The 71,782-nt window shown below is 39.9% G+C and overlaps 4 protein-coding genes across 5 annotated transcripts; 1 reads left to right on the forward strand and 3 right to left on the reverse strand.

Moving 5' to 3' along the window:
- Positions 1-2,245: 2,245 nt before the first annotated feature.
- On the forward strand, positions 2,246-6,212 carry LOC138603326 (claudin-7-A-like). Its single transcript, XM_069675038.1, has 4 exons — positions 2,246-2,702; positions 4,579-4,743; positions 4,848-4,932; positions 5,189-6,212. Exons 1-4 carry the CDS (start codon positions 2,480-2,482, stop codon positions 5,337-5,339), a joined length of 624 nt encoding a protein of 207 aa, XP_069531139.1. The 5' UTR covers positions 2,246-2,479; the 3' UTR covers positions 5,340-6,212.
- Positions 6,213-8,939: 2,727 nt separating this feature from the next.
- npm1a (nucleophosmin 1a) lies at positions 8,940-17,525 on the reverse strand. Its single transcript, XM_069670676.1, has 11 exons — positions 17,386-17,525; positions 15,950-16,035; positions 14,248-14,367; positions 14,027-14,120; positions 13,767-13,882; positions 13,616-13,680; positions 12,212-12,272; positions 12,046-12,126; positions 11,751-11,861; positions 11,597-11,671; positions 8,940-10,105 (listed from the first exon to the last, which is right to left on the reverse strand). The coding sequence occupies exons 1-11, from the start codon at positions 17,432-17,434 to the stop codon at positions 10,055-10,057; spliced, it is 909 nt and encodes a 302-aa protein (XP_069526777.1). The 5' UTR covers positions 17,435-17,525; the 3' UTR covers positions 8,940-10,054.
- A 969-nt stretch (positions 17,526-18,494) lies between these two features.
- On the reverse strand, positions 18,495-41,207 carry kcnip1b (Kv channel interacting protein 1 b). 2 transcript variants are annotated; one of them, XM_069668366.1, is made up of 8 exons: positions 40,314-41,207; positions 23,223-23,347; positions 22,342-22,411; positions 22,180-22,250; positions 21,983-22,090; positions 21,786-21,890; positions 21,340-21,402; positions 18,495-20,034 (listed from the first exon to the last, which is right to left on the reverse strand). In XM_069668366.1, the coding sequence occupies exons 1-8, from the start codon at positions 40,399-40,401 to the stop codon at positions 19,987-19,989; spliced, it is 678 nt and encodes a 225-aa protein (XP_069524467.1). In that variant the 5' UTR covers positions 40,402-41,207; the 3' UTR covers positions 18,495-19,986. The 2 variants fall into 2 exon arrangements, with proteins under 2 accessions (XP_069524467.1, XP_069524475.1); XM_069668374.1 differs by lacking the exon at positions 40,314-41,207 and adding an exon at positions 27,579-28,988.
- Positions 41,208-57,467: 16,260 nt separating this feature from the next.
- hrh2b (histamine receptor H2b) lies at positions 57,468-59,362 on the reverse strand. Its single transcript, XM_069671689.1, has 2 exons — positions 58,709-59,362; positions 57,468-57,947 (listed from the first exon to the last, which is right to left on the reverse strand). The coding sequence occupies exons 1-2, from the start codon at positions 59,327-59,329 to the stop codon at positions 57,468-57,470; spliced, it is 1,101 nt and encodes a 366-aa protein (XP_069527790.1). The 5' UTR covers positions 59,330-59,362.
- Between the last annotated feature and the right edge of the window lie 12,420 nt (positions 59,363-71,782).

The following is a 71,782-nucleotide window of genomic DNA, read 5'->3' on the forward strand; positions in this document are numbered from 1 at the left end:
GTCAAACCATAATGAAGCGGTGCACCAAAGAGTGAAGTCAAAGTGAAAATGTTTCCTAAAGGCCCCATTCAGTCAGGTTAATTAGTCTCCTGCTGTGTACTTTTCAGCACTTGATGCTTTTGTTTTAATTTGAAAATCCAAATCTCAAGCAAAAATCTGACCTGCAGCGTACAAGAGATCTATCTTGCAGAATCTAACTGGCATGAGAGTCCTGGTATTTCCTCTATTTTATTCACAGTGAACTGGTTTGACCAAACTGTCATCTTTTCCCCTCAGGGTTTGGCTCACCTTAATATATAACTTTTAATCTGAGCTTCCTGGACCTTTGCCAATGTGCCAGGCGGAAGATGTTTTTTCCTCATACAGGTATCGTAGGAAATTCAGATGATGGTTGTGCCAACATGTGCTCACAGTAGTAGGAAGCTAAGACAGAATACAAACAAATGGCAAAGAATGGGGTGCAAACCTGACAAACCTGACGAACAGAAAAGACACAAAAGAGCTTCTGCTTTTTCCAGAGTTTACCACACAAATCAAGAAGTGAACTGGCACAAACTCATTCAGTAAATGTACCAAACAAACATTACTCAAGGACAGGGCTGTCTATTTCATCCAGTTTGGGCAGATTCGATGCAGTCTGTGGACTAACACTAAATTAAATACAGAATCAGTTAAACCAGACTGCGAAATATCAGGAAACCCTGACTCATACGTTTCAAAGTAACTGATAGCTCATGGTAGTTTCATTAAAGTCGACAGCAGCTTGAGGGTTTGCTATATGTTTATCAAAGCACAATAGTCCTACCTACGATTGTTGTTTTAGTCCATTCACCTGGCTTAATATGTAGGTTGTGTAGGCCGTTAGCCACTCCTGCAGCTGTCTGTTGATTTTCCTGGTTTCAAACATGTACCTCCTCCATGTCAGAGTGGAGCTCATTTCAGTTCTGCTGACCTGCAACAAACATGGCACGCACTTCTGTCAGTGCAGGTTTAAGAGAGCCATTTAATATGACATATAAATCAAGCACAGGACACACACACACACACACACACACACACACACACACAGTGACTTTGTGGTTAAATCTACATGAATTTAGCATTTCAAATCAGTACAGCTAATAGAGTGCTTGCAGATAATTGTATACTTTATATTGACTATAAAATAGATGATAAAAAGGCTTGTAATCACATCACGTGTTATATGACTCAGTTTTCTAAATAACATTGCGTTACGCGATATGGAACTTCCATTCATTGTCCACTTATATTAAGGCAACTTCCCATTTCGGCACTTATACTTTGGCACTTAGGACCTTAAACTGTTAAGCCAAAAAGGTTGTATTCACACAGTTGCTTGAGAAACTGTGTGTACTGTATTAAAGTATTACTGTATTATATGTGTATTAAAGTCGTACTAATGTGTATTAAAGTCGTGATATTCATATCAGGACTTTAATACACATATAATATACGCATGGCTCGTTTTTAGGATGATATGTTTACAACAAAAAGAAGAAGTGTTACTTAAATACTTAAAGTTTAAGTTCAAAACGTAATTATCTTAGAGAAGGTTGGAGTTAATATTCTGATCTGATACTGTAAGTGCATTGTCATTAAATATTGTAGCCATATTGGATGTGTAATTAATGCAGAGGTTCCCCAACTTTCAGACCATGTACCACCACGTACCAAACCAAATTTTGCAAGTACAACTACACACAACAGATACTAACAATACCCCTATCATAACTATAATATTAAATATAAAAATTAGGTTATTACCACCACATGAAGATTGTGAACCACTAGTGTTACACTTACCACAGTTTGAGAATCACCACTCTTATGGATTAGGCTGTAAATATAACGTAAACTGAAAGTGTTGTAAAATGCTCTGTGGGTTTAACCACTCACTGTTTTTCTGCTTACCAAACCTCAGGTGGTGGTCAGACCCACGGGATTATGACTCATGCTGCTTCCTTAATGACCACTTTTATTTGTGTAACAGAAAACAACGTCTATCTATATGTATCTATCTGTATATTTATACATCTAATCTATTTATACTTCAGTCCATCGATGTTGGGGTCTGTTTCAGGAAACACTGACATCATGAAACTTCAGGTGTTTGTCGCTACGTCTGATGAGTCGAAACTACTACGTGCGCGTCCCCGCCCACCTGTTACAGAAACCGCCTAAAAAAGCTCGCGCCCGCTTCCCACTTCACATTTAGGTGCGGCTGAGGAACAGGTGCGTCGACAATCACTGAGAGACTTTTTAAATTGAAACATAAACTTTTTCTGGCATTTTTCTCAAGAAAGCCGAGGAATACGTCGATAGACATTAGCAAAGGAGCTAACTTTGTTAGAAAACTTAGGTAAAAACCGTCTTAGTGAGGAGTGGGGGATTTGTACCTTCACAGCAGGTGGACGTCGTCTCTTTGTTGATTCGCCCCTCAGTCTTTGAAGAAGAAGAAATGGCCAACTCGGGTCTGCAGATTTTGGGGTTCGCCCTGGCCCTCCTGGGTGTAATTGGATTGATAATTGGCACAATTTTGCCACAGTGGAAGATGTCTGCTTATGTCGGGGACAACATCATCACAGCGATAGCCATGTACGAGGGACTGTGGATGTCCTGCGCCTTCCAGAGCACAGGCCAGATCCAGTGCAAAGTGTACGACTCAATCCTGCAACTCAACGGTAAGTAACACACATTTGGGATTAAATTATATGTCACCGAGTTTCTTACTCATTGTGAGCGAAAGGTCAAATTTGAATGTTTTTTAGTTGGGCCTATTTAATGTGCAGTCATTTGTGATCATAAACATCATAAAATGTCATATTTACCCTAATAGTCGAAACACCTACTGTGTAGTTTATCACACAAAACTTATAGAAACTGTATTTAATGTTAAAGTAACTGACTTCAAAAACTGTTTATAATGTCTAGCCTCGTTAAAATATTAGGCTCCAGAAATAGTGTAACATATTAACATGCACCTGTTGAATGCGCTTGTAACGTTTTTTCTTTCGGCCATTTTTCTTTTACATTTCTTCTTCTGAGCTGCCCTCTACATCTCTTAACTGTTACCAGATTCCTTCAGCACGGACTAACCGGTTTAGTCACTTATTAACTCCCCTTTTATTCATACAGAAAACAAGTCATTTGTTTTAAACCACACTGCGAGGCCTCACCTGCACTGCACAGCTTCATGCCTCAGTGCAGAAACCTCCTTTCCCCTCCATATGTGCTAATTTGTGCATCACTTTGCTGCCATTGTTCAAGCACAGCTCTTCCTGTATGTGTGGAAACCCCCATAGTGTAAGACTTGCATTACGCAGCATAGGTAGTTACAGGTAAAACAACACCTGTATGAGCCACTGTTTAGGCAACAGGTCGAAATACCTGCCCCATAAACAGCTGCTTTGTCTTTGTTCTATAGGGCGTAAAATCCACACACAACTATTCGTTGCTACCTTTTTGGTCCTCTAAATATTTATATATTCACACAGAATATCTGTAGCTTTTTAAAGTCACATGACCTCATACTATATCTTTATGACTTATCCGTTATCTTAAAGTAGTAGCTAAATAGGTCAATGGTAGCATGATAGGTGTGCTTTTATTGTACATGTTTTAAATACAACTGGTTGATTGCCCTCAGGCATAAACTGCCTTAGTGTCACTGAGGGTGATGTCTGTAGGTCCCTCCCTATGTGTTTATCTTGACTTACTATGTTTACTACAAAACTCTTGGAGCTACAAGTAACTCGACACCTTTTCAGGTAAAAATCTCACAAATCGGCCATTTCCTCTTAAAAGCCTGAAGTGTCTTTTTATTATTGTTTTAATTTTTTTATGATCACTTATCAACTGTTTGATAAGTTATCTGCAGCACAGTGTGCCTTATCTTGTTCTGCAAACATGAACGCCACCCAACTTTGATAAACACTGTTTGATTAAAGCTGTGCATAGATATGGAGCAAGTGCACGAATAAAGACTCATTATTCAGAAATACCTGCTAAAAACCTACAAACTCATAGCTAAGATTTAGGAACTTCTTCTACCAAAACTTGTGACACCTTATTTGACATTCTTCACATTCTACTCAGGCCCCCGCGTCTTTCTGTAAATTAGTTTGTAGTCCACCTGCTGAATAGCACACTGTGAGCACCTGAAATCGGGGCGTGTCTTCCTCCGTAATGAAACCTGAAACCTGGTTAGACCTGTTTCTGACTTGCATGCATACAATCCCACACACTCGCTCCCCCGCCCCCGCTTCAGCTCCTTCAGGTTTCCGGTTAGAGCCAGTTTCTGTGGAGCGTTGTCATAGGGAGCGGCGAAGAGACAGAAGCCACCCTGTTGTGCATGAGCAGTTTTTGTTTCAAAATGGTGGGCTGTGAACAGAAAAAATAAGTGGAACCTTATGAAATAAATAAAATGAATCACTCTAGAAGTTAACTTTAAATTTGGTGAAATGGCCACACCTTTGACCCTATTCAACCTCTGTTAATAAGCATGAATAACTTGTCACATTAACCGATGGATTAACCCTCTCCTGTCCTCTTTCACAGGTGCCCTCCAGGCAACCCGTGCCCTCATGATCATAAGCATTATCGTAACTATCGCCGGCCTGGGCGTAGCCTGCATGGGAATGAAGTGCACCAACTGTGGCGGAGATGACAAATCGCGCAAGTCCAAGATTGCCATGGCTGGTGGAATTATCATCCTGGTTGGATGTAAGAAGCCATTTAAACCAGATTTTTTTTGTCTTTTGTGTGCGTTTTTCCTGTTCCCATTTTGTGTCACAGTTTAAGTGATGTTTTCCTTTCCTTTCCCACAGCTTTGTGTGCCATCGTTGCCTGCTCGTGGTATGCTCATGACATCATCCAGGCCTTCTATAACCCTTTCACCCCTGTCAATACCAAGTAAGTACAAGCTTCAAACTATGCACATTGAATAACATTTGCGTTATCAACCAGAGCAGCTGAACATTCTCTCGAGCAGACTTCGGTGCCACTAGACATGTTAGATGTTTATTTAAGATACCAGCTTTAAGCTCGTCCTCCTCCTGTTTCTGTATCCACACATTTGCATGAGTCCAGCCGCTCCTCCTGCTCATGAATGTATGTTTGTTTTACATTAGTCCACCCTTTTGACTGACTGCTCCTTGTTTTTCTGCAGGTATGAGTTTGGTTCTGCCATCTTCATCGCCTGGGCCGGAGCGTTCCTGTCTGTAGTGGGAGGCGCCATGCTGGCAGCATCCTGCCCGAGAAACAAATCTACACCGAAGTACCCCATCTCCAGACCCCCCAGCAGCAAGGAGTACGTTTGAGCGGGACCGGACCGGAGCAGTGTTAGAGGCTGAAGGAACACTTTGACATTCGTACTTGTCCAACTCAGAGATTGATCGTTGAAAAGATGTATCCCAGGAGGTGATCAGTTCTGTTTTTATGTTGTATTTTAGTTACTTCAGGGCCACCCTGTGATGTTACTGTAATATTATTATTTTAACAAATGCATTAAAGTTTTAAATAACGGCTGTTTACCTCTTAAAGCTTATTGGCCTGTTTGGAGCTACAGTCAGTGCTTACTGATTTGTATACTATGTAGTATACTATCCACTTAGTTGACACCTGTAAAGCACTAAGTTAAAGAGAAACAATGAGATGATACAAATTGGTGTGTTGAATGTCTTTCACATCCTGAATGCTGCAGTGCACAGTGCATTAGGAGTGTACAGTGTGTTAAATGGTTTGAACGCACTGAATAAAAATCAGATATGGCATTGGACAATTATAGCACCATTTGTTACAGTGTAGGCTGAATGCATGCAGTTCATCTGGCACCTCCAGAAGCATTTTGCTGCCATAGTTACCGCGTGTTTGTGCCTTATTTATATGAATGTGACAAATCACTTGGTACCACTGTAGACTATTTGATTTTAATCAAGTGCCGGAGTAATATTTTAACTCTATAAATAACAGTAAACTGATTCCTCTGTAACTCAGATTGCCAATATTTTTGCCGATCCACGCACAGCCTGATGTTGTGAGTTATCTATATATGTTCTGTAATGTGTGAATGGGCTTTTTTTAACTCACAATAGTGCTGCACTCATCAAATTCTCAGTTTTTTAAAAAACTTTTTAAATCGTGATATTTCAATGTTTGTGTTGTGTACATAAAATAAAAGTGGAACATTTAAAGTTGTTTTGTTGTGATCTATTCTAACTTGCATGACAGGAAAACGCAGCTCGAAGTGCTTTAAGAGCTCAATTATTGAACCGAGTACATGAAAGAAATGCTCGTAGACAGATTCACAAACCACGCTGTAGAACATACAGCTGATGTGTGGATTTAATTCTGTACAAGTTCAGCTCGGACCTACAGTACGCTGGCATCTAGACAAGTTGGTGGGCAAACATGAAAGTCTCAGGTTGCAGATTATTTTCCTATGTTGGCAGGAAGAAGAAATCATCAGGGCCACACTGGCTGGGAGCCATCTTCCTTTTGGTTGATTGCTGCATAATGGCTCACAACATGACAGTTGCTTTGGCTGTATTGCCACCTTGTGGTGCCTAAAGGTAACTGCTTTCAGTTGGCGTAAATATGCACTGTATTGATGAATGTAGTTGACAATATAAACCGCTTCATAATAGTATCAGTGAAAGTATTATCATGCATCCTGACTGAGGCCTGTACCTTGGATAAGATTTGACATGATGTATGAAGGTGATATTTCCTCTCAGTGATCCATTCCTGTCACCTTATCCCTCCTGTCTCTTTACACCTTGTCTCATCTCCCCTCAATTTGTCATTAAATGCCTTCAAGCTCTGATTCTTGTTATTAATCAGACCCAGCAGTGACTTGCTCTAGTTCTCTTCTGCTCTCATTCTGCCTTCATTATTCTCTCCCTCCCTCAGGTCACATCTGTAAAGTAATGGGGATAATGATTTCACTCCTAAGTGGCAAAACTGTCTGACCACAGTCTGCTTCTGTCCTTTAAAACTCACACAATGTTTTTAAAGTAGGGAACTATCCTCTATTGGTGCTTGATTTCTTTATGTATTAATGAAACAAACATTTTGTTATAGTATTTGGTTTGAAGCAAGAAATATTCTTTCACACATGGTCCTTGCCTCCTCTCCTTCGCTGGCATTCAAAATGAATGTTTTCATTGCAACATTTTGCCTCCCTGCATACATTTATCTGCTGGCCTCCCTAATCTTATCATTTTTCACAGTAAATCCAGGCCCTCGCATCACATTTCTTTCGTACTGAATCACTAAATGATGATGAATGACCACTGTCCATCACCCCTTTATCACACTTACAGGAAATGATGCACTTAGTCTATTTAAGTGCCCGTGTATTGGACCACTGTAGGTATAAACAAACCAAATGATGGTCTTAAAGTGGCCTTGTTGCCATGTGCCTGAACCTCGTCTGCCAACTGTCGTCACATCAACATTCAGTCCTGTGCAGGTGACTTGTCCTGTGCCGCATAAACGCAAGAGAGCGCACGACTTTTAGAAACGTATGTAATGCCTTCGAGCCTACATCATAAACCATGGTCGCAATGAAACAATATGCCCTATCTCTCTCCAAAACTAAAATGCAATCAAGGTTAGGATTTGATTTCCCGACAAATTCAAAGCTTCAAAGCTGTTAAGCCCAGCTCGTGAGGGAGAGAGAGAAGGGAAGCAACACAAAACCAGCTGTTTCTGGTAGAAGAAAAAGTTATTTATTGAAAAAGAAGTAAATCGTTAACTAACAAAAAGTGAGGCAAAATGCGCAAGTGAAAGTACCTGTGGGTGCTCATGTAATCAATAAATAAATACAACAAACAGAGGACTCTTAAATAGAGTTGAAAACGCCACTATATAAACAAATGGAAATAAAACCTAACTCACTGCACTGACTAACCAATCCAAACAAGTGAACAGCACCCCTGCACCTAGTGTGTCGAACAAATGATTCCTAAGGTGAGTTTTTGTGTGATACTGAAACTAAAACCAGTTATCTCGATATTCTCGAACTCAGGTATTGCCCTGATTTTTATCCAGTTTGCAGTTTCGACATTAAAAAAACATTGCTGCTGTATTCTGAAGAATAACAGACGTCATAGACACACGGATAACAATGACAAAGACATATGAAGACATCTCCCATTCTGTGTCAATAAAGTATCACGTTTAGGGCACCGGTTTAACTCAACGGTTGAATTGGCGGCAGAGGCTATAGTCCTTCATGCGGCTGCCCCAGGCTCGACTCCCAACCTTGGCCCTTTACTGCGTGTCGTACCCCGTTCTCTCTTCCCCTGTCTCCAACCTTATCCACTGTCCTCTGTGTAAATAAAGGCATAAATCTTTAACGTATATCTATACATATAATGTTAAACTGAGAACAGAAAATTAGCTGCGAGATAAACAGAATACAAAGAACGTAAGTGGAAGTGTTTTGTGGAATCAGACGATGTAATTCGCATCTTTTAACCAATAACTCAGAATCAGCTCTATTGGCCAGGTATGGACACATAAAAGGAATTTGACTCCGGTGTAACTTTGATCTCGATGTACACTTAAACACTAAACATTAAAAATTAAACTAATATGCACAAGCCTACATTCAACATTAAATATTAAACTAGTACCTACAAGCCTGCGAAAGACAATATTGCAAATATGAGGAGGGCAACGAGGCTGAAATATGATTCAGAAAAAACATGTAATTATGTTAGATGGGTTAATTTACATGAGATAGTTCCCACTATTTATTTACAATACTCTTAACTAGAACTGCACTTTCTGCAACGCTCTACCCTTTGCCTTGAAGACAAATTGAAGAGAGGGACGACTGAGTAACACAAACTCAAAGAACACCTTATTCTACTCTGGATGTTCAAAGAAACAAGAGACAACTTTCTGAGCTTGACATTTTTAATAGAAAGTCAGTTGCTGCACATAAAATAAATGCATTGATCTTAAAATGTTTTTCTCATTGAGGAGAAATGGAACAATGTAACGTTTTTAAGTTTTTATTTAATCAGTCTCGGGGAAGTCTTCCAAACCCACAGCACATTTAAAGTCATACAGACACTTCTTTCTTGAGGACGTGGAATGATCTGCTTTAACAGGCCTCATGCATCAACATTTAGATTTTTTAATGTTATTTCAACAGGTCAAATGAGCGCAGAATTTTATTCAACTTTAGTACAGTGGGAATATTTTAGATCAGGTATCTTAACTCCTGAAGATTCTGGTTTGGAAACATGTTGGCAACTCTTGTACTCTTCATGCATCGAGTCACTCGCATTATAAGTACTTAACACTTCGGAAACAAGGCTAACAGATTGATATCCACTGCTGCCACTTACACAGCTGAAATGCAAAGGGCTCTTTAACTCGTTACTTCAGTGGATCCATTCTGGACGGTAAAACAGAAAATGATTTGAATTCTGATACGATGTTTCAAACAGAAACTAACAAAGTTATTAGAAGAATCTCGCAGCAGCATCAACATTCAAAACATCTCAGAAAGTGCAAAGTTTTTAAGTTCATGACGGTTCTAGGCAAATCAGTGTTGTGATGATAACGTATGCTTTGCTGGTTGTTGAAAATGGATTTAGGCTGATGTTTCTTAAGCTGCTTTGTTGCTAGTCTAGTTCGCATGTAATGATGTGGATCTTTATTGTTCCTGCATGAGGCCAAATCACACCTCTCTGTAAATATATATAAAAACACACATGAAGTTTCCCTCCATGCTCAGGTGCCAACAATCTAGCGAGAATTTTATTTACACATTTACAAAAATGCAAATTTGTAAGTATATTCAACAAGTAATTTTTCTGCCCGAATGAGAGGGCGATGGAGGAAAGACAACACCACACCGTGCTGTCGCCTCCCACATCTCTCTAGTCTCTTCTTACAGGAGGGCAGGTACAGAATCAGTGAGAGCGTGAGGCACAGAGTGGAGCTTCAGAGGGTTTGAGAGGTGCAACCGGAACAAACAAGTCATAAAAAGGAGATAATAAAACTACTGAGACTGTTATTTAGCATCTTTCACCGTCTGCCTCCACTTCCACAGGTCAGCAATGTCCTAGAGAAACAAAATTGTTGGTTAACATGGTGGCACAAGCACATGGCAGGGATAGAGACAAATAAAAAGCCTTATACAGTACGAAAGGGAGAAACAAATCCAGTTAACTTCATTTAGTTTGACATTTTTTATGTACTGCCCTGAATATTTAACTGCTTTTGCCGTTAGCTTTGTTGTAACACAACTACTACTAGCCGTCTAAGAACACCTTGAAAGGCCAACACATCTCAACTTTTGATCTCCCTTGTGGTAGGTTCATAAAATGGGTTTAAGGCAACTAAGGCTTAGAGCATTATGTCTACTTTTTCTATTTAAAGATATGCAATTAAACTCCTGCACAATGTCTAATTTCCAATACATTTATTGGCTTGCAACGTTTCGGCGCTCGACCTTCATCAGGTAAACAGTTTGTTGGCCATCAAAGTAATAATCTCAAATGTTTTTGTTTAAATGTCTGTTAAGTCACTTTCTATCGCTGAATGAGGTAACACAATGGTGATTGAGCCTATGGCCCACTGATGAAAGTGACATTTGCAGAAAAAAAACCTCTCAAGCGGCGCCCAGTTAGTGACGCGTTTTCCATCAGCCAGCAGTGGTTGGTCTGCCAGAGAGGGTAGGCGGAGCTAAGCGGCTGCTTTTCCGGTCTGTGCAAGTGTTACGAGTCAACAGTAATCGACTATGGCTGAACAAACAAAGAAAAGATCGATGACTACAGATACAACTTCAAAAATAAGTGAAAATCTAAAGAAAAAGAAACAAACTCGACGCTCAGATGAAGGCAAACTGTTTAAAAAGGAAAGTGACCATCAGCGAGGAAAATCAAGAGTTAAAGCTGTCGCCAAAGAGAACGAACAGAGATCCTCGAGATTACAACTTTAAGTAGGTTGTGTCCGCAATCTTGAAGCCAATCAACATGCCTGATCTTCATAAATAACTTAAAACAAATTAATAAATCACCAACATCAGCTTCCTGACTGGGAGTTAACATATCTTAAGCAAACAAAGTTAAAGAAATTATTCATAATAAATTCCTAAACTCAAGTAAATGGGACCTTCGTTGTTAAGGGGACAATGAAGATCCCGAAGGCTGAATTACAAGTGATGATGGCCACCAACTGTTCGCCTGATGAAGGTCGAGCACCAAAATGAAAGCACCTCTCCTACAGACAAGTATTTCACTACTTTGTATTTGAAGATAAAAATGTAGACCATCCAAATTCTCTTTTGAAAGATGCTCATTTCCTGTCACACTTTGGTGAAAGATTAAAGATGTATGTTTTAATACAGACCATAATTATACAGCACCATAATGTAGGACAGTTTAGGACAGATTACACTAGCTAAGAAAGTCTGTGCAAAGGTCAAAGTGTAATTTTAAGATGTCAGATTATATTTAGACTCTCTTTTCCAAATGTACAAAACCTTTTAGACTCAAAATGAACAACAACGTGTCTGTGAAATATTAGCAGGCAGTGTGATGTCGTACTGTACCTTGACTTCTGTGACTTTGTAACTGTTCTTCACAAAGTTCTCAAACTTGGGCTGGATTTTAGGTAATGTGACTCCCTGTAAAAAGGAAACAATAACAGGTTTTAGTTTTCCTGCCGTCATGTCGAACCTTTTAATTTAGAGGAAAGGCACCAACCTTCTTAACAGCTTCCATCATCTTTGCTTTCATCTCAGGAACTGTGAGGATTGTTTTGGGTGTTGGTGGGGTTTTAGGAGACTTCTCACCCTTACCTTTAGGAGTCTTTTCCTGTGAACAACATGTAGGTCAGATATTAGGCAACAGAGACCATGTTTTTTTTGGGTCTTTCACACTAAGGAATTTGGATAAGAGAAGCTTAGAAGGCTTATCGATATACGCTCTACAATCATTGGTTAAGTCCACAGCACATCTGTGGACTTAAAACGCTGCAGAAATGAAAACCACCTGTTACCTGTTTTTTGGCCGGAGTGCCGGGCTTAGCGCTCTTTCCATTCTGAGCAGGGGACTTTTGTTTGGATGGGGTAGGCTTGGCCTGTCAAAAAAATACATGCCTCTGTTAGATTAAAAAAAAAGACTGCAAGCTGGAGCTGAGCGAAACCGTTTGACCAGGTGCTTACCTTAACAGGTGACTCCTCCTCCTCGCTCTCTTCTTCATCATCATCTTCATCATCATCATCCCTGAGAAACAAACGCCAATCAAGATTAAGAGTCAAAACGCAACAAGCAGATAAAAAGTGAACGTTGTAAATCTATATACAATCTATTAAAAAGGTTTGTAGACGGTTTGTCCGACTCTGTTCCATCATATGTTTAAACACTCACACGCATCATGATCAAGATCATCTTTATGTGCAATGTCAACAGTTTAATGATCAGCTAAATCAAAATGTATTTAGAGTTATATGTTTCACATTACTGTGATAAAAGGTTTAAATCGAAACAAATATTCCCCGTTGTCTGTCATGATGTCAGATCAAGTGTTCGCCTGAGTGCTGAAACACTGTCTCAGTGCAACAAGGCGGCTTAAGCATTTCTCAGGTAGCAGTAAAACTGAGGTAAACACAAGCCAAGCCATTTCCATGAAGAGAAAAGGATCTATATGTACACCTAGAAATCACACACAACAGTATTTCCACCAGAGACACAAAACCAGATGAAGAAAAAGCACCAACAGCTTCTACCCAGAAATATCCTCACTGCCTCAAGTAAAGTGGCTGTTTATGAACACCTTTAATGACAAACATGACTGAATGACATCATTTCACTTTGACCCAGCTGATAAGAGTGAATCCCCCTTAGTTGTGCAGATGTCTTTATGTATTTAAAAATCCCGTCAAAAATCCAGCCCTCATTTTTCTATCAAACTGATGCAGATATTATGTAGAGGTGACATGTTGTAATGCACAGCATGCGCCAGCAGAGGTCAGGCTACTGCTGGGGAAACGGATGAAAGACAGAGCGGAGAAAGATGGCGCAACTGTAACAAATAATACAGGTTTAAGCAACACTTATTATGACCAGCATGCTGTGTATTATGCCGTCAGCTGATGACCTCAATAAATGATGGGCTACTTTGCAATCGGAGGATGGGTCCGGAGAGTTACAGCGGGGTCGCGCCCTGGAAATTTGAAACTGGCAAGCGCAGTGACCCGGAGAGAAAAGAGATCAGCGACCAATTAATCCGTTATTTTCGCGTGTCTGCGTGCGTCTTTGAGATCTGCAAGTCGTTTAATTTATGTTAACATGTCATATAATCCTGTGTTGTGTTGCATGACACGTCCAAGTAACTGCATAACCACGTCATGCATGTGTAACAGGGACTTCCCCCTCCAAGCAGCCGCTCATATTCCTTATAACCCGGTATTATGGACAGAAGGTATGATGGTGTGAAAAAATGGATACCGGCCAGGCCTAGCAGGGAAGCTGTGCCAAGTCCAAGTCCAAGTGTAGAAAAAAAACAACATTTTGGACCCATGTATTTGAGTTTCTGTGTGTGTGAATGTGTATATCGCGACACTCACTCATCATCCATATCTTCATCATCATCGTCGTCGTCATCCTCATCCAAGTCCATTTTCATTTTTTTCTGTACAAAAGTAAAAAAACAAAAGCGGGTTATCGTCACTGAAATGTGGAAACATGAACAACCAGAGGAGGGAGGGGGTAACTAACCTGAGACTTGAGGGCAGGGGAGGCAGCGGGTCTCTTCTTTGATGTTCTGACGTCTTCCTCCTCTTCTTCCTCATCCTCATCGTCCTCTTCGTCAAAGGACTGATCGGCCTCCATCACTTTAGGAACAATTTAGTAATGTTATGCTAGATTTACAACCTATATAAACCATTCAATTCAAGATATTAAACTACAGCAATCCACCACAATAATTGAACACAGAGCTGCTTCTTAGGATCAGTTTAAATGTCCGGGTAACTCACTGACGAGGTGTTGTCCGCTGAGGTGGATTGGACCAGCACCTGCCTTCAGACGGAAAACTGCTGGAGGTGTGATGGTGAATCCGCCAAGACATACCTGCAACAAACACATCAGCATCCATCATTTACAGCCAGAAGGTCGTCTTAAAAGGTTCACTTTACACCAGTACTAAAATATTTAACAGACAATGTTTCTGTACATTAAAAAAAAAAAGTTGTCTTACACTTGGCAGGGTAGAGGGCTTCAGTGAAACGAGTGCTGCCTTGATTTTCTGCCCCTCTGTGTCCTGTCCTTCCACCTCCACCATGTGAAGTTCATCTTTAGTGCTGGGGTCCACACAGGCCTGGAGAGCGGGAGGAGACAGTCAGCTGTAATGTGCTAACCTGTGGGGTTCTTTCACTTCAGGCCAGTTTGGTTCTGTTCAAACAAACTCTGCACGACTGCTTGGTTCAGTTTGTATGAGGTTTGAAGATAACAGAATTCTGTGATAAACTACTGTTAAATCCATCTCCTTTTCATTATCTAAAAATGAGCACTCTGTATGAGGGTTTTATAACTATGGGATATCTTAGCATGGTAGCATGTATTGTGCACATGATGCTGGGAGGTATGCTTAGCTTATGTCCCGTTTCAGTCCCTGTCGGACAGAAAAGTGAAACAACCCACTTCTTATTTTTACTGTTTCTACTTGTTTGACAACATTTATGACCTGAGGTGATATTTGATTTAATCATTTAATTGTGAGCTCTTTGACTACAGAGAATATAAATGAACACATGTTCTGTTTAGTGCAGTATGACTCTTTGCCATAAAAAATAAGCCACAAAAAAACATTTTTTCAATAATAAAAATCTATTTCAACACATAAGAATTTGTTTCCATGCTGTGTATTTGTTACCTTATGCCACACCGAGACACAAGGGACTGGGGCTGTCAACAAATATTCTAAATTCAAATATATAACAGAATTGTAGTAAAAAAGGATATTAGATTATTAAAAATTAATATCTGATGTGAAAATATCAGCACTGCAGCGGCTGTCTCACAAGCTCTTGCGCACTCTTAGTTAAGGAGCATCTTTGAATGCACACAACGCCACTTTACATGTTAATAATTTATTTTAGTCTAGCTGAAAAGTAATGATGGCGGAGAATTCAAATCCCAGCCCGGCCGAGAGAGAGAGAGAGAGAGAGAGAGAGAGAGAGAGAGAGAGAGAGAGAGAGAGAGAGAGAGAGAGAGAGAGAGAGAGAGAGATTCTCACCCCCAGTATAACAGACAGGTAGACGTATGTTTATGTTTAAATAATTATAGCCTAGCCGTCACAGCACAGCTTGCTTGGAGCACTGAATTTGTGTTGTACCGTAACCTAATTATATTATTTGTTTATTTTGCAAGGTGTAGGAAGCCCATGTTGCTCTTTTAGAAGGCATGTTTATTCTTAAATAAATATATCTTTGAACGCAAGTGTGTCTCTTGTTGTATTGGTATGTCCTCTTGTGGACATATTGCGCAAAAATAGATATTCGAAAAGTTCGAACCTGTGTGTTTTTTAGAAGGTATAATCGAACATTTTTGTTCAGTACTACAAGGGACCATATTCTCCAAATGCTTATTGGAGAGCCATTCCTCTGAGGCTGCTCATATAAACACTTATCAAATACCAAGCCACGAGCAACTTAACACTTCAAGCTTTTTATTTAATTATCGGTCAATCTCTGCACCAAGCGGATGAGATAGCCATGCAATACGCGGCCATTCTTTTAACTGCTGCACTAAAGTGCCCCCATTTGTCTAACATTCAAACATGTTACAGTTCACAAACAGCGGTAAACAGAATCAAAAAAGGAGGAATATCTTTTATGTAGGAACAAGTTAAAATTAATTTGCAAGCCCCCTTTGAATGTGTTATATCTCAGGTAACTCACCATCCTCAGATCTAGCTGATGCTCAAAGGTATCATCCTCATCCTCAGGATTGAACACCACCTCCTTTCCAGCTTCCAGGACGCACCCTGATGAAAACATGTCGAATAACAAACCAACAATTTATGAAAAGTGCTCCAACAGGAACTATTTACAAAATGTGTACCTTTAATAGGTTAGTTGTTTGCTTAAAAAAAAAAAGGTTCGGCAATATGTTGCAATATTTCACATGCACAGAAGAGGGAGCCATACAGACTACTGATATGAGTATTTCCACATGGCCTTGGCTCAGGGGAACCCCTCGTGTGGGAGAATAACTGTATAATAATCACCTATGCATTGCATATTCATCTACACAACTACAGGGCATCTGTGGAGTCTCCTAGCAAACACTTTGAATTTCATGTTACCGTACTTATTAGGACGTTATGAACATAGTTTTCAGTAATTTCTACTGAAAGAAAGGTGATGTACACTTTGCTGTGAATCCCATACTCAAACTTAAAGATGTCTTTTATTGTATTATAGACATGTATTCTGTGGTATGTCTGTGTGTATGGCTGCTCCCCGTTAGTCGGTAACTTTGTTAATGTGCTGCTGCCTGTCTTTGCCAGGACACTCTCGTTATAGATATTTTTAACCTCAAGAGCTTTTTCCTGGTTAAATCAAAAATAAATAACTACTCGACGTCTAAAAATAAGAGTCATTAATAGAATTTATTTCCGCCTTTTAATTCTCATAGTAAAACAATAACATTAGGCTATTCTTTGCAGCGTAACTAACGGGATAACTTTCTTTTAAACACCACAGATGAAGATAATAAACATTTACTTATATCCACATAGTCTGAATAAACTCTTAATATTGTCTTTCGTGTGTTTTCTTCCCGCTTTATAAATATAGGTCACATATGAGGTGAGTTTCCATCTCATGAGGAAAGGTTAAACCAGGTGACGGGACAGAGAGAGGGGGTCCGCATGTGTTTGAAACCACGTTGACATGCGTCTTTCTGACAAGCTAAAACCAGTCAGGTCAGTTATGAGCTGAAAGTGTTCAGTTAATCAAAATGAGATTTATATGAAAAATAATATGACAGTTAAACTACAAATGGAGGGGAAGTGTTTAAATATTAACATTGTTCATAAAATATGGGCGCCGCCATGTTGATATCAAACACGTGTGCAGCTCAGTCTGCTCTAAAGCCGCGCTTTTAACCAGGACTCCGTCAACCCTCTGACACATTATTTAACGATTAATAAGGCAACAGATCACACTTGAAATGACTACACATGAAAAAACAAAGTTATGGTTACATTACAAGTCAAATTCAGCTAAGTTAAGCAGCTAATTTCAAGTTTCCTCTGATATCAGCAGTCTAACATGAGGACGTGCAACGTTAAACACATTGAAGTCACACAGGAAATGCAGAATTATCTCACCGTAAAGAAAGGTCTGTGGTGCCATTGGTTCCTCGTCTAAACCGTTCATTTTTGTGAGATTAAAACGCTGACAACCTGCAACTTGTCTGCGGCGGAAGACTAACTGAAGTCCTACTAGTAACCACTGACTAACGTGGTACTCAGGCGGCTGCTCTCTTCTTCTCCGCTTCTACGTGCTGGATTTAGAGCAACAGTTAGTCACAGCGCCACCTACTGTACGACAGTATGTAGGGTACCCAGTACAGGTCTCGTCATTTAGTTTCGGTCGTATAATCACTTGTTATACTGGTGTTTTCCTATTTCCTTAAACAGTGGCTGCTTCAACAGTATTTAAAATGTACTTCTTACATTTTTAAACAAATTTGGCCCCAAGGACGAATTTAAAAAATAAACTGAAATGGGCTCTGTAATTAGGATTGTAAAAATAATTAAAGTAGGGTTCTATTCTTTCTTTCTTTCGTTTTTATTTATTTTCCTTTGTTGAAATAATGCTTCAAACTGCACAGTATGTGTTCATTTGTATTCTGAATTCTGCATCTATACATTTCTGATGTAGCCTATGTAAGGCCATGAACAATGTGGTTTATTCATGTTACAATAATAACAATGTCCTATCATTTATTCATTCACTTTGGATGTATTGGAAAGCTATAAACTTCACAAACACACTAAGCCTATATATAGTAACTTCCTCTTACATAACTTGTAATTTAATCAGATTTGTATTTGAACTCAGAGAAACATATTAACCAGTAAGAGTTTTACTTCAAAAACTGAGTAAGTAAAAGTAATTAGAAAAGTACAGTTAGATCATTTTCCTAACTGTTATTGCTTTATCCATTCTGTATCTTGTTAGGAGGTTAAATGAATGCAGGGTGTAATGGTGCTCTGTTGGGTGAGACATTAAAGGAAAAAAGGTGTTGGGCGAAGGTCATGGCAAATTACGTTACATTTTCATACTCATCAAACCATTCAGATTCTTGCTGTGGCCCGTATGGAAGCAGCTGCATTTGGTATGTTATTTAGCTAGATTTCTCTTTTGAACATTTTCATGAGCGCACACAAAAGCACGCAGCCACACACAGACTCAATAAAAGACGCAACAACCGTAAATTGTAAAGTAAATTTTATTCTTATGGCTTCAAATAAATTATCTTTTGGTGCGATTTTCCAACTCTGTTCCAAACCAAGACTGGAGGCCGTGATGTCACACTGATGTGCTTTCCAGCAACAAGCTGCTCCACTGACAGGAAAAAGAACAGTGATGAATATTTCAGTGCTCAAACTACTACATCCTAGTGAGTTTTCTATTACGGTGGTGCTTTCAAACACACTCTGACTCACAGAGAGCCAGCTGCAGGCAACTGCCTGAGTCACCCTGTTCTGTCTGTAGCTGCACGCCAGTGTGACATCACAGGTTTGGCTTTGGATGGAGGAAGCAGTGCCAAATGTTCACTAATCCAGATGGAGCTGTCCTCAGTGTCATCAGAGCATCACACTGCAAAGCTGAAAGTTGACAGTGGTATTTCCCTGCAGGATTATCTGAAATGTTCAAATACCAACTGTAGTCTGCAACAAATATCAGACCAGCTGCTTCTTGTATTACATACCTACTGTATGAGCAAATCAGCAAGGTCATACCATACAAATACAATATAACATCATCACTGTTACAGCTTAATCACCTGTGCAAAAACTAATATTAGCCTTTTCCTAATCAACGTCTTAATTTTGCGGGCACTTCATCATGAAATCCAAACTTTATGCACATTTTTCACTATTTATTACATAATTTTACATCTTCGACAACACACTGATTTGACAAGAAGCGGAGCAGCAAGTGAAAATATAAAAGAATAAATGAATTTCTTCTTTCTTTTCCCTAAACCCCAAGTTCCAACACAGACGGAAAGACCAGAACGACAGGCGCACACACACATACACATACACGCAAACGATATCAGACCCATGAAATGTACTTTTTCCAAACCCTTTGACCCTGTAAGCTTCACACGGACTCTTGACAATAAGCTTCACACAGACTCAGCAGGCAAGCGACAGCCAGGTCAACACAAGAGTGCAGGGGTCACTGCAGCGGTGAAAGCAACACATGACATTTGAAATGTGTCGCATCTTTCAACCACTAGATGCTCGACAGAAATATGGCCAAATTCCCAAACCAAATTTGACGAATGTTTGGAGATCTCTTGCAAAAGCATGCAATTATATTTTGGCAAAAAAGGAACAACCTTTCCGCTGGTGGGGCAATAGCTCTTCGCTGGTTAGGAGCAGCTTGTGTACAGTTAGGAGCATCTTTTTCTCTGACGGGTAAATCACCAGGACAGGACCGAGAGCAAAGTCTGTCACATCAGTCACTTTGTTTTACGAGGAGAAACTCCAGAGGACGACTAAAAGCGATCCAGTTCGGTCCCTTTATTCCAGTCAGTGTGGGTTGTATCCAGACCACAGCAGGAGACGAGGAGGAGAGTCTGGAGGTATTGCACATTTGCGTCCACACACACACACACGCACATGCACGCACACACTCACACAAAGCCCTCTCATTTTCCCTGTCTTCATCTTCGTTATCTCCTTTCTTTATTACATGACGTTTTCAAACAGCTGCATGGATCTCATCATGGTTTCATCCTGCACAGAGAGAAGACAAGTAATCAGGGCAGAATGATGTAATTACTGATGCAGTATATAGTGATGTATAGACAGCCCTGCTGCACAGCTGACTGAAACCAGCAGTTTCCAGACATGTGATCGCTTTTCTTTCTACATTCAGCAGTTTCAAGTGTGTCCAAACTCTTAAAAGCATGATGACATTTGGACGCGTAAGAAAAAATTATTTGGGATGTTCACATCTCTTTTCTTTTGCATGTGTGCAGCCTCACATAGAATTGTCAATATCTATATAATACATATTTATGTTTTGAACCTGTTGTAAACCCACATTCATATCTGCAAGTTCTGTTTGCATGTCCAGTGACATTTGTACAAACATGTAAATTTGAGATGTACATTTACCCAAATAATTTGTGGCCAACAATTGCGCTGCGACAGCCAATTGGTAATCATTAGAAGACACGGGCTGCAAATTCAGAAACCATGCAAATTCGAAAAATACAATGATGGAAACGCGCTGCAAATGAAAAAACACGTGCTGCAAAAAGACAAAACAAATGCATTGACATCAAACACACTGCAAATACAGAAACTATGCAAATAAAAAAAAACACACAAACCCAGAAAACACATCCAAAAGAAAAACACTGCAAACCCAGTCAACACAAAGGAGGTGATCCAGGCCTGTAGGGGGCGCTCAGTGTAAGCTAAGAGCAAGTGTTGCTTCTCTTAGCTGCGGATCTAATTTAGCCGTGCAGCTAGCGGTACTGTCAGCTGACTGCCTGGTGTCGTGCTGTGTTTTATACACAGCAGTCAGTGGTACATGGACAACAGAGACGCTCCGCTCCAGCGGCATCTAACGTTACAAGGTCTGATAATTTATAAATTCTCTCCCGTCAATAATAAACCTGTTACACCGAGCGCCCCCTACTGGCCTGGAGCACTTCCGTTGTGATGACTGGATTTGCAGTGTTCATGTGTTTTCTGGGTTTGTGTGTTTTTGACTTTGCATGGTTTCTGAATTCGCAGCCTGTTTCTTTTAATGGAAACAATTTGGGCCATTGCAGCGCGATTGCGATTGTCGGCCACCGTACATTTGAGCTTAAAAGGTCCCCTTCCTACTTTTTGGAACTTTAAAACATTGCATGGTCTTCATTGTGATTGACAGCTCTAAAAGCTTTATAAGTTTCCCAAAGGACCAGAATAAACTGCCATCCTCAATTATAATTTGACACTTGAAATTTGGTAGTGTTTTAACATATTTTCTTTATACTGTATATTTATATATATATATAAACAACTCAGATGTAGGACTGTACGTACCTCCTGGCAGGCTATAACAAACTCCTCTAAAGTCACCACTCCGTCTTTGTTTTTATCCATTTTCTGTGGAAGAACAGCATGATATAATGTGAATCCTTGTAGATGCGGTTTGACATATTGTGTTGTTGTGGAAATGTCTTCATTGTGGGGTCAAGTTGCAAAGGACAGGCTATACAGTAGAAAACTGTTCACAATATAAAACACAATATGGAGAAATCAGTTCAGAACAATTTTGCTATATGGTCTGCAAGGACTGGGGATGCTTGTGATATCTAACTTAATGAGCCTATTAGAAAGCTTGTAGTGTAAGAACCTCAATACTGGGGTATAATGAGAGACATTAATGGCCATGCTGTTTAAGCTAAATTATTTCAAAGTCACCTGTTACTGTTAACAAAAATGACTTGGTGAGTTTTATATTCATGCTGATGCAATTTGAATTTTACCTGAAAAAAGGCGTCCACATGCTGCTGCGGGACGTCTCCCTTTAGTGCAGGGTAGGTGTACTTGCCCATCATGTCATAAATGGCCCTCACGATCTCAGTCATCTCCTGAATGAAGAGAAGATTCCCATTGTTGTGAGACACAGACTGTAGGTGAAACGGAGTACACTGCTTGCACTGTGACAGCTGCACGGCCTCACCTCTCTGTTTATGTAGCCGTCTCTGTTAATGTCATAGAGGTGAAACGTCCACTCCAGCTTTTCTCTCAGTGTTCCTCGCAGCAGAGTAGACAATCCCATTACAAAGTCCTAGCAGAGATGAAGCAGAAGAAAAACTCAGATTCTGAAAGCATCACAGAACACAGAAGTAACTAAATGAACCACAAAGGAGGTTTTACCTTAAACTTAATGGAGCCGTTGTTTGTAGTGTCAAACGCATTGAAAAGATAATGTGCGTACATGCTTGCATCTGCAACGAAGAAAAACATGAATGTGTGAGATCTCGTGTTGTCAAAAAGGTTCACACAGCATTGACAGAGATTAGAAACATTGCACTTTACCTCCATGAGGGAAGAACTGTGCGTAAATGTGTTTAAATGTCTCCTCATTCACCATACCACTTGGACATTCCTGTGGGACGAAAGGACATTAAAGTAACTCTACAATAATCGATTGATCAGAACCCAGATCGTATTTGTTCCTGGCATGTCTTTTGGGACAAACATATTGTAGCAGGTTTGATAGCATTATTAGCATGCTAACATACATTTACTACCCAGACTTTGTTTTGTTCAGTTAAAGCTATTTACTTTGTGCCACAAAAATTATTAGGCTTTTAAAAAAGTTCCCAGTAATTGTTCCTAGCAAGGTTTAGCTTATCTAGTAATAGGAAAGAAACATTGTTGTGGCCATGCTAGCAGACTACTGCTCTATGGAATACACTGACAGCTAATCGACCCACATCTTCCCCCGTTTCATCAAGCAACACAAGCTAGTCAAAGTTTTAATTGAACAACACATGTGTTAAGAACCATGTAAAGGCAAAGCTAACAACAGTCACATGAGTCTCAGTTGTCCTCTCTGTTCTGTGCTAACTGGCAAAACAAAGATTAGCATTTTTGTATAGTGCGTTAGCATGCTAGCACACAAAACGTAGACGTTGCACATGGTTAACATACGTCTGTTTATGCTAAACAATAGCGTGTGTTGAGCATGTTAGCATGCTAACATTAGTGAAAGTTTGACTGAAAGTACAACCTCATAGAGCAGCTAGCATGACTATAGTCTGGTTCAATGGAAACCATCTGCATGGCTGTATGCCATTTAATGGCTAAGTGTTTTGTGATTATTAGGGTGATATGAATCAAATTTTTTGGGCAAAATATAATGCATGCTGTGATTCGAAGAACTTAAAGAATAAATCAAAAAAGTGTGTGATTACATTTTTGAAACCACGGTAGAGGATCTGCAGCTCCTGTTTGGAGAAGTTAGTTTGGGCTTCCAGCTGGTCAAGGCCCTCTGGCCTGTAACACACTGTCGTCATCTCCAGCTCGTCATCCAATTTATCTACAGGGATGAGAAAAAGAAATATACTTACTACAGAGAATCATGTCAACGCTCCTAACTCTCTGTTTATCATATCCTCTTTATCATCTCAAGAGAACTGTACACAGGAAAGAGATAACTCAGCGAAGCTTCAGAAAGTCTCCAGGGATCATATCAAACATCTGATTAGACAGCAGGAAAAAAAAAGTGCCTACAAGGCAAGTGAAGCAGCAGAATAATAAGGCAGAAAGAGGATCACGTTAAGGTGGAAAAAAAGAGAGATAAAAAATGGATTTGCCCCTTAGGAGATGAGGGATTTTATTAATGGAGACAGTATTGGGTGCTGTGAAGATGGATCGTGGTTAATGATGTGAAGGGTTCTGGTCCTGCTTTAGGCAACTAACACTGTCTCCAGCACCAGGGCAATACGGACATCCTGACTCAATCCACACACCAATGAGTCCCAAAACATGAGTAAACATCCAAGAGAAAACAACCGCACCGTGGAAAATTTTTATTGCATTCACTGGCAGCAGCAGACCCTTCAGATCCACAGAGAACAACCGTAAAGTAGGCAGATTGTACACATAGTTTTGTGGCAGGATGGGATATTTACACATGTTGTGCTCTGTAAGCTTTATATCCCAACTTGTCCTTGAAATGCAATACATTTTTCTCTATGGAAACTGAGGAATATTACGCGTATAAATCCTGATTCTCCAAGCAATACACAACAGTAATAACTTGACAAACGTTGATCGAATACATGAGTTCAAACGAGCATTGTACTAGCTGTGGCAGCATCAATTGGCTCAGCCAGCCTTTAGGAAAAGGAGATTAAAATGGATATAATACTCCGGGCTTTTTGGACGGCGGAGATGACTCATTCAATTCAGCCCTTTCAGCAGCGGTGTCAAGATTAATCCTCAACACAGAAACTGTATCTGGTATTGTGTATCATCTGCCAGAGGCCACCCTCATTTGAATTTTATATCAAATATGATGTTGGTCACCCTTTATTATACAGAGGCATCTCTTTAATCTTTGAATAATCCTCATTTGGATCTTATTCTTTATTATTTATTAGATTACAGTTAAAAACCATGCAAGGACACATCAACTGTGGACGTTAACTGCATGTGTTTACTGAGATCAAACGTGTTCTCAAGGCTTACAAATATGTATGTAGGTTGCGTAAGTATGCATGAAGCTGCCCTAGTAGCTGTAATAGAAAAATACTAGTTTGAAAAAGATCTTCCACATAATTAGAGAATCCAGAGAGATAATATGCCAACCAGTTTAAGGAATTAATTGTAAAATTACCATATTAAAAGGCAGATTTGTCTCTTCTTTTCGCAGATATTCTCCTTTATAAGCACCATTTCTCAGACGTTTTTTCAGCTGAATGCTGCAAAAGTGGAATACTATAATATTTGTCGTCAGTTGTCATGCCATGTGGCTTTTTATCGCTTTCTATCAATCTTCTCCCCATCTTCCTTTGAGCTCCTGTTGTGATCTCCCTGCCTCTTGTTGTCATGAGGATAGACACCTGCCATGTGAATCAACTGATTACAGAAATGGTGTCGACACAATTCATGCATTTATTTTCCCTGTGCATAAAAACACATTACATTACAACAACAATGTAGCATTTATCCTCTCTGCCAGCACGCGTTCGCTTTCCCGCAAATGTGTCGGTGTGATCAGAAACAGATGAAATGTAATGAGGGTGAGAAAAGGAAACAAGAGGAGGTGTTGATTAGAGGAAAGGTGAGACATGGAGGAAAGAAGGAGCGTGAAGAAAAGAGGTGAGGACTGCACAATATGTTTGGGATTCAGTGTGACAAACACTAATATTGATCTTGAATCATGATGAGGAAAGGGATGTATTGATTTTGTAATTGATGTTTTCAAGTATTCTTTTTTTTTAACTGCCTGGGGGTTAAAACAATTATTGGTAATGAAATGATCTGACATGAGAACTGAAAGATTGGCACATGCAGGCGGAGACAACATTCCCGGTGTTGATGCTTGTATATATGAGGCAGGAGACATGATGATGTAACCGGTGCGACAGCTGCTGTGCACATAAACATCCAGCATGCACTGGGAGGGACGTGTTACATGATGGAGTGATGGAGATAATTAGAGGAGTGTGTCAGGTGGTGATTTTAGAGGCAAACTGCGGCTCTGTCACGCTGTTCAGGACATATACAGCAGCAGCTTCAGGCCACACAAACAAATTGAGTGACTGGTTGTTAAAGAGCTGCAGGTTCAAGTGTAGCATGTGTTGTGTAACAGGTTGGATTCAGTGTAATGGTTTTAGTGTGCATTGTGAAGGTTAACCCCAAGCATTAACAAACATTTGATTATATTTGCTTAATCTCTTTCTTTCTGAGATGAGCGGATCAATATCACTCTCATGTCTAGACGACTGTGAATATGACCCTACAGCCAGAAGTAGGTTCGCTTAGTTTAGCTTAGTATAGCTGCTTGAAACAGGGAGAACCAGCTACCTTTGCTCTGTCCAAACAAAATGCACTTGTACACTCACTATGTTACAGGTTATATCTTGTTTGTCTAACCCAGCAACATCTATAAATCCCCTTTTTACAACCTCACAATGATATGATGTCAAAACAGGAAGTTACTGCACTCTGAAAAGACTGTAGCATTTAGCATGTAGGCTAACTCATTTTGGTCATCTTTATCACTTCGGTAAGTGTGAAAAAAGGAGGCCTGACATTTTAATACGTTAGTTTTTGATGTGATGTTTTGCCTGTTGTACGCTGAAGCTAAGTTTTCTGTCTGGCTAGCTGTTTCTTCGCACTTGTGCTAAACTACACTAAGCTAGCTTGCTGGTTGTAGCATCCCTTTTACTGCACAGACATGAGAACAGTCTTAATCTTCTTCACTAAATCTTGACAAAAAAGGGCAAGAAGTGTGTACCCCAAAATGTCATGCTATCCTTTTACTTTAGCGGCACAGAAGGTTATTTCAAAATAAGAGTTGTCTTCTCTCTTGTTTGTGTACTTTTTACTCTCATGTCCAGCAGGAAGCAGCTGTTACTTCATATCTTAAGGCGATGCAGTGACCTTCATTCCCCCTTTTTTCTTCAAGCTTGTGATGCGATTTCTCATAAACCAAATCCTGCAGACATATTCCATCATGCTTTTTCATAAAAACATTATATTTATTTCTACTGCTTTGACCTCTCTCTCTGCCCGGTTTCCCTCGCTGCTGTGATACTTATTTGCCCTCCTCTGAATCGATTAAATCTCATCTATCTTATCTTATCTCATATATCTCTGCACAGCCAGGCAACGCAAGACAAACTTTAATGGAGCTAAGAAACTGGATGACCTTAATGCTTTTGAAAGCTTTATTCCAAACAAGGACGAATAATCCGACACCGAGCGGCACCCTTGTTTTGAGGGTTGTAAGGTCTAACCTCAGAGAGTAATTGCTTTCCTTTGCTGGTTCATGGATTTTATCTGCCATATATTCATCATCCATCCCGGCTGAGGACTGCTCACTCCCTCTCCTCCTATGCCCCATCACCCAGTCTCCATGACAACGAGCATCTCAAGCATAAGGCGAGGGAGAGGTATGATATGTGAGCTGCCTGCTAATACTCGTGCTCTCTCCTGAAGCCTCATTCGCTCGCTGTTGTCTCTTTCGCTCACACCTTCAACAGGCAACCGCACAACACACACACACACACACACACACATAATCACAGAGTGAGGGGCTGTGATTTGGCTCTCTGGTTGTTTTCAAGGGCATCCTACTTCATGGCACACTGTAATCTCTCCATCGTGAACACAGTACGTGCTCTGGCTCACAGCTCACACCTTGCATCGCTTAATCTCTAAAAATTCTGCTGCCACTTCCTGCGGTGATTATTTATACATTTTTATTAAAGAAAAACTCTTTGCATAAAAAAACTAGCATCAATACTATTGGTTAATGTACTTTACATGCCGTTTGGTTACATTTAAATACATTAGTGGTCCATGTTTGCTATTCTCTGACTGACTTCCTTGTTTAATAATTTATAGTCAATGCACTTAAATATGGCAAAGAAATATATTATTTCTTATGTCACATTTAAAGGTGCAACATGTAGAAAAAAGCACAGAAACAAACATATTAAAAAGTACAATGAGTCGAAATTGTTTCCTTTCTGTGTCTGTGCTTTCTGCTGCTCTTTTGTCTCCTCTTCATCTGCTTCTCACTAATGTTGACGTACCTCTGGACGGTCTCCTCTGCTTGGTCTGCATGGTCAAAGTGCCCACCACTGCACCCATGTTGTCACTGTGGAAACCAAGCCTGGTCAAACAAACCCGGAGAGTAACAGTCCTCTGTTTATTTCCCGACTCTGTCCGCCTGCCGTTGAGTCTTCAGCCGCCTACATGCACAGCTCTGGATCATATAGGGGGGCTTCTCCCCTGTTGCGTCTCCCCTCACTGCTTTCAGATCTGTCACTGAGAGACGACACTCTCCTTTGAGCTGATTTCTCCTGGATTTCTGATCTCTTTCACCACAGACGCACGAGCTGCTCCTGCTTTCCTGCGCCACTCCCCTTTCGCTCTGTGCCTCATTCATCCGTCAGCCTTTCTCCCCTCTGAGAGCCTCCCTTCCTCCTCGTGTTATTGTGGAAGCTGGCAACCAATTTACTCTGTAATAACACCACTGACAAATTAATGGGAGCAGGTGAACGACACATTTAAAGCGGACACATCTTTGTTATTTATTTCCCTTTTTGCAGCTCTGCACTTCCAGGGGACTAACACACTAACCCTAATCCTCAGCACTGACCCAAAAATCAGCTTTTTCCCCATTTTGGGACATGACTTCTGTTCCATATTGGACAATCTGTCTCTGAAAGTAGGCTAAGTCAGTAGGCTAAGACGCTAAGTCAAAAACACACAGAAACATCACCACACACAAACAGCTCAACCCCACGCTTAATGATGATAAGTCCAATACCACTTCAATTAGTGCTCTGCACTGTGACGCATGTTTTGTACCACAATGTAATCTGCCCGTCCACTTGTGTCTGTGTGTTTGTGTGTTAATTCACCACAACACGGCTTAACCTTTCCCTCCCTCTCTCTCTCGTTCTACCGCAGAGGGCAACAGAGCATGAGTGATGCCTTCTCCTGTGATAGAAACAAGAACATTAGAGGGTTTAATGGTGTCTGTGCGTTCTCACTGAGCAGCTTCAAGCGGAGAAAACGACTGTGTGCATTAGGGGAGGCAAAGCAGCGGGAGTGAGTAATGTTTATTTCCCTGCAAGTGCTCAGCATTAAAACCCAAACAGCGTTGTTGGAAGCAGAAGTTAGTGTTTATTATATTATGATAGCTTTTTTCTACTTAAACAGTATCGCTCACTGGGGGAAAAAGCTGCAAATGATGGAAAAAAATACGGCATGGACAGGATGTAGTCTGCTTCAGGGTTGGAAGTGAGGTCCGTGTGCTATAAGGGCAGAGAGGAGAAAATGTAGATGTCTGTTTAAATATTCCACTGGCTGCAGAGGACAAATGTAAATGCCCTCTTTGCTTCACTCTCTCTCTCTCTCTCTCTCTCTCTCTCTCTTTCCCTCCTTCTTGCCTTCTCTCTCCCTGTCTCTCTGTTTCTCTCTTGCTTACCTCTCCTTTGCTCCTCCTTCTCCTTTTTTCTTTCCTTCTCTCCTTCTTTCTCACTCTCTCTCTTTCTGTCTATCTCTCTTCTTTTTCCCTCTCCCCTACTCTCTCTCTTTCTCTCCTTACCTCTTTCTTTCTTTCTGTCTCTCTCTCTCTCTCTCCTTCACCCTCTAACTATCTCCTCCTTCCCGAGTTTCTCCTTCTCTCCTTCTCTCCTTCTCTCCTACTCCTCCCCTCTTTCTCCCCTTCTATCCTTCTTTATGTGCCTCTCTCTCTATTTACCTCCTTCTTGCCTTCTCTTTCTTTCTCTCCTTCCCTGCTTTCACTCTCTCCTTCTCTCCTTCTCTCCTACTAACCCCTCTCTCTCCCCCACTCTCTCTCTCTCTGTATAGGGGGCTTCAGAAAACTGCCCTTGGTTTAAAAAATTAATACGCTGCCTTGCTTTCGATGCATCCAGCTTTGTTGTTTCTTGAAAGTTACGCTCGTCCTCCCAGGAGTGGAAGAAGAATTATTTTTCTCTTGTACAGCGCAGCAATAATTTGTCACCAGAAAAAGTCATGCATTTTAATGTTTACTTAGAAACTTCAAAAGTACGAGCGTGAAATCAGACCTTAAGGACAGACAGCGAATAACACATTTCACAGTAATGAAATTAAAACTATTAATCCTCTGTGACTGACTGCTGATATGTCTCGGGGGGATTGGCTCCTCTGGGACCCTCTAAAGCATAAATGTGTACATTCATGTGTTCATTATGTTTCAGCTGGTGAAGCTCAGGGTATTTTGGTTACTTTATATACAACTGGACTCTTTAATCTATATGAAAATACATCATATTTGCTGTGATATGAATCAGCAAAGTTACTAGTGACTTAGTGGAGCATCATGCACATATATGCTTCCGAAATGCAGTGAAATAAGTCGGCCTTTAAAGTGGCATTAATAGTAAATAATTGAAAAGAGGGTTACGTTGGCATCATAAACTGTATAAAAAATGAATGTGTGGCATGTGCGGGGTGCCGGTTTAGCTCAGTTGGTCGAGCAGGCACCCCATATACTGAGCCACAGTCCTCCACCCACTGGCCATGTGCTCAACTCGCAGCCCTTCGGTGCATGTCACTCCCCTCTCTCTCTCCCCCTGTCACTCTTCACTGTCCTATCAAATAAAGGCAAAAAGAAAATCTCACAAAAAATTAAAAGATGGACATCATGACAGCCAATGTGAAGCCAAACCCTCTCTATTGCCCCCTGCTGACTGGCTGCAGTATAGGTCATAAAGCCCGCCTCCTCCATGTTTACAGATGGGACATGAGTCAAACTATAAAATCAAAATACATGTCAAATCAATTTTTCTCAAACATGGTTTCTGTCATTATAGTTAGTTGTTATCATGCTGATTTACATCCAAGTGTTCATTTTTCTGACATGTTTGTTTTTAATTAGTTATGCTGTGAAAAGGATGATTGACAGCTCTGTTGACTAATCCGGCTCCTGCAGCTGATCTGTTCCAGATTAGTAGAGTAGAGGAGGAATGGGGAGAGGAAACCTAACCATCATTGAACTTTCCGCAATAGTGAATTTTGTGCTACTGAGCAACACAGACCACTGCTCTGCTGTTGACTGTGCTGACCTGAGATATCTTTGCAGTTTATTTTGGGTAAGTTAAATCTGTGTTTTGGTTGGTGGACGGGGCGGTATAAGTCAATACAGCTGCTCCAACAGCTGATCTCTACAGCGTAGACTCTGGCTCCAAAGAACAGGTCATGTCAGGTGAACTTTAGTTCTTCTTCTTCTTCTTTAGTTATACTATTTGTGGAAAGTGAATCTGCAAATTTAAAGCAACTTATATCCATTAATAGGATGTACTATGTAGAGTGAAAAGATTGTAGTAAGTCGAGCATTGAAGTGGCATAAAATGGATGTACTCGAGTAAAGTACAGGCACACAAGCAAGTGTACATTAAAGTAATAATGATGAAGATTTTAATGTAAAAAAATGTCTGTTAAGTCTCGATGTACGAGCCAGCTGTAACCGTCATTGTAATTTCCGCAAACTCACGACTGACTACTAACGTTAATGTTTAAGATATGATCTCAAAGATTTTCTTGTAAATGTCTGTTAAGTCACTATCCATCGCCGAATGAGGTAATACAATGGTGATTGAGCCTATGGCCCACTGATGAAAGCCTTTGCAGTATTACAGACTGGGTGTCTGTTGCGACATTCGTGGAAAAATCACAAGCGGTGCCCAGTTAGTGACGCGTTTTCCATCAGCCAGCTGTGGTTGGTCTGCCAGAGAGGGTAGGCAAGTGTTGTGAGTAAACAGCAATCTACTATGGCTGGAAAAAACAAAGAAAAGATCGACGACTACAGATACAACTTCAAAAATAAGTGAAAATCCAAAGAAAAAGAAACAAATTCGACACTCAGATGAAGCAAACAGTCTAAAAAGGAAAGCGACCGTCAGCGAGGAAAATCAAGAGTTACAACCAGAGCCAACGAAAAAACATGCAACTCTGTCTGGACATCTGGGAAGTGTGCTCCCGCAGTTACCGTTTATCGCCATCTGTGCCGCCAAAGAGAAGAAAACTGAGATTATAAATGGAAGTATAGTACAGTAATACAGAAGAGGGGTAGGGGGTAGTTTACTGAAAAAATAATCAACTCTGTATGACATCATGAGTGTAAGAGGCAAACCTCTGTAGTCTTTTATAAACCCAATATTTATTCCCCCGTAGTTATGTAAGCATGAGGAACTTACCTGACCCGCTGTGTGTTTGTCTAAGCCGACTACACAAAGCTAAGTAAGCACCGGGCATGGACTATGTGTGCATTTGTGTGTGTGCGTGCGTGCGTGTGCATGTGTGTGTGTGTGTGTTTGCTGAGGGCAGCCCTGTAAATGCCCAGGTGGAGCTGAGGTAAGAATTTAGCGTTCCCTGATAAATTAAACATAAAGTCGTGACTTATTCCTCTGACACATACACACCGCTCTCCTGCTACCTTTACCTTTCACATCTCCTCTGTTTCTTTTCAAAAGAAAATATTCATTACTTTTACTTCCTTGAGGAATTGGCACAATTATTCCATCTTTCCTCTCCACTCCTCCCATTATATATCTATATGTGTACGTATATATATATACATATGTATATATATAGAGAGAGAGAGAAATATGGCCCCTGACTCATGCAAACACTTACAGATGGAGAGTTAAGTTCAGATAACTGAGCACATGACAGATGTTTGCCATCTGGAGCTGCCTTCCTGCATCATATCACCCTGATCAGTGAGGAGCACAGAGGACTGTCTCATGATCTCTTCATTATCTTTTAACCCTTTCATGATCTCCACAAGACATCTGACTACCAACGGAAACAACTGTGCTACATTTAGATTCACTTTCTTGTCAGAGATTTGTAGTGCTGAAATTTGCACTGCTGAAAAAGTCAAACATTAATCCACATTAGGAGACAGGCTGAGGTATTAGGAACCCACCTCAATAACCCCCCACTCTGTGTCTGTTTTAGATTATTTTCTCATAATTAAGACATACTTATGAATGCACGGCTTTCCTGTTTATGAATTGTTGACTTTTATTTCTGAATTTCATCCTTTCGACCTCCCACTGCGTTAATCTGTCAGACGCTTGTAGAAATGATTTCGTCACGAAAAAGCCCTTTAACTCATTCATCACATCATTTCTGTTGTAAAACCTCACCTGACTGAAACCGTACTTTAAATTTCATGAAATATAATAACCCACTTTTTGTAATGACTCAATAAAATTCGAAAGAAAAAGCTCTGATTAGAAAAACTTTAGATGTGGGGGAAAGTGCAGTCTTTCTCAGTGAGCATGAGTCAGCACTTTCAGACCTGACGAGTGCTTCTTTGGTCGAGTTGCGTAAGAGAGCGCCATCACTAAATTATTTGGTCTCTGCTGCTCTTTTCTTCACCTCAGCCTTCCTCTCTCACCTGCACACTCACATCAGAACTGGCCGTGCACATTATACAAATACATGTAGTCTCATTGTGTGGCCTTGACCAGTTAGACCAAGCAAACAATGGAATCAAGAAACAGAGGGATATTGTTCATGTTAACTATTGATGGTATTCCAGGCCACTTGACAGTATAAGTGAACCTCACCTTTCATTCTGTTTCATGGCTTGTCCTAGCCACGCCCTGAGGAAGACCCGAAGAGGATCAAAACCGGTCGGAGATTATTTCTTGTTGTTGTTTTTTTACGAGAGATGCCCTGATTCACTAACGCCATTTTAAACTAAATCCTCAGCTCGGTGGGAGTGTACTTGAAGAAAGTCCAGTGGCTTCCCTCCTAAAACAACTAAATTACCCTGGTAACTTCATTTAGAAAAAATAGCTGCCTAATATTTACCAGCTTCCCAAATTACTTAATAAGAGGACATGGATTTCACCTCCCATATTTTGTAACAAATATTAATTATTAATTTCTACCTATATCAATAAAGGCTGTGGAAAATGCTTACTCTGTAAAGCAATTTTTATTAATACGATTTGAATATTACAAACTAGAAAAAGTCCTTTTTCTCTTGTTGTTGTCTTAAATATTAGAGAAGTGAGAGGAGCCTGGAGTTATGCCCTATAATCTTCCACATAAATGTGTGCTCATATTGCACATGCTGCAGAAACTGCACACATAAAAACAGCTGAGGCTGACTTTCATATTGTAATTATAAAGTGATTGTACATGCGTGTCACCTCAGACCACTGCGACAGTCGCACTGAATCTGTATTTGTTTGTAGAGAGCTGACAGGACTCCCTCCTTTGTCCTGCTAGCCTTTGAACAACAGGTGGCAGCAGAGAACAATATTTCCTGATACACTCAGCAGCTTGGTTTGCCTCTGTAAGCTAATTTTGCTCCTGACTAAATGCAGCATGGGCAAAAAAAATGATCAGAGTTTAATAACATTAAAGCAGCACCCTACAACACATCACCCAACCATCATCGCACTGTTCACTGCCACACTGACATGTCTATCACACTGTGATTCTGCGTGTAAATGTCTGATAGTAAAACAATGAGGCTGTAGAAAATTAATGTGGAAGTGAAGAACATAGAGGGGGCACGAGATAAAAATAAATCTAGAGGGCGGTTACATAAAAGTGTGTAGTGAGGTGATGTAAAAAATTAAAAGCGGAGACACACACTGTCAGCTCCGATCTGCTGCTCTCACAGCCACAGAAGAAGAGAAAGAGAGGGCGAGGAAGAGTTTCTGGTCGAAACAGTTCACAAATGCAGATTAATGCTGGCCATAGTAGAGGTAGTATACGGTAAAAGTCTACACCGGCCGTAGATCTGTATCCGCAGTGTGGGATGACGTGACTTACTGCAAGGTTATGCACTTAGAGGACACATGTGACTTGTAATAGTGAGGGACAGGTGCAGCATGGGACCGGATGACTGGGTTTCTGTCTTCCCCTACACTCTTACATTTTTTACTACAGGTCCATGAGAAAAATGTGGTAGCACATGAACGTGAATATTGTAGTGGAAGAAAACACCTCAAGATACTCACCATTTTGGTCTCGACGTGATTCTTTTAGTAGGACGACTACTGTGGCTACAAATTCAATGCTAAATGCTAAGCTAAGTTTCTGCATTTGACTTGAAATGTAAAGCTACATATTTCAGCAGCACAAGTTGAGAAGATTCATAAAGTCTGTAAATTGAATTGACTCTGTTCAGTCCTTACAATAGCTAAGATTAGCCACCATGAGCTGGCCTGCTTGACAGATGGCATAAGAATTTCAGGGTCATTTATTGTCGTAGCTAATTATCAAACCAGTAGAGTATCAATTAGCCTAACTGCAACTCGGTTAAATGTTGATATTAAATTATTAATCTATCATTTTTTTGGTTAATATTATTACCATTTTAGCTCTGTCAGCAGGCACTTATAGAAATGTTGGGTTAGGGGTTATAATTTTAGCAAGGCTAATAACGATTATCTAGGCCTACACAGCCCAACAATTCAGTACAGCAAAGCCCAGCCATTGGTCAGCTTATTCAGTTCTAATACACCTGCACACATTAGATCAGACATGCTTTGTATTAATTGGTACTAGCTGTTTGTAGTTTTTTTCAGCTTTCATATTTTCAATGAGAAAACGAGAATAAATAAACTCCTGAGGACCACAAAATATATTTCTGCTAGGGAACTGTAATAACAGCGAATGTCACTGAACTTTAGGCCAAAGGCATATCACCTCCTCTGTTTCCTAGACGCACTGGCTTGCAAAGATTAAAGGTCTTAAAAATGAATTTACATGATTCTGCATTTGTAAGAAGAGCATCATAAAGGTTAACAGGCAGAGTTTATGGTTCATATCACTATAAGAGCGTGCAAGCAATTATGCTTAACAAACCAAACTAAGGCAGATATGTGTGGGTTGGAGATGAGGGACTCACATTCTTCTATACCTGGTGCATGCTTGCGTGTTAGAAGTTGAACATGCAAGTGTGTGCACATTTTCATGTCTTCGTCCATGCATATGAAAGCATGCAGGTCCTCTGCAAGATCTGCAGAGTGGAGATGATACTCTTGAGACATGGTAATGAGTTAATTGTGCAGAAAAAGATTCCAAACTGGGATGCGACTACAGCCACAATGTAGTATAACCATCCTAACAAGATCTGCTCTTTCATGCCCAATAATAATGAACAGTTTTTGATGTTGCTTATCACTGTTTTACACAAAGTTAAGACTAACTGTCAGTGTCATTGCTCTTTAAACGGCGCTCTTGGCCCCTCTTTGGCTGCATATAAACATACTGTACGTGGGACAGACAAAAAGTACAATGTAAAAAAAGCTAGCGCTTATGTTATTTGATTGTAAGAAGGGACTGCACGGTGGTGCATTGGGTAGCGCTGTTGCCTCACAGTGTTCCTGGTTTGAATCCAGATTCAGACGAAGTGGGCCTTTCTGTGTGGAGTGTGCATGTTCTCCCCGTACATGGGTTCTCTCCAGGTACTCCGGCTTCCGCATACAGTACAAAGACATGCTCGGTAGGTTCATTGGTTAATCTAAATTGCCCGTAGGTGTGAATATGAAAGGTTGTCTGTCTCTATGTGTCAGCCCTGTGATTGACTGACGATCAGTCCAGGTTGTACCCCACCTCTCGCCCAATGACAGCTGGGATTGGCTCCAGCCCGCCTGTGACCCTGAACAGGATAAGCGGCATAGAAAACTGATGGATGTTGTATATTTATATACTGCATGTCTATATAAATTTATATGAAGAATTAATTACTGATAATTACTTTTTCTTGTACATAATGATTTAATTTGTGGTTAATGAGAAGGAAATGTATAGACTTTCATACCCCATGTGAATCTAACACAACAGCCTCACAATAAATTCAGAAACATCTTATTTTATCTGATTTTATTGAGTCTAAATAAGAATAATGTTAATTTAAAGTGACTTCAAACACTTTCACGCTTATTTTTATTGGGGTTTTTTTACTTAATTGCTCTCTGTTAGTCTGTAAATCCATTTAAATGTGTATCTGAAAGCTTGGCCATCCTGGGATATCATAAAAAGGAACTGATACTGCATAATTCACACTCTGAAACACACAAACATCACACCCAGTGTTGTTGTGTTAAATCAGAAAGCTATCCATATTCTCTCGCACATTAGCAGGCAAAAACCATTAAATCAACTCCCACAGTGGGCTGAAATGATAGAATCAATCGGCCTCATTTTAGACAATTTATAACTTTGTATTAGTGATTACAAGGATTAGAGGCACTTAATTAACTCAGTGACATTCGATTATGGAACTGAATAAGGACACGACCGCTGTGCTGCCCAATGCACAAGCATCTTAACCTTAAGAAACGAAAGGTCAGTGAGTTTGCCGCAATCAGAAAAGCACCAGAGGACATTTGGGGAGAGGCAGTAAACATTCACAGGGGCACAACGTCAGTGGACCAGATAGAATTCACACTCTATCTCAACTTCTCATCCTCTGAGGATGTAGAGGGTGAGATAATTTGCATCTGCAAATAATGGCTGCAGCCAAGAAAGTGTCAGGGAGAAGAGAAAACAATCTGCGTTATTGAAAAAGTAATTTGAAAGCTTTTAAGCTTTGTCTCTTGCTCTTACAACGTCCAAACAAAGGCAAAAAGCCACTGCTTGATGAAAAATATGCAGTTGCTGTAAAGTTTAAGTGCTGCCTCTGCCCACAGGACAATATCTGAATGTCAGTCGTTTCCCCTAAACATACTTTGGTATACTATTCTGAGCTGGAAAATTGGGTTTGGAATTGTTTAGATATTTCTTTGTTCAACTTGATAAAAGGATGAATAGTCTCTCAGAAATGTGGCTGCATTGCATGACCTAGTTTGTCCTCCCATGCAACCAAACTGTAAGTAGGCTGTATTATTTCCAGAATAGCACAGTAGCTGATAAAGACTCTAGTTTAGCACACATAGCTTCACTCTCAGCAGGTTTCTATTCTTTGCATTTCAGGTATTATTCTGGGCTTACACATGGGAAACCATACCCATGTCCATTGAGTAGTCTGTAAGATAATTTGTCATTTAATCAGTATGAGGGTAAAATAAAACTGAATGCACCTGCACTGCATGCACCTGCACAAGTATTTAATACGTCATATTGTGTGCTTTTATTTTAAACTTCTACCACAGTGGAAGTTTTCTCTGGAAGCAGGAGCACATTAATGTCTTTTATCAGTGTTTACAGGCTCACAGCTGTTCTCTGACTTGGTGACTCAGCATTTGTCTTTTGAAGTGAAGGTGAAGTTTAAATTTAGGATGAGGGAGGCCAGGTGCTTTTAATACAAAATAGGAAGACAACAAGAGGTTCAGAGTGTAAGACTAAAGTTACACTCAGAGAGCGATGAGAAAAAGACACATTCATGAGTACTAATTAAAATCATTAATTGTTTAAATCTGTTTAAAACATGCATGCTTAAATGGTTAAATGCCCATGAGTGTGTTTATTTTACATTGTTATTCTCTCCATTGTTTAAATTGCAATGGAGTTAATCTGGGATCGGCAAAGTAGTCTTTATCTGAGATCGATTGCTTCTGTCTCCGAACAATCGCGGGAAATCGCGGTGTTTTCCTCATTTGACAGAAGGTGTGGCTGAAGAATTAATACTCACTAACCCTCGGGATTATTTGTCCCCACTTTAAAGGTATGTTGTCGTTTCAAACGGATTAACCCGGCTTTCATAACTTGCTAACATGTCAAGAGTGTCAAGACAGAGTTTAGCTAACATTTGACTGAAGGTAGAGTAAAGTTTAACAGAGAGTTAAGCTTTCTGCACGTGTGTAAAGGGGGTCCCTGCTAGGTCTTAAAGGAAAAACTGTTCCTATATTGAGTGCAGCCGCAATTTGTATAGACCGTTTGCATATTTACACACATTGTAGTTATCTGTAATGATTGGACAAGAGGCGCAATTGGACTTTCCACCATATATCACTCCGCCTCAGCCAGGTGTTTTGAATTTGTTCAATTGTTATATTTGGGAGTCTTTGTCTAGACGTTTTCTGTTTTGTACCGCCTGTATAACTGTTGTATGAAAGCAATATCCCACATGACGTCAAGATGTTGTAATGAATATAAGCACGTGGTGATTATCTTTTGCCTGCAACCTCCTGCTTATACCCGAATCACAGCTGATATTTAGTACAACATAAGTCCCTCTCGTGTGCTTAAGTATGTTAGGCAGTTTTGCTAAGTTTTGTCAGCATTTATTGAGATTAAGCCACTTTGTGTGTGACAGTAAGAGTCATGTTTCAGGAAAATTCTGTTTCATTATTCTAACTGAAATAAGGTATGTAGTACTCTCTACTTTATACCCTCCTGTGTATGTGTCTGTTTTTAAGTAGTTTGTTCAAATGTATTATTAGATCAGTCTTTGTGAAAACATCACTCTGTCACTGTTGTGATTGTTTCTCTCCATTTTTCAGGAACATAACAAGTTCATCACAGCTGTTGGCAAAGGTTGAGGGTACAGATGATGCATGCAGCACCTCTTCATTCAGCTCACAGCCAGACGTGCAGGAAGTCCAAGAGAAACTCAGCACTTCTAAACTTTAAGGTACCCCATAGGCAAACCCAGCAAAGCATCTCTTTTAATCACCTTTGGTGGCAGTTAACTGCAAACAAATGTGCAACAACCACATCAAAGTCACAGATTTTCACTTCATCACACCGCTAGTGTTACACATCCTTAGAAAGATGGAAGTATGTGTTTATTTGCACACATGATGGTGAATAAAACATGTCTCTAGGGAAGTATAAAGTTGTACCAGTGGTAGGTAAAAAGTTAAAATAAAACAGAAACGGTAGTAACTTTGAAATAGCTGAAAAACTTTGCTTGACAATCTCTGAATAGGCCAAATTATTATGTAATAGTGATGCTAAATGGCCTACAGTGTTAAACCTAAGTCAGAAGCTTCCAGCAATGAAACGCAAGGTCTGTTTTGACCTCTAAAAGGTTTATGGTACAGTGGGTGATGTAGGTTTACCCTGGCAAGCCAACTTAGTATATGCTTATTCAGTTAGACCAAGGGATAAAAAGCAATATTCTATGTAAGACAAACTTATTTAGGTATTTTAAACAAGGCTGACACCAAGGTACCACTGGCCTTTATGTAAAACAACGCTTCATCCTTTTACGGTCAATCAGATCTGATTGCTAAATATAGCTGCCACCAGCACGACACCACTTGTACTGTATACACTTCCACTGTCTTAAGTAAACAAATATTTATCCTAGACCTTTGCAGGTCGAACTTACTAATATGAATATTTCTTCTATAACTGCATTCAGACAAAGAATTGCATTACATTTCAACATTATGCTCTGTTATACGATCAAGCAGTACTGCGTCACCCGATAATTATTAATGTTGTTTTTATATTCTTAGGCTGTGAGCTGAAACTCACAAAGAAAAGGCTTCGAGTTTTTCTCAGGACACGCTAACAGGACAAATGGCAGTTGATGAATAGACTCTTGTTGTTTAATTTATCTGGATCTTGACTAAATGGCACTATCACTATCAGTATGACAGTATATCAGAGCTTAATAGTGACATTGGTGAATATAGTTGGAAAGGTAATCTATTTATAGTTCCAATTACTAAAAATAAGGAGTTTGAAAGTGAAGGATTTGAGTTGGTGGGATATAAGCTGCCTTTGATACATTTTTTTAACACTACAAAATTACATTTTTTGGTGTACAAAATGTAATGAACTTTGTGAATGCATACGTATGCAGAAGATGTAAGGCCATACATTCAAGTTAAAAGCCACGGTACCTTTTGCGAGGGTTCCTGAGACCAATCTCTGCAGGGACTGGATTAGTTTGAGCACCCCCTGCCTGCAGCGGCTGGTACAGCCAGCCATCCTGAGGTCGAGGCAGGGCTTCACCAGGGAAAAATGGTTTCCTTCAAAATATCTCAAAAGAAAAAGAAAAGTCTTTGCAAGAGTCTCCACAATGTCCCCTGGAGATTTTGTTATAGTGAGGCGGAAACAAGAGAAACTGCTTTAGTAGTTTTTGTGATGCGACATTGTAAAGTCTTGTGAGGGGATCCTTGTGAAGAAAAATTGCTAAAAATAATAGTTCACCTGCTATATTCAGATTGTAGAAACTAAAAAATGTATAAAGTCTTTTACACACAATTCCACCAGAGAGCCTGTTAACTCAACCAGGTCTGTTTCACTCTCACAGTGAGGATGATGCTCAAACACACAGCTCAAAAGAACTGGGCTGAAGTTCAGAGGCAGCTATCGAGAAAGCTGGAGTTGCAAAAAGCCGGACGGTTAGATATATTGAATGAAAATAAAAATACAAACTTTAAAACTTTTTAAAGAATCAAACTTGTCCAAAAATTCCACAGTCCAAAAATGAGGCAGAAGATGAATTATTTACTCGACTCCAAAAGTGAGGAGCCGTGTGCGATGGAAGTTCTGTTCCTCCGAAACAAACAAAAAACACGGGACCTCCTTCAGCTCTTCTCTCCTCCTCTCTCTGTTTGATCACTCTCTTCTTCTCCTCCTGTTTGTCTTCTTTTCTGCCCTGTGGTCTTGTGAGGTAGCAGCTGTAGCACTTTCTCCTCCGGTATGTGTTTCTGTGTGAGGTTTTCCTCGGAGCTGCAGTGGGAGCCCTGCGGCTGTGGTCGGTGGAGGAGCTCTGCCCTGGTGCTCTCAGCAGATCTGTACTGCAGAGAGCGCCAGCAGCCACCACTGTACCCGCCCCCCTCCCGCCATCCCCCTCCCTCCATCCTCCGTGCTCCCTCCTCCTGTCTTGTATTTGTGCTTCCTCACTCTCAGTCTGCCTAATGCTCTCTCTTCTGCCTTTTTTTTAGAGCTCACACAGTTGCGTGTTCCCTGATCCAGTAAACGGTGAGGTGTAAAAAAAAAAGGGGTGATTTTAAAATTAAAGGCTGGAACGCAGACCCCAGAGAAAAATCAATTTATCCAGTTTTTATTACAGAATCTTCCTCCCATTGTGATGAATGCTCTTCATTAAATGGACAATCATTCATTGTGTTTTACTGTGAAAAGACACCCGGTTATGTTCTTTCACACATCCTACAATGTGCTTGGACACACCAGTGCTGCTATGATATGCTTATTTGGAAGAGGTCATATCACAGCTTATATAGTGTAGCATCAATTATACAGTCTGTATTAAATCAGTAAACCTACATTATGAATTAGACATTTAGGGCTTAACTGTACTTTCTGTGAGACATGATTTCTCCAAAAAGGTCACATACAGTAGAAAATTGCCCTATTGACCTAAAAGAGTCGTCAGGCTATGCAATAGTTGCCATATTAAAATGTTAATACAATTGAAATTAGATTTGAGATCACAAAAAGTTACCAAGCTGGTTTTCTCCTGTGTCCACTTCTGTCAGTATTAAAGAGCAGCTCCAGTCATGTTTTCAGACGTATAAAATGCTCTGCTTGAAATAATAAATTGTGTCTGATATGTTTTTTCTACAAAATACGTTTAATTACCTAAAATCCCTCCAAGGCATCTTCTCCTTCTCCATCATTAAAAATTCCTGAATCTGCGTAGTCCCCGCCCACTATGTGCTGCTATTCTTTGGCAGTACCTTTGGCAATAAACGGTAATTGCGTAATTGAGTAAACTTAAGTAAACTTCCCGATTTAAGCAGACGTCCACAGTTGGCTCCCTTTGTTCGCAGACGGTCGCTTTCCTTTTTAGACTGTTTTCCTTCATCTGAGTGTCGAGTTTGTTTCTTTTTCTTTGGATTTTCACTTATTGTTGAAGTTGTATCTGTAGTCATCGATCTTTTTTTGTTTGTTCAGCCATAGTAGATTACTGTTTACTTGCAACACTTGAAGAGATCGGACAAGCAGCCACTTGGCTCCACCTACCCTCTCTGGCAGACCAACCACTGCTGGGTGATGGAAAACGCGTCACTAACTGGACGCCGCTTGTGATTTGTTCTGCGAATGTCATCACAGACACCCAGTCTGTAATTCTGAGAACGCAAAGGCTTTCATCAGTGGGCTGTAGGCTCAATCAGCATTGTGTTACCTCATTCAGCAATGGATAGTGACTCAACAGACATTTACAAGAAAATCTTTGAGATTATATCTTAAACATTAACGTTAGTAGTCAGTCGTGAGTTTGCAGAAATTATGATGACGGTTACAGCTGGCTCGTACATCGCCGTAGTGGTTGCCATAGGTTACACATAATGATATGCATAGCGTCACCCCGTCCATTAACGGGATTGGCTCCTTAGGTTTGTGACGTCTCAAACCTGCCAATCTGAAAACGTGTTGTCCAGCCTGTCCTTGGTACACTGCAGTTTAAAAGCAGACGGGCCCAGCCACGGAGATGACTGCTGATGTTGTCCCTGATATGTCTTGTAGCACATGAAGAACACCACATGGAGATGTTTACAAGGTTAAACACTTGATTATCACTGGAGGGGGTCTTTAAGTATTCAACATTATTCTTGTAAAGCAATGAATTAAGTTCCTGTGTTTTTGATTAAAGCAAAAAAGTGGTTAGTTTTGGGATGAGAGTAGAAAGATTTCTCTTTCTCGTATCAAGGATCTTAATTTGTATATATTTATCGACCAAAGTGTTAAAAAAGTACTTGCAAAAGAAAATAAATGTATATAAAAAACTTTATCTCTAAAAGTACAGTGTTGTGTCGAGGCTACCCCAGAAGAGTGTCTCTCTACAACAATGTTAATCACCATCATCATTATAATCAGTGCAGCTACAAGAAGTGCATCGTTAATCTTGAGTGCTCATTTTTGTCACTATTCTGATCAGGCACCCATCAGAGCTGAGGAGCTCTCACTGCTGAAGGAGAACCAAAAGGTCTGTGCCACATCCTTCAATAGTCTATGCAAACTATCGCCCATAAATACACAGTGTCCTCCATCACAAAATGACTCTAAGACAGGTTACGTAAGCCTGCAGTTTACTTGTGGAGACAGAGCCTTTTTGTTTCTCACTCCACTGAACTGGGGAAATGCGGGAGGAGGGCATGACGCAGTGCTTCCCCCCCTTCTATTTCCCTCCACTCATCCTCTCTCTTGTCTATATTTAATGCTTATAGATTCTACTTATCTCCGCACAGACACGGTTGCCGTTTAGGGAGTCTCTGTGCTGCTGCAGCGTCTCCATCCTAAATGTGACATGGAAAAACAAACGTAGTACAAAAGCAAACAAACAAAAAAACAGCAAAGGATGACTATAGCTTTCGTGACTTGAGGTGGTTGTTCGCACAATCCTGTTTGGATCCCAGGAGAGGAGCACTTTACCAGCAGAGTAAAAATAGAAGCACAGTGCCAAACATGGTGTCCCAAAGAGTATTAGTATGTACAGGGTTTTTAATTAGAATAACATTAACACGTCCTATAAGGAAAACATAGTATCACCCTATTGCTGGTTTACTTTTAGTCATATGTGCTTTCACCTTGATTCTCCTTTTAAGAAGCCGTTACATGTGGTTTTATTTTGAAGGGGCAAAGGGAGTGATGCAGATGTTTTGTGTTACTCCCAGTTTTAGTAGCAGACTGTAGACGGACAGTAGATTTGTATTTATTTATGACAGGTTATATTGATGACTTGGCTCTTTTCTGTCTTTGTGAGATCAATGTATACAGCCGTAAATGTTTCTCTAAGCAGTAGTGCTAGAAGTACTCATCCTTTACTTAACAAAAGGAAAGATACAACAATCATAAAGTACTTCTTTACAAGTAAAAGCATTAGTACACATGTATAACAACCAAAGTTTACGTTCAGTATCAAAAGTTAAAGTACTCATTCTATGGTCATATGTCCCCTGTTGTTTTATTATGTATGACAATAATGGAGATGGTTTTATCTTCTTTAAGTTTAGTCCAGTGGTTCTTAACTTAAGGGCTGACTCCTCCAAAGAGTCACAACATATAACTGAGCAGGGTTGTGACATGATTGAAAGACTCTTTTTTTTCTTATTTTGACTTTCTCTGATCTTTGTTTTCTTGCCATTTCTACCTCTTTGGACCTCAGCCAGTTACAACCCGAATCCTGTAAGAGGTTTAGAAGAACATTACTCCTTGTGGGCACTTTTTGACCCTTTTTTTTGAGATGTCACAAACAGAAAAGGTTGGGAACCACTGGTTTAGTCTTAAACAGTGTGTTGTATTTCGTAAGATGAATGTTTTTAATTTGAAAGGCAGCTTTAGCTGTGAAAAAGGGTTGAGTATTAACTTGGTATATACATCATTATCTGAAGATTGTGTAGTAGGGCTGGGCCATATGACGATATATCTCATCAAAACTTTTGTCTATGTCTACGAGATAGAAATGTTTTTCTATCTTGTCTCTATTGTAATTTACAGCAATTGAGCGTGACAGCTGGGTGCATGTCAACTGCGTGTCTGCTGCGGATTCAGCTGGGTTGATCGTGCCGGCCTTGTCTTTCTGCATGAGTTTATATAAACAATTTGTATATGTTCGCTTTATAAAAGTCACTTAGATTTATTAAAGAATGAAGAGGCGTCTGCTCAGCTGTAAATGATCATTAATAAATGTAAATAAAATATATAAAAGACCCTGTTTGCCAGATCAAGGGCTAGTTTTGGGTCTTTGTTTTAAAGGCTTCCGTGGGTTGGTGTTAACAGAAAACAATCTTATTCACTTTAGAAACGGGACCTTAATTAACACAAAGCGGAAACCCCCGTATGAGCCGAGACGGAGAGAGAGGGAGAGATAGCGCCCGAGCTACGTCTGTAACCTGTTGTTATTAATTCATTTTTTACTGACATAATGTAGGTTAAGGCCTACGTGAGATGAATGACTACGTTTTTATTTCAAACAAAATTAAGCAGGAACCGCGATGAGGAGCCTGTGAGTGACTTTATCTACCAAACAACTTCCTAGAAATGTAAATGATGAAGTTAAAAAAACAAAAACAGCTGCCCTGGAAACGCGTCAAAATAAAAGCATTGTGAACAAACGAGGGGAGTCAGAATGCTGGATCGGGCTTTTACTTTGAAAAGGCATACCGGAAGTGTTGCTTTCCATGCTTTTTGACATTCTCTACAGAGAGAGGTGTTATGGCTGTCGGAGATCAATACATTACATTTCATTTTTCATTCTTAAATTTACTTGAAATTGTTAAGTTTGCACTGAAGTTCTCAATAAAATAAGAAAATACTTTTTTTTGGTCAAGTATTTAATTCACACAGGATTATCCAAAAATAGGCTTTACCATGTGGGTATTTCATAGTGACTAATTATTTATTATTTATTATTATATTTATTATTTGTTAAATTACCAGAAAACAATCAACATCATGATATGTATTGTTATTAAGATATGAAAACTCCTATATCACGATATATTTTTCCTTATCACCCAGCCCTATTGTGTCGTAAAAGTATAAAGCTATAACATAAGAAATAAATAATTACGTAAAGTACAAATACCTCAAAGCTATACATGAGTAGTGTTAGTATAGGCCTTTTTCCCCACAGTTGCAGCTTACTGGTTTTCTCATTCACTCCAGCATCCACCCACTCACTGTAAGCATGTCTGCCCCCCCGGAGACCGTGAGCATGCAAGGCAGTGTCGGCACACATAACCTGGATAACTCACTGGTTTGATCTCTGCATCTCCTCTGGGCTCGTCTCTCTATGGTGCTGTCAAGTTATTTACCATAAGCTTGACCTAAGCGTTACATAAAGAATCATGTAGCACAGTGCATCTTAATAAACTACAAAAAATAATCACTGGGATAATATATCACAATTTATCCTAAAAACATGTTTCTGAATTTCTCCTTACGTTGAGTCCGACAGTGTTTTTGTGCCTCTGTGTGTGTTTTTTCTTATTACATTACACTTTGGTTTGCAGCAATACCCTGACATATTTGTCAACAAAATCAGTTCAAAAGCCAAAATAAAGTGAAGAGGAAGGGAAAAATAATTCTCAGTTACATGAAAAATGTCCAGTGTCCATGGTGATACAGAGATATTAATAAATAGGATCACAAAATAACACATTTACACTTGTTTGGGGAAATATCGTTGCCATAGTGAAGCCGAGAAGAAGGAAAAGGAGATGTTTTATCGTCACAATTTAATGCTATTGACTTGCTTTGCTCTTCAAGTCGCACCCAGTATTCACGCGTTCGTTCATTTGCATAATCATGGTGATTGAATCCTCCATTTTTTCTCCTCAGGGTTGCCTTTTCAGTTCTGTCAGTATAAAAGCTGCAGCTGCTGGGTGCAGGCAGGCCCCGGACCCTGCAGCAGCACTGCCATGCCTCCTACACTCAGATGTTAAGTCTACCGAGCCCCCGCACTGAGCATGCTCAGACAAACCTTCTGCTGGATCTCGAGACAGGAGTTTAGTAGTCATCTGCACAGGAAGGCTGAGATGTGACAAGAACAGTGGGAGGCCATGGAGCTGAGATATCTGGCAGTGTGAGGCAAGCCAGAAGCTGCTTTAACACAAAATCACACCCACATACAAAAACACATACAGGACTGCACGAGCGTACAAAGCAAGCAAACGTCTCTACAACACAAAATCTTTTCAAAAGTGCTGGAATAAAAACTGTTTTAGCATAAATACAGTCACGCAAGAGCACCAACAGTAGGTCAAAAGTAGGTTTTATCTTTTGGAAAATATGGCATAGTAAGCAAGTTTTTGCCACGTGGTTGAAATCTTTAAATTAAACTTTTATGTTTTTCTGCCACATGGAGCTGTTACAAGTGTAGTGCAGAAGTAGGCTTAATGTTGAGAGCTATGTATCTGACGGTTGAGACTGCAGTCATGTTGGGGGGAGTGAGGCTGTATTTAGGCACAGTTTTGCTCTGAGCTAAATACTTATATCATGCTCACATGTTCACAATGCTGATGATAAGCAGCTCTGATTATTATGCTAATTAGCAATAAACACAAAGAAAAGAAGGTTATGTGAATCTCTTTAGTTTTTGGGCTATAAACAGAAGTACTGGTTAAAAAATGTATGGCCTAGTTAAGCCTGATGATTCACTCTATTAAAAGTCAGGGCCACACCAAAGCTCTTACAGTCTATCCTATGAATTCTTCTTCATTACCTAGCCAAACTGTTAGCATGGCTAAAAATGAAAGCTCAACATTTCAGTTGAGGAGGAAAGTTGTTCCACAGCCAAACAAGCCTCCCGTCTCCGGTACAGTTGGCACTTGCGTAGGTTCAATAAAGAAATGCAGAGAAAGCTGAATCTGCTTTGAGAGAATAAGTGTTGCTTGTACAGCACACAGTGTTACAGAGGAGCTGAAGGTATGAACATAATTCATCACAGCTTTTTGGAGCACAATAGACAAAAGACATTGGAAATGAGCATAAAAAAATGGAGCTGCAAAAGTATGAAGTATAAATTGGAGTTCTTTTAATTTTGCTGGTGTTTTATCTGACCTATTGGCAAACCTCCACAAAATTCACCGCACCCAGAGCAGCCTGCGGAAAAATATTGTTTAATTATCCATGGCAACTGCTGTCCTGTTTATTCAGGTCTGCTGGGAACAATTAGGATGTGTGATTTAACAAACAACAGCCAGCACTCCAATCAAATACAGCTGCGTTATTTGCATCACCACAATTCAGGCTCAAATGGTTGTAGAGAAACAAAAAAATAAATGATTTTTTCACGCTAGCACCTCACCACCCACCTCTCCTCCTACTCAGTTGCATAATGTATGAGGCTATTTAAGCTCTGTCATCGCATTCCTATGACAGTACTGTAAGTAAATGGATATGTAAATAAACAAATACACAAACAAAACAGGCGGACAAATGAGATGTAACAACTGAATAAGGGACCTGCATTAGTTTACATCTTTCTGTTCAAAATCTGCTTTTTTCCGGCTCTGCCAAAACAATTTCTCAACATGTAACACATTCAAAAAATCTAATATTCTTAGATGATAAAGTAATGTCCTTATTTACATCACTATCATTCATTCTTGATGCAATTCCATGTTTTTCTGTGCTCAGAGAGGTTGAATCTTTGTGCATCTCAAATAGATTTAAGGAAGGATTTTAGTACATTTTCTACTTCCAAATCTCATAACTAATTCTCTCTCTATCCAACAGTTATATTTATGATGGGATTTTATTTTTAATGATTTGCTGAGTTTCTAATAAATTCTATAGCCCTCTTAAACTTTATCCCCAAATGTCTTTATTTGTAATGTTTTCATAACTTCTGTGGTTCTTTTTAAAGGGGAGCGCTATTGTTAATACTGACTGAAATAAATAAACAAACTCTCAGTCCAACCCCTTGAAGATATACTGCCTTAATGACCACAGTGCTTTCTTGTACCAGATAGTCTAGAACACGATGCTGTTAGTGCATCTTTTAGGAGCCTTGTAGAAAAAATCACCCGATACAATGTTTCCTTCCTCTGTGGTTTTGAGTCTGCATACTCCATCATGAACATTTTTTTTGTCAGTCATAAGTCCACTCAGTATTTCAGGAGTTCAACTCTTCAGAAAGAAAACTAGTTTGTACTGCCATCTGGTGGAGATACATTGAAAGAATAGGAGAATTACTGTGTTTTTCTCTTCGATAAATGGTGCTGCAGAATGTCCAATAGAGACACAACTAACTCAACAATGTATCTTTGTGAATCCATTCAGAAATGTGCATGTGTATTCTCAGCCAGTCAGGTTGAACCTATTCAAGTCTATGAATGCTGCTCTTATGAAAAGACAGCAACTTCACTATAACCCGATTAGCCCACTAGGGGGCACTGTGGCATGAGAAAGAGACGAGATTGACGATCTGTTTGTGGTAATTTGCTAAGAGTATGTGCCATTCAATTTTTGAAATAGGGCTCCTCTACAAAACAACCCCTAAAAAACAATCCAATAGGAGTCCTTATGGATGTTTCTCTGGTTGATAATTCAGCCCAGAATAAGGCCATTTTTTTCAAGTTCTTCTCTCCGGAGAAAGCGGTTGACAAAATTGCTACAATTGGCTTCTTCACTAGATCGCTGTATTTGACTCTCACACACAATACCACTCCCCTCCCTCAGCAGTGAGAGTGCCTCTGCTTCAGTGAACTTGTTGGTAGCAGTGGGCATTTTGTCACAGATTCCTTTTCCCTGCAGTCATCTCTCCTGGCCCTACTCATCCTCTGAAGGCTGGAAAGTCCTCCAAAGTTTTGCTGTTGTTTTTCTCTACTCGGATAAAAACCTCTATCCCATTTTGGTAAGGCAGTTCTGTAATAAAAGCTTTCCAGATCCTCGGAAAACCCCATCGTTGATGTCAAGGCCAATAAAAACACAAGTAAATCTTTAAAGGAATGTATTAGCGGACAGGTTTGCTGATTAACTGAGGCATGAGTAATTTTCTGCATATAAAAAACAGTTTGACATTTTTAAAATAAACCTCTGTGCCTTTTTTTGGAGATATATAAAGATTGATGCAACGCTTACATCATATGGTAAATATAAAGCAGCTGGTTAGCTTAATTTAACGACATCCATCCGCCATATTGTGCACGCCAGTACATTAGGTTCTAAAGATATCACACCAGGAAGTTAACATTTCTAGCCAGGCGCAGTCGGCACATACCATTTTTAGAACCACTTCAATAGTTTTTCACACATGACTTTTTGCATGGATCAAATATCTATTTTCACAGTGCAAACATGTGATATTCATTTTCTAAGTCTGAAGACAAGCATGTCCTGAAATGAACTTGGCTTTTGTGACAGCAGTTAAAAAAAGAGAACTCTTCTCTTGGGTGAGACAAGCAGAAGCAGAGGGGGCTTGTCTCACCCTCGGGGTTCCGTTCAGCGATAATAACCTGCTCACTATACATTATCCCACTTATTACATGGCTACCTACTAACGAAACAATTATTTGACACAAAATATTGATTTGGAAATGATTTTATTAATTTAATATATTTCTGTTCAAAAATATTCCATTACACTCGAGTGAGAGCTGCGTCCATAGCAACGGTTAATGGTCTGTAGCCTTCTTAAAATGAGCTAAGCTAGCTGTTTTCACGTACATTAAAATGAGCTAAGCTAGCTGTTTTCACGTACATTAAAATGAGCTAAGCTAGCTGTCATTACTCACATTAAAATGAGCTAACCTAGCTTTGTTACTCACATTAAAATGAGCTAAGCTAGCTTTATTACTCACATTAAAATGAGCTAAGCTAGCTGTTATCGCTCACATAAAATGGAAACGTTTCCACTGACGGTGAAGTAAGACACGGCGAACGGGACCGCAGGAATCAGTGCAGCAGCTTATTAAGGTTTTCTGTCTCGTCACTGTCAGAGTCTGTTGACAGTTTCTTTTCCATTCACCGTCTTTAAACACCGCTGTGTCCCGTGCTGTTTACTTCATGTGCCACATTCAGTTTTGTAGCTCTCTCTGTCGTAGCCTTCAGTTTCTACATTGTTTAACCTTTATTGCTTTCTCTCCGTTGTTTTCATCTCTTCTTTTTAGCCACTTCTTTTTGGGGGATTGATATGATTACAGTTTGTTCTTCAGATTGTGTGATGAGAGCCGACCCCCTAGCAACGGTCTGTTCTTCATAGTAACAGGTCTGATATCAAGAAATCGCAGACCTTGGAATGCTGTGATTATCCAATCAGAATCAAGTATTTAACACAGCCGTTGTCAAAGTAGTACTCTTCATTCGCACAGCATGGCTATTGGTGAGGTATGCTGTGTATTTCCCTGGTTTAAACCCTGCAATCCTTCTCAAATACACTGCTGAGAGTTCTTTTTATGCAAAAATGTTAATCCTGAAAAGCAGCCTCCATCCTGTTGCATAATTTCCTAAAACACTATCAACACTGAGACTACGTCTATCTGTTTGATTTGCCTGTACTACGTTATCTCATATAAATAATTATCCACGCACAGACACACACCCAAACAACAGTACAAGTACGGACATGGAGATAAAAAAGCCGCTCTTTGTTCAGCAAGTGGGATTTTATTTGTCTTTGTGCTACACAGCTGTAACACAGGAAATAACCATGTGAAAGTAAACGGAGATAACCACAATTAAAGAGACGTAACATCTGAGATCACATTTGGTAGTGTGGTCACTAGGCCTTAGACAAATAATGAGACAAGCACAATGTTGGATTAGCACACTTCTGAGGCAGTGATACATTTTCATAAAGCACATGATGACGCACGCTGCATGGAACCATTGTGCATCTGTAAATCTATTAACCCAGTTTTCACATGATTAAAAGGCACTTTATCTTTTCCATTATGAGTAATTGGAACTGAAGACAGTTCTATTATGTGGCTTGACTGTCTTGGGATAGAGATAATCACTGATGGATCCTCGCATTTATTCCTTTAACCCTCTGTTTTCCAGAGGTCCCATCCAGGCTAATTTGCTGCACATTATTTATCATCAAACATTTACAGAAGAGCAGAACCCAGACTGATAAGGTTTACATGACTGATAAGAGCATGAATGGATTTATAAATGCACTTTAAACTGGTACTAATGCATTATGCCGCTGCATGTATTGTTTCAGTTATAAATGTAATAATATGATATTTGATATGTATTGAGGTTCCCATGAAATGTCTATGGAGTGCTATTTTCTTTAATATAGTTTTGTGTTAGAACAAATACCAAGTTATGAACTTCTAGCTAGCTCATAGGTCCTGAGCTACAGGGGAGAGGGGCATAAAAATTAGAGAAAGTTTTACTGGATCCAAAATTAGTATACGTATTTGATATTTTTATTTTTCTGATATATCTGCCGGTAGATTTATTTTATATCTTAACCTCAGATTTCTTCTTTTATTTGTGTAATCTACATGATAGGCAGGTATACGCCGTATACCCACTAGGAAAGCTCCCAGAGTTCTGCATAACCACCTAAAAATGTGCAGGGATATGTAACAACATGCTTTCATTCATAAAATTGACCGTACGCTCCGTCTCTGTCTGTCTGTGTTACGAAGCGCGGACTCTTGGACCATATGGGTTTCTGTCGGCCGTGACATGATGTCACCTTACGTTACCAAGGAAACAACACAGTTGCTTGGCTGTACTTTCTCTGGCTCGTCAGTAGCTATGTAGCATTTCACGCTTCAAATTAACTAACCTTAATGTGTAGAATGACCACAGAGATATGAAACAAAAGCAAACTCAGAAAACATTCAGTGTTTTTGTAAGCCCACTGGCCCTGAAGCTACTGCCGCTTTGTGAACCTGCTAACGTTATGGAAACGACAGAAAGGGACCCTGATACCTGTTTTGAGGCAGAAGCTACTGTAACGTTTAGTGATAGTGATGCTATCGTCCTACCTGGTGAGTGGAAGTCGCATTTAAGTTATATTAACGTTACTGTAACAGCAGGGGATTGTTTGGTATATTGAGTTGCATGTGTACAAGGCTGGGCGGAGGAAAATCAGAGCATACCCACTACAATAAACTAGACTACACCTCTGCTTGTATTGTCTTAAAAGTTTCTTTCTACAAAATTCACCATCCCAAATTCATACAAACAAATAAGCCAAAGCTGAATTTCATTTCATTTCAATTTCATTTCGCTCTTTTATTTTATAGCAACAGAAGAAGTTGACAGAAGCTTAAAAAGCTCGAAAAAATGTGCATATTTGATCTGTCTGCATTTTCGACAATGAAAGTACTTGTTAGGACTGATGCTGTGTAGAGAGCACGGATGCATCGTGAATTTATTTGAAGTTTGAAAGCTAAAGTTGGTATCAGATCTTTTTTTGATTGATGTATTAAGGATTACGATGCCGCCTTCAGAAAAAAATTCAAGATTGAACATGTCTAGTGAAGGTTCACCATCCATTTCCAAATGCATTTATTAGCTTTCGACTGGCATACAGAGGCAAAAAGTTATCGCACATTACACTAGCTTTCATCAAGAAAGTTCTACTTCCTGTTCCTGTTCCAATCATGGGTCCAAACATTTCCCTTCTAATGGCTTCAACCATTGTTCCAACTAAAAGCGAAAATATACATTCAAATACATTTAGATATTTATAAATAGATTTCTTAAAACAGGTTTTGAATAACACATTTGTATTAAATAACATTTGACTGTGGTCACATTTGGCGAGTTGTTAAAGAATGAAAATGAGTTGACATAATTAAGTTTAGTATTTAGTCCTACAAATCACTGTAGTGACTGTGATTGTGACACTATAAGTTAATCTTGTTGAGTCTTTTTAAAACAAAGCAAACAAAATAATATAAGCATAAGTAATAGCCTAATGACAATAACAATTATAACCAATTTGACATTTTTAGTATTCAAGAACAGATGCTCAATCACATGCTGCACTCCAACACTCCGACCAGTCTGTTACACTGCTCAAACTAGGTGTGAATGCTGTCTGCTGAATAACTTGCGCTAATCTGCTAATGCTGCGCTTGAATGATGAATGAATCGAAGTATCTAAGATGTGTAAGATGATGAGTGTGAGTCTGGAGGTGAGGAAGATGACTGAGGAGGTGATGAGGACGATGGAGGAGTTTAAAATGCAAGACCAGCCTTGAGAAATGCTTGAGAGAGTGTTCATATGTCTGTCCTGTGTGTGTGTGTGTGTATGTGTGTCAGTTGAGCTCCAACTGACCTCAAGTGACCTCCTGCTGAACTCAGCTGTTGCCGTGGCAATGGTTCATGAGTAACAGTTGTGTGACTTCTTAGTCTGGCAGTTGATTTAAATGAGATTTAAGGTGAAAACATCCTCTCACACTTCTGTGCTCGTGTCAAGACCGTAAATGCTGTCAATACAAAAATGTAATATTACCATCACAAGGTTCTAATGAAGCCGTCATTTTTATTTTATAATTTTTAATTTTACAAAAGGGCATCCATTTGGAGTTCTCCAGAAATATTTAACATTAGAGCAGATGGGGCAGTTTGTCAAGTTTCTGTGACAGTTGGGCATCTCCAGGCAAAAGTGTACATTTTTTGGTTTCGAGTACCCATCTAACAGAAGCAGATGCTTTCAGCATTCACACCAATTAAACCTGGCTAACCTGGCTCTTTCCTCATCTTCTTAACTTAATTACATGTTACAAGGCCAACACCTGACTAGTCGTCACAAGATTACAAGATTTTATTTGGACACTTTTTTTGATGACTTTCATCGACCAATGACAATCAGATCCTGATATGCAATATACCTCTCTTTGTACATTATAGAGTGTTTAATTCTATGAGGAGTTATACATTTTAATTAAGAAACTACGAATTTGAAGCAGGTGGCAATTAGCCTAGCTTAGCATAAGGACCAAAACAGTTTCCCCCTGCTTATGCCAAGCTAGCCTGTCTCTGTCCAAAGTTTAAAAAATGTGCCTTTTTCTTTTTTAAAGTAATAATCTCGAAGATTTTCATTTAAATAAATGTCTGTTAAGTCATCACCGAATGACGTAGCACAATGGTGATTGAGCCTATGGCCCACTGATGAAAGGCTTTGAATTTGCAGTATTACAGACTGGCTGTCTGGTGCGACTTTCGCAGAAAAGAATCACAAGCGGTGCCCAGTTAATGACACGTTTTCCATCACCCAGCAGTGGTTGGCAACACTGTCTGGATATCTGGGAAGTGTGCTCCCGCAATTACCGTTAATCACCATAGCTGCCGCCAAAGACAACGAAACTGAAATCTTCGAGATTACCACAACAATCTATCATGGGGAGTTGTGAGCAGTGACTTTCTATTGATTCCATACAGTATTTAGTGCAACATGTAAACATCCCATCTGTTTCTCTCCATCCATGTCTTCTCATGTAAATTACGCCATGTAGTCTCCTTTGATGGATTCCAGCAAGTTTTACTGAGGCTCAAACTTTCAACACTCAAACTCTGACTGACCTGCACCGTGGAGACGTACGTGCTGAACGTGACTGGGAGCTATTACAAAATCATCCCCCTCATTTCAGGGGAGTCAGCTGCATTTAATGCTTCCTATAAATGGTTCTGAGCCTCCATTCTGACTTTGTACTCCTCTGCCACCTGACCTGAGTTAATTTTATTACCTCCATTTTATACAGTATATTGCTATGCAGCTGCTGACTTGTTCGCTTCCACTTTCAGACCTTATATTCATGAAACTAAGTGTGATTTAATGTCTCCTCCTCAGCGACATCTCCTCTTCTACGAGAGTAAAGTCACCGATTCCTCCCAGAGGGATTTCTTCCCCTCTCCCCGCTTCAACCCATCACTACCTCAACTCTCACTGACAGCACCAAGGCTCACATTAAACTTTAATGTGCCTCCACTCGTCACTGACAACTCCATTTCCATCTGCACATTACCACAGACATGTCGTCTTCAGTCATTAAAAGGACCACATAGAGCTGACATAATAGAATTGTTCATTATACAGTGGGGTTTCTGTTATATAGTGGTGGCCTCATCAAGAGTTAAAGAATGTGTCTTTATAAAAACTGATTTACTCATTAAATAATGCACTTTAAAAAGTAATAAATAATATAATTAGAGCAGTAATGTGATTACAATTCTGATTAAATAGATACATTTGACTTGTTTTACCTTTGATAAAGGAACTTAATAGATTTATTATATAATAATTTTCTTGGTGGACTCCATTCACAGTCCTTATCTTTTCTTATCCTTCTTGTTTCACTGAACACATTTGTCAGTTGGCAATATATTAGAACTGTTAATGCCAATGTATGAGAACAACTCCAACAACACAAAGTACATACAGGAAGCAGATTCGATTTATATTTTATTGTCCTTGTAATGCAGTGCATGTCCAGTAGGAGTCAGGCTTGTTAGGCGCAGCTTCACTCAATCATGTGACTTCATTAATACAACTATTTCATCATAACTCGGATTGTGCGTCCATAAATATTAAAAACAAAAAGTCTTGTCCAGTTGCAGTAAATCTGTTGAAACGTCCAGGAAGTCTCTCAGGTCATCCTGCTCGGGTCGAGGCAAACATACACGTGTTGTACATATCAAAATGACCTGCTGGTCACTTATTCACTTTCATAGGTAGGGTTGAGGGGGGAGAAAATAAACAAGTTGCAAACTTTTAACCACCCATGTCTCCATGCTGTTCGCTGGGAAACTTACTGAGTCATCTATTCGTTTTGCTCAGAGCTGCTTTGCTCACTCTTTATGTTGAATGCCTCGTCTTGTGTGCTTTTTACTTGTGTCTGATAAAGAGACATTTCTCAAGTGGCCCAGAGGCGCAATCGCAGAAACGATGCAAATTCAAATTAAAAAACGCATACAAAAGTCCAAAGCGAATACAATGGAAACCCTCTGCAAACTGAGCTTACTAGTTAACGGCAGCCACACTTAGCAGCAGTGGTTACTCTAGCGAAGGAACCATTCTCCATCAGATGTGATCAAATTACACCAAAACCAGAGACTTGAAGCTGTGTGGGTGTTTCGTACAAGTACTGAAGTAGTGTTTTTGCACAGTAGTCAGTCAGGCCCGGCCCTCAGAAACAATGTTTTGTGATCTGATAATCAAAAACTTTGGTTCCCGGCTCCTTTTCTCCGCCGACTGTTCCACGCAGGTGCTGCAGGCCTACGTTTTTGATTTTACATCTTTTCCAGATTTGTTGCCCTTTTTTCAAACTGAAAATCTCTTTGGCCGTTGCAGCGCGTTTGCACTTGTTGCCCATCTTACATTTCAGTCCAGTGAATTGACAAGGAAATAATGGGAACCTTTTAATTAAGCACATACGCTGTGGAATTGTTTCATGACTTGACCAGTACATTAAGAAAAATAGATTTGTACATTTGTGATGTTGTGACTTGAGTTTCACACCAATTGCATAATCTTTGGCACCTCACTCTAAACGTCTAACTGATACTGTAAATGGTTAGCTAATCTCCTACCGTGAGAGGTGGAGCAAGTGTATAATTTACAACATGTTGCTGCCAGTCTACAAGTCCCACTGGTCGCTAGCATTTCATCTTAGCTCATTAGAGATTCCATTTGTCCCGTGTAGGGTGAGGCTCTTCCCCTCAGTTTGTGTCTTAACTGTGTCTATATGTTTCTGAGACTGTTGGGGAAGCCTGTGTCCGTTAGTGAAGGCCAATCGTTTATGCCCCGACACAGGAGTGAGCTGCAGTTTTCTGCGAGACAGCCCTCTGCAGCGAAGCAGCTCTGCGTAGGCCTTGCGGAAATCCCTGTTGAAGGCTGGATAAAGGATGGGGTTAAGAGCCGAGTTGAAATAGCCCAGCCACAGCACCACTGAGTGAAGCGTATTGGGGGGGTTTGTCTTTGCTCTAATGCCCGTAGAGGTGAAGTAGGTGAAATAAGGGAACCAGCAGATGACAAAGGCCCCCAGTACAGCTGCCAGGGTCACTGTAGCTTTGTGCTCCCGGGCGATGGCTGCAGTTGATGCTGTGCGTGCAAATGATGGAGTAGCAGCACGAATACGCCGCGCCTGGACCAAAAAAAAATGAAGAAAAGGTTAGAGAGAGCCCGAGGACACAGGAAGTGAGATGAGATGATCTGATGGTGGGATGTATTTTAGACTCGTAACTATTAAAAAACGAACCATTGCGCAAGACTGTTGAAGCTTTGCAGATGTTTTGATTGACATCTGCAGATGTGAAAATCATCGTAGTGCGGCCCAAAAAGTATGTTTGAGTTGTCTGAGTCAGAATCGGAGGAGGAAGCAGGAGGACTGCCATTTGACAATATTTGCTATTTAATCACAGTTAGCAGTTAGCATACACGTGAAACGTTAGCGATGATGCCCATATTTGTTCACAAAGCTCTAATTTATAAGGCAAAACGATGGTTCTGCTGCGTTAGCTAATGCTAATCCAATACAGACCTGAACTCTCATTGGCATGGTTCAACCACATGTGCTGAAAATACATCATAAACAGCCAACACGCATTTATCAATGACCACCCCAGATTTAAGCCTTAAATTTGATATATTTCAAATTTGGATTGGATCTAATTTCTAATACTTTTAGATGGTAAATATTATGTACATTAGACCCTAAATTGCACAGGCTTCAGGATTTGTGTTGGTGGTTTGTTGTCTTTTGCAAACATGTTTCCCCTAAAATGCAGATCACTTCTTATCTTGTTGGATTTCTAAAATAGCAGCCTCAACAGAATCAAAGAGTAATGTGTGACCTTTTGTATCCCAGCTCACCCCTTGTGATAAAATGAAAATGCACACACTGACCTGTTCTCGTGCCACTCTGAATATGCAAAGATACATTCCACACATAAGCAGCAGAGGCAGGTAAAATGAGCCAAAGGCATAAATAAGGACATAGTTGTTATTCCATTCAAACTGGCAGTAGCGTCCCTCTTTGTCCTCATCGCCGATGCCCCAGTCCAAGTGCTGCACTCTGTAGTCCGCCATGTTCAGGCCCAGGTGGATGGGCACAAAGGACAGAGCCAGTGACAAGGTCCAGATGGCGATCATGCCCAGTGTCACCCTCACAGGGGTAACTCTCCTGGAGTAGCTAAGGGGAGCAGAAATGGCGAGGTATCGGTCCATGCTGATGGCCAGCAGGGTCAGGATGGAGGCCGTGCACAGCATGACATCGGACGAGATGTAGATGTTACACAGGGTTCCTCCGAGGGGCCATTTTCCGCCACGCAGCTCTGAAGTGGCAGACAAGGGCATCACCAGCAGGCCTAGCAGGAGATCTGTCACTGCCAGGGACACCACGAAGCAGTTAGCGACGCGCCACAGTCGACGGCTGAGGCCAACAGCCAAACACACCAGCACGTTCCCACCAATGGTCAGGATGATAAAAGACACCAGGACCAGCCAGCGGAGAGCCGTGGAGATCATGGTGACCTCCAACAGCGGGCTCTGGGTCAGTGACACAGAGCTGCTGGTAGTGTCTCAGTAGAAAAACAGCCTCAGCCACTTATTTCCAACAACTGCTTGTTCACTTGTCCATCAGACAACCATTTCAGTGGCTCCTGTGTATAGAGGGAATCGCATAGATCACATCCCATCCATCTCTGTTATCACAGTGCCACAGCCGTTGCCCTCCCAAGTAAGCACTTCCCTGGTAAGAACAAGAACATTTATTACTTGAAAATTCATCTCAAGCATGTTTACCCCTCTGACATTTAACGACATCTTAGAACCACCAAAAACGGTCACGAAGCAAGTGACTTTAAAAGAAAGTGTTGTAAGGCTCAAGGACACAGCTTTCTGCTGCCAGGAAGATTTTATGCTTTTTAGGAAAAATGCTTGCTGCGAAATGTTAGTGTGCCTGGTTAGTAATTGTAACAGAACACTGCTAGTGTTGTCTTTGACCTGTGCTATCTACATGTCTGTACTATGAATCCACAAGATAAAGTGGCCCCATTTATGCAGGCTAGAGCCTTGGCTTGTATGTGGCTTCACATTCAGTTCAGCTTTGTCTTAAGTCTTCACATCCCTACTATCCCATATGTATTGCAATTTGACCACATTTCAAACCCATATATACAGGGTCCGGTTGTTCAAAGGTAATCTGATCGGATTGAAGCTATCAAACAGGATCAAATCTTAAAAAAATGGGGTTGTTCAGATGAAAAAAAGGATTACGTAATTGGGTAAGATCAAGTAATCCAATCTTGGCTTTTATCTGGATAAAACTTTCAAAACTTCTGAGTGGGGTTGGAATAACTTTAATCCAAAAAATCAGGATTGCCCTGATTCAAGTGGGGAGGATACAGGCTGGATTAGAGGAAAACTTTTAGGAAGGTCAAACAAAACAACATTTTTACAATGATATTGATACTTTAGACATTTTTGAAATATTTTGCTCTTGAATTACTGATTTATCTACAGTAACATAGCAGATGAGGTAGATTTTAGGGTTGTGGAAAAATAAAGGATTTCATTCCTATAATTGCCAAACATACAATATTCATTTAAAGTTACTGTCAGGTGCTTTGTTTTGTGTGGATTTTGGCGCCCCCTGTGGACAAAGAATGTAGTATGAAGTACCATTCAGAGCACTGCTGATCTGGATTTGGTTTATCCTTAAAAGCCAGTATTTGGTTTAAGGTGATCCTATCTAGTTTTCTTTGAACAACCGGGATGAAAGTAATCCGGATGACCTCACCCTTGATAGAAGAAAATAATAATTCTTATCCAGATTAAATCTTTTGAACAACCGGGCCCAGATGAAGATACTGTGCATGCATCTACACCAGTCTGATCTGAAAAGAAAACCATGTAGATATAAGCTGAGAAATACAGTAAAACATTTTTAAAATTCTCATGTCATCGACTGCACACTAAACCTCCATAGTATTTTCTACGCCAGCTCTTTATTATTTCAATATAAATACATCCTTTTTGTTAGCCTCACCAGCTCTACTATCTATTGTCATGGCTAAGCAGATTCATGACCATCCCCGGTCATACTCAGGGAATGACAGAACTGATTTTCCTTGAGGCTCAGTGGTTATTATATCCATGCTTTTGATGTCTTAAGCTGACATTAAACAGATTTACCATTACAGCCGTTACACTAACAAGTGGGACAGAGTGAAGAGTGAAAAGGTTCAGACCGAGATATTTTCAGGGCTCTGCACATTCACATATCTATAAAACAAGTAATGGGCTTGGATGATTTAAGTGCGGAGAGAGGGGAAAGGAGAATGTACCTTTGTTTAAACATATTTTGAGGTCGGGGAGCTGTCGCCCTAGAGACGGGAAAATTTACTAGAGAGAAAGCGTTTGCTAAAGCGTGGGCCGAGCTATATTGTGCATCACTGTCAGGCTCATTCAAAACAAGATCTTAAAAACAATCATAAAACATTCAGTAGCAGTCTGAGCAGTAAAGTAAACAAATCCCAGCTCCCCGGGCTAAAAAAAGATTAAAGGTTGCGGTACATCCAAACAACACACTGTTTTGTTTTGCTTTTTGGGAAAATTTATCTTAAGGCATTTTATTGGCGACCTGACAGACACACTAGTGAACCTCTTCAGTGATGAGTTTACTACTTATCTAAAAATGGGATAGTTTGTTCTTTTCAAGTGGAGACGCTGGCTAAATAATAAAGTATGAAGAAAGAAAAGATCTATCTGAATCCACAGACTTCTATAGCAGCTAACCAGTTTATGTGTTTAATATTGATTTGCTCTGGCGTCACCAGCATGTCAACACATTTTGAACACACTTATTTAATAAGCACACATTTGTGCTATAATGTTTCTCATGTTTTCTACTGTTGTATAAGTGAAACTAACTGCCTGAGACTGATGTTTACAGTGTATATTCTGCATGTTTAATAGTGTTTTTAATTTGTTATGCAGATAAGGACTTACAGAAAGGCCATCTGATGTACACCCATAAAAAATACATGACATTTGCTGCGGACGGAGAGTTCTCAAATTCTCTTATCAAGGTGTGTAAATATTTGATTGAGCGTGTACTACCTAATTCACGCCAAATCATCACATCATGCCTCGATCCAGGCAAGTTTCCAGCTGTTCTATGATGCACTCGACCCTGAACTTTGACCTCCCTGACCTCCACATTGAAGCGGAAGAGCAATCTCTTAAACATCCCATGAAATATGTGACACTTGTATAGCTAAGAGTTCCTTCCTTCGAGGTACATTATTTCCGTCAGGACAAGTTCACACCTTAGCTAAACTCTCTATCCAAACATGACTCTATAACAAAGGTGACACACGAGCAATATGAGATAAGGTTAACACAGGTAACAGCACCTGTGAGTTTATGACACCTGTTTGACAAAACAAACTGCCAGCTCATTCGTGTTTGGTTGATAGATTATGTAAACTTTGTAGTAACTACCACAGACAGGAAGAACGTATAGTCGAACCGTTTAATTTTCAGGGACTGATTTGCTTTGTGGCAAACATTGTGGGTTTTCCAAACACCGTTTCATCCCGACGACTGATATGAGGTGTTTGCAGTGACACTGATAAGAACAGCAGATATACAGTTTACTCTAATGTTTAAGTTGGGGTTGCGGAAATTATGGGAGGGTTAATAAAATGATGTGAAGTGTGATGATGAACACAGCATGCCCTATGTCCCATCCCCTCACCACTACGCTATTATAGTTTCATAGATTTTCTTACTAAATTCTCTCTAAACTGTCTTGCCACTAAAGTCGATAGAGAAGAGAACACCTGGGTTGATAAAAATATGTTGATACGGGGCGCTAGTTTAGCTCTGTGGTTAATTTGTGCAGCCTATGTACAGAGGCTATAGCCCTGGATGCCACAGCCCAGGGTTCAACTCCCACCTTTAGCCCATTGGACGCATGTCATCCCACCTCTTCCCCTGCTGATACACTCCTCTACACTCCTTTTGCTGCATTTTAGCACATTCTTCAAAGCTATGCTTCTCTGGGATTACTGTTGACAATGTTGTTGGGGACGATGCACAAACTGCATTCATCAGGTGTCATCTTCCTCACAGTATACCCATGTATACCACCCATTATGGCTAGCTCGCTCCCAGATTCTATCCTCTAGGTTTTTGAAGCTTCTAGACTTTGGCTTATATCTGAGTTGGTTCCTACCAAGTTCAATAACTGTCATAGGATTAATTAGTCCCAGATTAAACTCGTCTTCATCTATGTGCGCATCTATAGTTTTATCAATTTCATCATCTGAAGTTACTTAAATTGTTGGCACCACGTTTAAACTAGTCTCGGTAGCAGTGGTTGCCTTGGCGGTGACTGAACTTATAAATACGTTGGCTGTTGTCGCTATAGTCTCTATATTATTCAGGAATACTATGGGCTAGAGGCACTGACTTTGACAAGAGCATCCTGACTTTTTTTCACCCTGAGTTTGCCATTCAGGTGACAGATGGCCTGCCTGAGCAGTTGTGAGGGCTTGTGCACCTGCAAACACTCCTCAGGGCTCGTTATTTGCAGTTAATATTCACTTGAAGAATATTGATTGAACTGAACATCATTCAAAGAGTCAAGACAGGTGCCTGTGTAGTAAAGATGCAAACACAACCATACATTATCAATATCTGAAGTATCCAGTTTCCTTACATTCAAAACAGTACAGTAAAAACACATGTTTAATGATCACTCACTGTGCACAATAATTTAATAACGCACCCTCTCAAACTAAAAGTTACCTCATGTTTCCTCAAGCGCTCAGTAAATTCATTTAAAGTCGGCCATTGTTTCAGCAGCACCCGGCCATTCACAGAATCTCAGGTTTTAATGTTTTTAATAATGTCAATAGATTCCCCTCAGGGACAAACACTGCTTGTTTCCATGGTGAGTCTGTTTGTTCTGCACTGACAGAGTTTAGATCGAGCCGAGTCCCCGGTCAGCCTGCTGCTCTTATTTAGTGCTACAAGAAGCAGCATCAGAGGGGATTTAATACTAAACTCACACAAAAGCAAGTGTTTGTCGACACTTTCATATTGCTTTTGTTGCTGATGCACGACAACACTTATGTAACATCTGAAACACAACACTGTAGTATCAAGATGACAACCTGATAAGATCATTTTACCATACATTGCATAATTAATGAGGATGCTTCTCAGTCGAGAATTTTATTTTCTTACATGAGACGAATGTGCCAGAAAATACTACATGTTGTCAAAGGAATATTGTGTTTTTGTGATCAGAACTACTCAGAGGACTGGTTTGAAAACTATTAAAGAAGCCTGCAATATGATACGTAAATTAATGTCATGTGGAAGGCTGGTAAATAATGTATACTGTGCTTATACACGTAACAACTGGGGGCCCTGTGTAAACCTGAGCCACATACTGTACTCTCTACGGTACTCTGTACACTCTGCACGTCACCACTAAAATGTTATTCCTTTTCAGCAATGTACAGCACACTTCTGTGCTCATGTAGTAGCTCATTACCAATTACCAATTAATTGTGTTTGACTGGTGTCATCAGACATGCACCTACTCTACAAATTCACCAAAATCACATGGCAGCCATTTTCCTCTAAAATGCAGTTGTTAATCTTATACATGGAGGTAAATGTATCTGACAATCATTATCAATCACCTGCTTCTCCATAATGGGCAACTGAAAAAACAATAGATAGTGAAAATCCGGAGGAACCTGCAGCCATATTTAAAGGTACAACATCATATTAGCTATCCCATTAGCCATTAGTCAAAGCTAATGCTAGCATTCACAACTTCCTAGCAAACATGTAAACAATTTAAGACTAACATCACATTAACTACAAATGTATGTGTTTTCTATTGTATTGTGTAACTTTACCAAACACTAACATCAGCTTGTAAACCGCTTTCTAGCTAACAGTAATATTATCTTGTAGGAATCTGAAAGCTAACGTTAGCTGTGTCTGACTGTAGCTAAGGGCTTATCAATTATGTGGTTTTAACTTGAAATACAGGCAGATTTCCCTCCAGATTTTCCCTCTTCAGTTGCTTATCAATCCATAAGAGTTGATATGATATGATTATTTTTCATAAATGATAAATAGGCTGTACTTGTGTAGCTCTTTTCTGGTCTTGCGACCACTCAAGGCGCTTTTACACTCCGTCACATTCACCAATTCACACACACATTCACAGACTGGTGGTAGAGGCTGCTACATAAAGTGCCCAACTGTCAATCTGTATTAATCCTATTCACACATTGATGGCTATGCCACCGGGATCAATTTTGGGTTCAGTGTCTCTCCCAAGGACACTTCGACATGTAGACTGTTGCAGTCAGGGATTGAACCACCAACCTTCCAATCGGGAGACTACCAACTTTACCTCTGAACTGCAGCTGCCCCAAAATATCCTACAAACGACTTAGCATAGCATCAGAAGAAAATGGCTGCTGTGTGAACACGGTCAATTATCTCATCTAGAGTAACTATGAAACCATGTTTTTCACAGCTGTTAATATAATAGAAAGTTTATCCACACACAGAGGCCATGAAATACGAAATACCTGCATGACGGAGCAAATGAAGCCTACATGTTGAGGAACATGAGTCAACAGCGTGTGATAACTACAGGGCAGAATGACACCAGGTGTGCCAACAATACAGATCTAAATATAACTGACAACACTTAAAGGTGAAACCGCTACAAGCTGTCGGATAATTCCCATGGCTATTTGCCAGGGAGAAATTATATGGTTTGTGTACAGTGCATTTGTGCTTGTTCCCATGTACGCTGGGACTTTTTTTCTGCCACAAACTGAAGATAAAGCTTTTTTTTAATCTACACTTATGCAAGATTCAATTAAAGGGATCAGTAACAGCTTTTGGGAAATATAAATGTAAGTGCTCTGCAGCTCACTGTGCTCCCATGACTCCCACAAATTTTGTAATAATCCTATCAGTTAGTTACACTGCCATGTTTCACGAAAGTCTTGATTTAATGTTAGAAGTCAGCAAAAGAGAGGCGATTTAATAAATAAAAAATAAAGCCAGCCTCATGCTTTGGTTAAAATCGGAATTGATAATATATAGTATATTTTAATAATGTATACATTTGTACACATAACACTCTCTAGAGTCTGAATCCCTGCCTGATGTTTAACCTGCAGCTCCAGACAGCTCACATGATCAAAGTAATTTAAACTGAGAAACAAACCTTGTTCGACCATCCTGGTCCAAAATGAAGCCCTACAGATAAAACAATAACACCTAGAACAAGTCAAGTGAAACTACAAGCTAAGTGAAATATAAAATAATGTTCTAATCACTGCAAAAAACCTGCAAAGCATATAGCTAGCCTGGAGAAATTGTAAAATGCTGTGTCTTATTGTGTAAAGGAGTATACTACTTGCTCAACCAGCCACCCTCCTGCCCGCTAACACCATGTGAATGTGTAACCAGAGAAAAGGACACATAACTGAATCACTAAGCAACACATTCATGCATTAATAAACATCTGAGACTTTAATATGAACACAGAACATTACTTCTTACATAAACATTTGTCTTGCTGAATTTAAATTTCAAACCAAAGAGCCTTAAGTGTGATTCGTCCACATAAAACCCTAATTAAAGGAGCTGAAAGCGCGCTGACTCACCTCACATGGTTTGTCTTAAGCGTCCGTCAGATCCCAGCCCTCTTACACCATCATGAATGTTCTCCTCTGTTTCCCTGATCCTGCTGGAGTGTAAACTTATTTCTCTCTCTCCCTCCCTCTCTCTCTCTCCTCCCTCTCTTTGCCTCTCCCTCTCTCTCTCTCTCTCTCTCTCTGGTCTCATACACATGTGAAGACAGACACATGTAACCACATTTATTGTGTGCTTATAAGCATCATTACTGTTGTTTGATTTTAATAGTTTCAAAACTGTCTGACAGATTAATGTTGTATGTGTGTTTGTAGCCTCTATATTACAGTGTACAGTGTGTACATGGTTAATGTAGGGGAGAGTGGGGCTGACTATAGTACTGACTTTAAAAAGTGATGATGGTAAAGTTTCTAATAAATAAACACCAAATATATTCAGGATGTTGGAGATCAGTCGTACTCAATGGAATTAATGACTGGTTAACATGTTTTTCGAAGCGTTCTCATACCAGGTCGTCTAAGCGCACGCACGGCCAGCGGCATATCGTATGCAAGAGGCAGCGTCGGCTAACTTCCTGTCTTATGTTGTTAACATGACATGTTTGGTTTGGTTTAGGCAAGAGACCTACTTGGTTATGAATCGGATAAACATCATGGTTTGATTAAAATTAAAACTCAAAGTTGAATCAAACCATGTGAGGGAAAATTCTTCATTCTCTGTATAGCATTTGGTGAACATATGTTAACTACTAAAATTAAAATGGGAACTTAACTTAAAGACCGTTAAGTCCAGAGCTATGCTAGCAGCTCTGTTTGGCAGTAGGAACAGAGGAGCTTTAAGCTAAATGCTAACGGCGGCATGCTAAAACACTCAGAATTATTTGCTTTCCGTTCTGTTTTTCCAAATGTCACCAGAGTGAATACGATATCTCCACGGGGAACATGAATGTTAGTGGCAAATTTCAAAGTAACTAAACCAAAAGCTGTTGCGATATTTCTGACTGTCTCCCAAAAATGTCATATGACTGATACTTCAGCAATATGTGATATAGAAGAAGAGAACATTTACATTATAATTATTCCCAATGTAGACAGGTTGAGTTTAGTTTGATGACGTTTGAGATACCTGCCAGGAACCTCTGACTTTTTCCCAACATGTAGGAGGTAAAGGCGATTGTAAATATGGTGCTTCAACAACATCCTCCCGGCACCGTATTTAAAACTCCCTTCAATAGTCCCAACATGGGAAAATTCACTGACCTTGCAGTTTGCACTCTTTATAGGACTCATAGGACTCATTCAGCTGCATTCAGAATTCCAATGTATCCTATTGTTTTACTATCTGGTTGCAGGCCTTATAATCATGACTTTAGTGACATAATGTAAAGAGTAAAGGTTGCATCTTTTATCCCATGTGTCGTGCTCCATCTCGGTAAATAATGTCTCTTCTAAAGTGTGTGGTCATGTGACAATGTGTGTAAGATGTGCCTACCTTTCCCAGCAGCTCAAATCTTCCCACCTACCCTTTAATGAAAAAAAGTTAACAATTAAAGCAAGTTTGAATAATCGTGCAGGCTAACGAGTAACTTTGCGATTGTGTCATTTAGTCGCACTTCTCTCTGTACAGGTGGGATTGTGTCACTATCCTCAGAAACTCCCCTCCATACAGTCCAGTCATGGGTATGTGGAACTAAAGTCACAATAGCTGCACACTTTTAGATGTGTGCATGTATATTTTTATTTAAGTTACACATCCATATTAAACGTCCTTTTGTGGTCACATTAAACGCATGATTAAATATCGGTTAAAAAAGATTATAGACAGGAAACTCAGTTGGGATGTTTGTTACCTCATATCCTCAATCCAACCGGGAGCCATAAAATATTGTATTTAGGGAGGAGAAGGCCTGAGAATCACACAGGCTGGCAAGACTATTTGTTCAGCTAGAAATAACAGAGCGCTACGCTTCACAAAACAGAGCAGGTCAACAGGGGTGACAGAAACGAATCTGTCAAGTGAGGAACAACTTAAACATTAAGAACGTGAAGTCAAAGGGAGGAGGGGGGCTGTTTATTTTTCCCTTAAAGGAGTGAACTCATATGACCAATTGGGATGCAGCGGTCCACTCCACACACAGGAAGGAAGTTAGATAATGGTGAAAATCGTGTTATTTTAATCAATTAATTGAATAGAAATGGCTTCTTTCAGCTGTCAGCTATCTTTGGATGAGTCAAGGTTGAAAGTTGAATTACTCGATTCATTAATTACCTTGAAGGAGAGATTAAAACACCTCACAGACAAAAGAATCAACACAGAAGCAGCAGGTATAAAAAGATAAAAAGTCAAAAATAAAACCAGTTTGAAGCAATTTGCAGACAGAGTTTCAGTGCAAATATTCATCATAACAACCTGAGACACTTCACAATTATATTACGCATTTGAAATGTAACAAAGCATCCAGCCTCCCCTTCTTTAACTGTTTTTACAGATGCTTTGGTTAGTGGCTGAACACAACATTCTGACTCTTGTCTTCCTCCTGCTGGACATAAGTAGATAGTGACCTGTTGTCTGGTGTAAGTCCTAATCAATGGGAGATAGAGCTGTTTCTTAGCTTTGTGCAGTCTTCTGCCTGCTCGGCACCAGAGCTGAGTTAGGGTCTTATCAACCTAGTTTGTAAATGTACAACATACAGCATACACCCACCTTTTACAGGCATTTTATTTCACAGATAATCAAAGCACAGTGCAGTTGCATTCTTGTATTGTTTCTATACACGTGCACTTTGTATACTGGTGATGATAAATGTGTGTATATGTGCTTCAGGGGAGCAGGCTGCGTTAGATAATTCTATCCGTAGAATATGATTCCTCTCGGCCATTACGAGGAAATAAAAGGCCTCCCAGCTGTGTTGTCTGTCAATCATCCTCATTCACACTGGTGTGCTAACAAGATGTGAGTGAGCCTGAAGTGATGCTTCTGACTAACAAGCTTTTTCTCAGCGTTTCAAGGCCGTCGGTCTGACCTGCTTCGTGTTTCTGCTCTTCCATATCCGAGCTTTCTTCTATAATCAAAGCTGTCTTTTTAATACAAAAAAAAGAGTGATTCAGGATGAAATATCTCGACAACTATTGGGTGGATTGTCATAAAATGTTCTGTTGATATTCAAGGTCTGTAGCGGATGAAATTTAATGATTTTGGACGTCTCTTGACTTTTCATCTGAATCACCTTACAAGTATTTACAGTTTTAAAGACATGTGTCCCAAAGAATTTGGTTTATCTATTACATTTCCTTTAGTTCCACCACCAAGTTCACATTTTCAGTCTACAGTAAAATGTTTGAACTTTTAGAATGGATTGAAAGGAAATGAGGTAAAAACATTCAGGATGAATTGCAGTAAATTTGTTATATCTTTTAATAAAATGCCAACAGTCAAATGTATTGTAATGTTATTAACTACAAAACTGATAACATTCATATTAACCTCTGCTGTACTTGTGTGTTAATTTATGTGCTAATAAGCAATGTTAACATGCTAATTGGTGTGCTAAATAGCAAAATTTAGCATGGCATTTTTTGTGCTTATTAGCAAATTTTAGCATGGTACTTTATGTGCTAATTAGCTTATTTTAACATGGTACTTTGTGTGCTAATTAGCTTATTTTAACATGGTACTTTGTGTGCTAATTAGCTTATTTTAACATGGTACTTTGTGTGCTAATTAGCTCATTTTAGCTTGGTACTTTGTTTGCTTATTAGCTCATTTTAGCATGGTATTATATGTGCTAATTAGCACATTTTAGCATGGTATTTTGTCTGCTAATTAGCAGATATTAGCATTTTACTTTGTGTGCTAATTAAAATGTTAGCATGGTATTTTGTGTGCTAATTAGCTTGTTAACACACTAAAAATTCTACTTGCTGAACATTAGCATGGTAGCATTGTCATTGTGTGCATGCTAGCATATCAGCCTGGCAGCCTGTAACTAGCAAGCCTCAGAGCTGGGTCCCACCTGAAAAGAGTTGGCTAGTATTATGCATTGTCTCACCATATCTTCAGCCAATATTTTTTCGTGTTGTTCGGAGCTGCTACGCTTGAAGTTTGGGTAAAAAGCTGGAGTCATAGAAAGGCAGGAGAGGAAAATGGGGGGGAAAAGAGTGACAGAGAAGCTCCATGTTCTCTGTCAGAAAGTTTCGGGAGGCAGAGTAATTCTGAATCAGTTCGACTACTTAAACTTTTCTACAAAGCAAACTGGCTGCTTGGGCCTCCTGATACTAAATGTAATTAGAAAAATACTAAAAGTTAACTGAGATAAGAACTAAAAAAGTGCATTATAACAATCCCAATGGTAGGAGCTGGAGTGGAACTGGTAGCGTACAATCCATAGATCAAATGTTTGACCTGAACAAACAAGCAGTGTTCACAGTAGATGTTTTGCATTGTTTGTTTAGGAGTTTTTTTTATTTATTAATTGCTTGATTTATGTTAATATGTGTGTGACATCACTGTGTGACATGATCTTTGTGAGCCAAATGAATAGCCCTCTTGGGGCTCTACAGGAAGTCATTACCAGATATGTAATATTTTGCTAAACTTGGCTTCTGAGATTCTGTCTTCGTTGTTGATGAAAGACAGTAAGATGAACAGTGATCTGTGGTGTTTGTTTAATTCTTACAAAGACATTTTAACCACCGTAAATGATCCCCACATCAGATTTATAAATGGTGTACAAAATGTATAATTTGTTGGAGGCAATTAAACAGAAAACAAAGACTTGAACTATTTTTTTTTTGTTTTCTACAGAATTTTTCAGCCAATTTTAACATGTTAAAGGCCGTATAAAAGCCGCCGGCCATCCTTTTTTCTGTTGTATAGAAACTCAGCCGCTATGCTTCTCTCCTTCCTCCTCCATTGTGCTCTGTCATATTACATTTCCGTCCCAGGGGAAGCAAATCTCTGACATCTCAGTGGATTACTGCTCCTCTGAAGCCCCTCTGGAGGACACGCGACCCTGGGAGGAGGAGCGAGAGTAAACCCTAATCTGCCCTTCTCTGCCCTCTTCCACCCGGCTCTGTCCCCGAGGAACACTGCCAGTGCGTCTCTACGTCACACTGACTCATTAGTTGTGTCTGTGAATCAAACCGGCAGCAATGTTTCCATATAGAGAAACAAGGGACAGAAAGCAGTGTTTATATTTGGAGGGTATAATGGCAGAAAAGCAGCTGTGTATTAATCAAAGGAGCGGGTACTCGCAGACAAAACAAATGC

Source organism: Semicossyphus pulcher, unplaced genomic scaffold (genome assembly GCF_022749685.1).
Source record: "Semicossyphus pulcher isolate SPU_LCO1_2020_fin unplaced genomic scaffold, fSemPul1.0.p SCAF_10, whole genome shotgun sequence".
NCBI lineage: Eukaryota > Metazoa > Chordata > Actinopteri > Labriformes > Labridae > Semicossyphus > Semicossyphus pulcher.

What these genes read in the sequence shown, in the direction of transcription:
- npm1a (XM_069670676.1), bottom strand. Translation starts at nt 17,434, where the DNA reads ATGAACGGTTTAGACGAGGAACCAATGGCACCACAGACCTTTCTTTAC. An exon ending in GATGAAGATATGGATGATGA is followed by an intron (nt 12,273 to 13,615) that starts GTGAGTGTCGCG and finishes TTTGTTTCTCAG; the next exon opens with GGATGATGATGATGAAGATG. An exon ending in AGGAGGAGTCACCTGTTAAG is followed by an intron (nt 12,127 to 12,211) that starts GTAAGCACCTGG and finishes TTTTTTTGACAG; the next exon opens with GCCAAGCCTACCCCATCCAA.
- LOC138603326 (XM_069675038.1), top strand. Translation starts at nt 2,480, where the DNA reads ATGGCCAACTCGGGTCTGCAGATTTTGGGGTTCGCCCTGGCCCTCCTG. An exon ending in CTCAATCCTGCAACTCAACG is followed by an intron (nt 2,703 to 4,578) that starts GTAAGTAACACA and finishes CCTCTTTCACAG; the next exon opens with GTGCCCTCCAGGCAACCCGT. An exon ending in TTCACCCCTGTCAATACCAA is followed by an intron (nt 4,933 to 5,188) that starts GTAAGTACAAGC and finishes GTTTTTCTGCAG; the next exon opens with GTATGAGTTTGGTTCTGCCA.
- hrh2b (XM_069671689.1), bottom strand. Translation starts at nt 59,329, where the DNA reads ATGATCTCCACGGCTCTCCGCTGGCTGGTCCTGGTGTCTTTTATCATC. An exon ending in TCAGAGTGGCACGAGAACAG is followed by an intron (nt 57,948 to 58,708) that starts GTCAGTGTGTGC and finishes TTTTTGGTCCAG; the next exon opens with GCGCGGCGTATTCGTGCTGC.
- kcnip1b (XM_069668366.1), bottom strand. Translation starts at nt 40,401, where the DNA reads ATGGCTGGCTGTACCAGCCGCTGCAGGCAGGGGGTGCTCAAACTAATC. An exon ending in ACGGCTACATAAACAGAGAG is followed by an intron (nt 21,891 to 21,982) that starts GTGAGGCCGTGC and finishes CTCTTCATTCAG; the next exon opens with GAGATGACTGAGATCGTGAG. An exon ending in ATGTGGACGCCTTTTTTCAG is followed by an intron (nt 21,403 to 21,785) that starts GTAAAATTCAAA and finishes GTTCTTCCACAG; the next exon opens with AAAATGGATAAAAACAAAGA.